This window comes from Mytilus galloprovincialis, chromosome 11 (assembly GCF_965363235.1).
Source record: "Mytilus galloprovincialis chromosome 11, xbMytGall1.hap1.1, whole genome shotgun sequence".
In the NCBI taxonomy this organism is placed as follows: domain Eukaryota; kingdom Metazoa; phylum Mollusca; class Bivalvia; order Mytilida; family Mytilidae; genus Mytilus; species Mytilus galloprovincialis.
The window spans coordinates 80,713,753-80,785,841 of NC_134848.1; the positions used below are offsets into that span (position 1 = coordinate 80,713,753).

Sequence of the window (72,089 nt, forward strand, 5' to 3'; positions counted from 1 at the left end):
TTGGAATTCCGTTATTTCTTGTAAGAAGTCCGAAAACGTCGTATATGCATGATCCAGGAACAGGCGAAGCCATAATCATATGTATAATTGACAAACTCGAACTCCGATAAAGAGCCATCGTTCTTGAGTCGAAGCAAATTTACATATCTAACATTGTTGGGCTGATGTTTAGACGAATTATATACAGAATGTTTTGTCAGACTGGTATACAAGAGAGAGAGAGAGAGAAAATTAAAAGCAATTTGAGTTTAAAACAAGACATTACCCTACAAAACATATCTATTCAATTTAACATGTTTATATATGAATATAAAAACAGGAAAACAGTATCTTACAATAACATTTATCAGTAGGATATGAACATTTTCTTTTGTTTTAGATGCTGCAGTGGTTAAATCATGTTATCAATTAGGCCAGTCATGGGTCCATCAGAGCTTTTCTATCCAGAATAATAACAGTTGGTGTGAAAACGAGTGTAAAAAAGCCGATGCAAAATATCAATATAGTGGAACACATGTAAGAATCTTTTGCGTTGAATTGTTCATGCATATGACACATGAGTCCTTAATCCAATGTATTCTGCTTTAAAATATAATAACCGCACAAAAGAAAACATAGCAATCAAAACACACCAGCATAACCATCAGAACTGATCCACTGATTTAATAACCTCGGATATATTAAAGTTGCAATGAATATGTACATACAGTTTAATACTATTTAAACTATGCGTTTGAAATCATGCTTGTACATATTGCTCGAGATTTTGTCAGTTATGTATATCGCAAATGTTTAATTCAATGCTGACATACAACATGTACAGCATTATACTATTTGGTTTATAATAGTGTTCTGATTTTTTTCTTTCAAAACCTTTTAACATATTTGATGCCGGTTAATCTGGAAGCATTCATTTTACGCTTGTTATATCCTTACTAACCTTAAAACATCGTTGCACATGCCAGGAGAAAATATTCAGCTATTGAAGCCCTGAAGCCTAATTCTTTTTATAAGATTATATATTCCAGTTTCAAAATATTAGTCAAGTTTAAAATTGGTGGTTTAAATGAGTAAGTGCTGATACGGGATTGAAAACAAAGTATGGCTTGATAAATACAAAGCTCTTACTTGCATAGCATAATAAAGTTATCGATAAAATGTTTTAGTCACTGAAATTGCAAAGTGACGTTCCAATTTTATCATTAAATGTGTAGATTGTTCATTGCAAAAACTCTCTGTTTATTGCCAGGCCTTTCTTAATTCTTTTGGAAATACATTACAAATTTATCTTGTCTGTGAAAGCTTTACGTTTTCTCCAGAAGACCTATGTTAAGATTTTTTTCATAGTCATACTAAATTTCTGTTGAAATATATGTTTATTTTGTTTTCTTATGACATCTGAAATTTCGTTTATAGTTCAAGACATGCTAAAAGGATAGATTTTCGATGGAGCAAAAGTAATTGGAATATCATATCAACTAGAATTTGTCTTTTGTTTTCGTCAGCTACTTAGAAAAACTAATTGTAATTTCAATACAAGTTTTGAGCTAAAAATATAGAACTAAGTCAGTGAAACACCTGGAAATTGAATCATGTTTAAAAGGGAAAATTTATAGCCTTGATATTCCAGTCGATAGTATTGGCATAAGCGAGTGGAAACGTCGAGCATATCGTTTGGAACATGGATATACTTTATTTTATCTTGTTACAACATGCATATAGTATGTGCATCATTATTTGTGTTGTAATATGTTTTTTTTTTATTATTTTGCAGTCCAATTATTGCTTTTGTCGAGAAACGAAACCGTTAGTGTCTAACAAAGAGGATGATCATCAATGTACTAAAAAATGTCAAGGTAACAACGACGACATGTGTGGAGGATATGTTAACTATCCCTTGATTACTGTCTCGGAAATAGGTAAATATAACAGAAAGTGTACATTTTAACAAGTGTGCTTATACATTGTTATAGATTATAGAGTCGCTGTCTTAAATTCATTACAAAATATCATATTACCCCTCGTTTGTTAAAATCAAGGCACAAGTTTTAACTGAATTACAAGGAAAATTCCATATAAAATATTTATCAATTTTGAAGAACTTCGGCAAATGTTTGGTCAGTTCTATTTCACCACACCTTTTGACTAAACAAAAAATAACCCATTAATCGATCTAACCTTTAACACATGAATGCAGAACACACTAAATTATTAGTTGGCATTTACTTTTTACGACAGTTGAGCTCTATAAACACAAAGACAGATAGTCAAGGTTTTTTGTTTAATTTCATCCCTGATTGTATTCTAGTAATTATCAATTCATATAAATATGCCCATAAAAACTTTAACATATATAATCAAATGCAGCAATGTTTAATTTATAAACTGTGAATCAATATCTTATTGCGAAAATCATATCAATTTTGGAATATATCTTAAAGCTAACTAGAAACAAAGTGTGAAACAATTTAGTTCAAGTAAATAAACTCATCATAGATACCAGTACTAAATTTTGTATATACGCCAGACGTGCGTTTCGTCTACAAAAGACTCATTATTCAGTGACGCTCGAATACAAAAAGTTAAAAAGGCCAAATAAACTACGAAGTTGAACAGCATTGAAGACCAAAATACCTCAAAGTTTTGCCTAATACAGCTAAGGCAATCTATGCCTGAGATAGAATTATACTAGTCAACATAACATTGTCATAAAACGTTTATACATCGAACTACCTGAGAACATTCACCATTTTAAGTAGTATTGGCATTCAATTGCATAACTTTAAGCAGTGTGTCCAATATTTGTTATAGTTTTTCTAGGCTATCGCACAATACTACTGTAACGGAATATTCTTAATTGTTACCATGATTTATTAAGAGTTATTTAATAAAGAATACCCCAATCTCAATTTTATGATAATATCAAAAATGTGCTGGTACAATTAATAGGTAATTTCTGGAATCAAAGTCTTTCACCGGAAAAAGGTCGTTAATCTCGCACGCCTTTATGACGCCATTTACCAGATAGAAGGCGAACCTGTATCCCTACTTTATTAGAAATTTCCAGCACTTTCATAATCGTCATTCGGTAGGGTAGTATAGAAATAATTCATGTTCCGTATGTACACAATCTTGATTACCGTATGACTGAGAAAGTGTGATATCCTTTAGATTTCAATTTCCCAAATGTTTTGTGCAGTATAATATAAAACGTTTTCACCCGTTTGCTCAACATGTGTTGGAATTTTCTATGCATACATTTTTGTCACGGGGTGATGGAAGTCACATGACAGATTCGTCTGAAAACCTTATTTATAAGTTGTTTTCCAAAAAATGACTTTTGGCTTTTCACAGCTTTCATTTTGATCTTACTAAACTACGTTAGACAATTATTACGAAATTTCTCCACCAGATTAATTTATATTTAAACATTTTATAGAATGGTGTAGATGGTCCATCCAATATATGATATTTGTACATAAATAAAATAGAGCTTCGTTGCGCACGTTATGCCATGTTATGTTTTTTTTTTAATTTATTTATTTCATATCGTTTGAGATGTGCATTTATTTTAAACCGTTAACATTTAAAATGCGTTTATTAACTTTAAAAGAATATATATATAACAACAAATCGACAAAGAATCATAAAATTATATAACATATACATGTATTAACTTTTACCGTTTTATTAAAAACTCTAAGCGTGTTCATATAAAAAAGAAGATGTGGTATGATTGCCAATGAGACAACTTTCCACAAAAGACCAAAATGACACAGACATTAACAACTATAGGTCACCGTACGGCCTTCAACAATGAGCAAAGCCCATACCGCATAGTGAGCTATAAAAGGCCCCGATAAGACAATGTAAAACAATTCAAACGAGAAAACTAACGGCCTTATTTATGTAAAAAAAAGAACGAAAAACAAATATGTAACACATAAACAAACGACAACCACTGAATTGCAGGCTCCTGACTTGGGAGAGGCACATACATAAATACTGTGGCGGGTTGAACATCTTAGCGAGATTCCAACCCTCCCCCTAACCTGGGACAGTGGTATAAAAGTACAACATAAGAACGAACTATAAAAATCAGTTGAAAAAGGCTTAACTCATCAGATGGACAAAAATACAAGTGGACGTGGTCAGTTCAGAATTCAGTTTAACCTGGATACGAACATGTAAGCAAAATAATAATCATGAAAATTAATAGTAAATAGAAATAAGCCATGCTACACATAATTTTAAATATATAAAAACCGTTTCCGCAACATTCTATCAGATTTACATACAGCTGCGTGCTCTGTTTGGCCTGTGAGACATTTTATTGTTCGGGCGTCGTTTGTGGATCTTTTGTGGACGGGGCGCGCGTCTGGTGCAAATATCAAGATTTCAAACCTGATCTATATGATGAGTTTAAATACATCATTTACATTGGTATTTTCACAAATAGCCAACTAAGACAACAAGAAATATTTTTTAAAAGTTATATTTGAATTTTTTTGGTTGACTAGCGAAAACCAATGATTTGCATATGCTGTCCTAGTAAACTTATGTAGGAACACGGAACACTAGGAGCCCGGATGACTTAACCACCCGGATTACCGGAGCACGGAATACACGGTGCCCGGTTGACCTCTGATCCTTGCTTCTAGTGCCTTATTAACCTAGTATTCTATATGTGTATCCGGGTTTTAAGGAATAATATGAAAAGAGAGAACGAATTTGAGATGGGGGGATAGAGAATTTATAGTAAGGAGAGAACAGTTACGTTGATAGTACAAAGGAGAACCGTATAGTTAAGCCTGAAGTTAGATGTACATTTTGTTATCTTTGAAACGTTGTTATAGTCATGTGATTTTGATAATACAGCATTGAACTTTTATACGAGTTTGTGTGTACGTTAACTTACAAGACTGCGTTCAAACTACACCAGGAACTGTATTTTTTTATTTACGTGACCAGGATTCTCTGAATCACGCTACCAGTAGATTGCTAGGTCAACGCCGTTAAAGAGTATATTTGGCATGCATCGTCCGTGTACGAGTGAAAGGCACGACCTGAAACTTATACACCAAACAACAATTCACATACACATGATATTACGCTTCAACGAACGCTTAAGGTGGCTCGACCCTTTACCATTGCGCATATTTTATTCATGTTTCGTACGACGAGTGCCTTGGAAACGGTCGCTTTAAGGGGCCTTCTCAAAAATAGCTTTGACGACCTTGGAACGCGGGCGTGTATGAAAGCACCCTTGACGATGTAAACAAGTGATGCAAAACGTTCTTCAAAACAGGAAATACGAACGGTCAGAAATTCAGTGTGCCTTCTTCATTTTTTGCATAAAAGTCTAAAAGGAGAAAAATATACATAATTTAAGCATAACATTAAAAATAAAAATATTTAAATACTGACAAAGTCACATATATGACGTCGACGGTATTTGGTGCCGCTTCGCTGCCAAAACGCATTCTCATCTTACACGGTCGCCTCTTGGGTCCATTTGTACCATATTTTGAATTCACTTAAATACCGGTTGAATTAAATGATGTCTTGAAGATTTATTTTTGAAAATGTCTTGCCAATGACGCAATGATTGTAAACAAATGATAACGATGTAAACAACATCATGTCATCGTACAGCTTTCAAAAACAGGTAAACTTGTGACCCGTATCAGAGACATATATGTGTATAAATGTCTCTGCCCGTATAGTGTGCTTTAAAAGCATCGGGGCGGGTTGATTTTCCAGCTATAATCCGTTTGGCGTTTTAAAACAGTTTGTTTCTGTCATAAATCTACTTAAAACTTATTTTTAGGAGTTTATTCCCGATTATGCGATCTATTTTTCCACTGCAAAATTTTGATTATTATAGTTAAATAATTTCTATTTTCCTCAAAACAAATTTGAACATGCCAATTTTCTAACAGACTTGATGCCTGACAGACACACCTTACATTTTCATTTAAAGATTTGTTTACCTGCACGAAAATAATCTGATAAGTTTTCTCGTATCTCAATTCCATGATTTCCGGACCACTAGACTAAGTCCTATAATCTAAGACCTCGGGGCTTATGTTTTCTATTTTTATGATACTTTTCTATTAATTATTTTGCTGAATTGTTATTTTGTTGATTTGCAATTTTCTGTTATATTTATCAATATGTCAACCGAGTTCATATTAAAAAAAAAGAAATATCAGCATTAAAACTAAAATAATTGAATCAGAGCACTGAGTGTTATTAAAATAGACTAATGGATCCAGCAACTTATTTCACTAAAATGTTTATTTGTTGTCCTGTAGAAATAAAACGACACTTCAATAGTTTGCTGTTTTCCGCCTTTTCATGAAGATGAAAATTGATCAATCGGGGCGGATCCAGCCATTTTTAAAAGGGGGTGTTCCAACTATATTTCCCTATTCAAACGCATTGATCGTCCAAAAAGGGGGTCCCAATCCCAGGAATCCTCCCCTGGATCCACCACTGTCAAAAGTAACCGGGACTGGCCTAGTATTCCGACCTTATATATCGGTCTATGATATAATTCCACAATACTGCATGCTTTGCTGAGAACCGCAAAATTTTTGGTTTCACCATGTCGGGATTTTGCTAGGACATACACCCGCAGCGTGCCGGGCAGTCTCTAGACTGGTTCCCGATCGTAATATTCAGTACGTATACCAATATGTACAGTGAGAGAGTATGGCTAATAGCTAATACCTGGAACGTAGTAACGGGAACCAGGATAGGCAGTCTCAAACACTACTAAAAACTTTATATATACAAAAATCTATACTACTACTAGGTTCAGGAAACGTTTGGATTGTAATTAAGAAAACTACGCCCAGTACACAGGAACACTATATAAGCCGGGGGTCTTGGCAAAGTTTAACTTCTATCTTAATTTTTGACATGCTTTTTTAAAAAAGTAAGCTAATAAGGAAAGTTCTTGATTATAACAAATAATCACAAATATAGTTGAGTGATGTCATTAGGGCAAAAAATGTGAATGACAATTTTGTTTGTAAACACTGATTTGAAATTACCTCCTCTACTTTGCATAACTTTCATCAATTGATACTTATTTGCATGTTCTCATCCGTAGTATGCTTGAAATATTTCCAGTGATCATTCAATATGCAGAAATTAAATTTTCATTATGTGCAATCATATAAAAAACGTAATTTCTGGGACTTTTATTTGTTTGACTATGTGGTATATCAGTTTATATCTATTTAAATTGGTCTCTGGTAAAGAGTTGACTCATAAACAATGAAACCCCATCTTCCCTTTTTATACCTTACGGAACGAAGCGCAGGGTATAACGTTTTTGACCCGTCCGTCCGTCAATCAGCCAGTCTATCAGTCCTGTTTCTTGTCAATCACAACTCCTCTCAAACCGCCCAACACAATTTCATGAAACCTTTTTATATAATAAGGACATGCTATGGAGATGTGCATATTGACAGGAAATAACGATTCAAATTTTTTCTAGGAGTTATGCCCCTTTGAACTTATTTGCTTCGATATACTTCTGCAAGTTTGTCATCGCATCTCCTCTTAAACCGCACAATAGATTTTTATGAAACCTTTTTAGATAAAGACATACTATTTAGATGTATATATTTTTTCTAGGAGAAAGGCCCCTTTGAACTTGTTTGCTTCAATATACTACTGCAACAGTTTGTCATTGCAACTCCTCTCAAACCGCACAACACAATTTCATGAAACCTTTTAAGATAATAAGGACTTACTTTGTAGATGTGCATATCGACAGGAAATTACGAATTATTTTTTTAGGAGTTACGCCCCTTTGAACTTATTTGCTGCAGTATTCTACTAACAGCTTGTCATCGAGACTCTTCTGAAACCACACAACAGAATTTCATGAAAATTAGTAGATAATAAGGACATACTATGTAGATGTGCATAATCGACACAAACAATCGTGATGCAATTCTTTTTCTTATACCACTTTTTTTCTTAGTTATTTTATTCTTACAGTGGCAATGTGGGGACTAACTGCCAAAGCGTGACCGGCTTCAGTTATTCGCAATATAATCAACAAATAAGCCCGCATCCTATGTCAGACTCTGTAACAATCATCCCATCAACCAAATATTTTGAAACAAATTTAGAATTCACGAAACAGACAAGTCCATATAAATGAGGTTTAAGTTCAGATAAACCCTGCAAGACAGACGTATTTGTTTTTCATTCATTATTTTGTACATAAATCATCCATGAGTTTTCTCATTTGAAATGTTTTAAATTGTTCATTTGTCATTTCGAGGCCTTTGAAACCAACTATGCAGAATAGGTTTTACTCATTGCTGAAGTCCATATGGTGACCTTCATGTATAGTTATTTCTGTGTTATTTGGTCTCTTGTGTCTCGTTTACAATCATGTCACATCCTCTTATTTGATATTTTAATTTGTTATAATACATTTAATAATCATTTGATACACCAAGTATACATGAAGATGACCTATTGATTACACAATGTAGCATATTAAAAGAGGACTTACTGTTGACCAATGAACCATACAAATGATTATGTGGTCAATGACAATTGCCAGACAGAATTGTAAATTATTGCAACCAAATAGTTTATCTACTACATGTGCTTTTTGGTATTTATTATTTTTGAGTATAAGTTCGACATGTTGACGACGCACAGTCAATGGTTTACCATATTATGACCTGAAAACGGGCGTAAAAAAAAGCCTCAACTAAATCACATTTTTGAAACGTGATTGATTTTATTCCTCTAATATCTATGAGATCAAATTTATAAAACATTTATTAATATAATTAATTTCAATGTACTAGTATGCATGTACGAATTGTTGCCATTTATACATCATGTACATGTGCAATCATTGGCTGATCAGCTCTATATTTTCATTATTTTTATTCTCCTTCATGTTTTTTTTTTATAAGACTCATATATATGATCTGTATTCATCATTGGGAAAGGTAGCTATATAGGTGAAGTAGGTCCTTTTGATTGGATTTCTTTAAGAATTTTGACAGCAGTTAAGCATATTCATATAGTTCCAATTTATAGTTGATCTTAGCTCCTTAAGTGGATTGTGGTAACACATATTGCATATACATGTAGAATGTTGTTCTTAAGTTTCAGCACTTTACGCATAGTTTCCGGTTGCAAGACTAGAATATGATACTGGCTTCTCATGAAATTCTGTCAGTACTTTGCCAATAGTGTCCAAGTAAAATTGAACATTCCAAGATCACTCCTTCCATTTGCAATATACATGTACAAATGTACATGCAGCCTGAAATTAAATATCAGAGTAATTCTGTCAGAAAATCAACAATTATTGACATTCAAAAGCATATAGATGTAGACTAGTTCATAATGGTAATGCGTCCATGGGACAGAGATGAGCAGCCGCTTGCATATAAAGAATGAAAAGAGTGACACCACCCACATTTATACTTGATTTCAGTGTTGTTGTAGTAAGCATTGCCTATAAGTTTCAAAACATTTGGATGAAGTAAACTTGTGTTAAAGGAAGGAACAAAAAATCAGCATTTTTTTAATTTGTAAAGGGGCATAACTCTAGAAAAGAAAAAGCGACCCCACAAAAAATTCAAACTTCATGTGTGTTTGTTGGTAGTAAGAATATATATGCATTAATTGTGTATTAGTTTCATAACATTGGTAGAGGCAAAGTGAAGCTGGAGAACAACAACCAAATTTGGGAGGTACATGCAAGTTTGATAAGATGCGTGTTGCAATCTATTTTGGTATATTGATAATGAAAATTTGAAGATATTTTTAATATCAAGATATAACTATTGACAGTTAAACTCTATCTACTCGAACGTATTGTTTATTTCAATTCGAGTTCAACTGGTGTACGTTAGCGCGTTAAACGGATAGTTGTCACAATGAAACGAAATGCGTGTCAGGGCAAACCCTATAATACAATACTGATATCCACAATTGTATAAAAGCATTCCAGTCATTATAACGCTGCGCATGTCAAGTCACGGCTACATGTGTCTTAACTAACATATTTCATTTTTTTTTCTTTGTAGCTCACACCACATCGTTCTATTCCTATCTTGTATTAATTAAAAATATATGTGTATGACCTGAAGGGACTTTTTCAGTAGTTCCTATGTTGTTAACCAATTGTCTCCAATCAAGTATGCATTTAAGATCTTAAAGAGACAGCTCTCGGAGAGAGATTTTAACGATAATAAAACTGTACTCTTTTACACTTTAAAGCTATGCGCACTGTATGAATTCTCTACTTTAAAAAGGGTAGAACATAAATACATCAGTGCTTATGATGACACACGTGATTGTAATGTTATTTCAAGCATTTTTTGAAAAAAAAATATGTATTTGTGGCAATGCAACTGTTAAAAAAGAATCTGTATCGGATTTTGTCTAATTCTTAGACCGTTGCTGTGTGTGTTACATTTTAATGTTGTGTCGTTGTTCTCCTCTAATATTTAATGCGTTTCCCTCAGTTTTAGTTTGTTACCCCGATTTTGTTTTTTGTCCATAGATTTATGAGTTTTGTACAGCGGTATACTAGTGTTGCCTTTATTTAGGGAATTCAACTGTTAAAAAAACAATTCATTTTGGGGCAATGTAACTGTTACAGTTTCTTTCCTACTGCTACAGCGTGCATGATTAACATGCTTATGATATCAATCCTAACCGAAGGGTTTGGCTCCTTTGTTCTATTTTTCTATTTTTCATTTTTGACAAGATACTGATTTTCTTCGATCTATGTTGTCTTTTGTTCTGTTGGGATATCGTCTAGTTTTAAAAGTTACATTATTTACAGATCGAACAACTAAAACTGTGAACGAGAAAAATACCCAAGGGACTAGTGCAACATATGTGTCTACAAGAGTATCAGTGATTACAGAGTTCATAAACATGATAACAAGTGACAAATCCTCGATAATTGCTACGAAAAATACGCATTATACTACACAGGCGTTATCCAGTACAACATCTAAAAATGCAAATAATGATATTTCATCTGTTATGACTGAGACATCAACACAAGCAACAACAGGTATTGCAAATATTGACAGAAAGTAATTTTTTGGTCATTTTTATATACTGTATATATACATCAACTGAAGTGTTTTTTTTTATTATTTCTATGACAAATCTCTATTGAAATGTAGAGATTTTAAAGACGTGTTTGTATCTTAAATCACATGTATATTACTCTGATGAAACGGTTGCTGCCTTCGCCACACAACAATTCCAACCGTACAAGGGCTGTGTAGCCTGTGAAGGTCGGTAAAAACTTACATCATTACACAACCATGACATTACATACTGAAATTTAATAATATAGTTACTACAATAACAATGATAATCAAAAGAAAAAAAAAATAATGTTATTATACATGTTTAAATAATTTTCATGAATTGATCTTATTAATAATGGGTTAACGTTATCTTGATGATAGTAGTGGTTCATCAAATCATCTTAAAGGATTTTTCGTTCTGTTGGTATATCTTTTATTTTGTAAGTTAATTGTTTTACAGATCGAAAAACTGAAACTGCGACCGAGTCTAAAGCGACTAGTGCAACATTTGTGTCTACAAGAGACTCAGCGATAACAGATTTCATGAACATGATAACTAACGACACATCCTCGGCATTAGCTACAGAAATCGCTCCTTATGTTACACAGGATTTATCCAGTACAACATCTGAAAATGCAAAAATTGATATCACAATTGATACGACTGAGGCATCAACACAAGCAACAACAGGTATTGCACATGTTGACACAGAAATAACTTTTTTTGTCTGGATATACATATATATATATAGTGTACAAATACTTTACCTGAAATGTCTACATTAATATCAATAATGTGGTCATTTTTATAAATTTCCTGCTTACAAAACTTTGAATTTTTCGAAAAAAACTAAGGATTTTCTTATCCCAGGCAAAGATTACCTTAGCCGTATTTGGCACAACTTTTTGGAATAACTTTTTGGAATTTTGGATCCTCAATGCTCTTCAACTTTGTACTTGTTTGGCTTTATAAATATTTTGATATGAGCGTCACTGATGAGTCTTATGTAGAGGAAACGCGCGTCTAGCGTACTAAATTATAGTCCTGGTACCTTTGATAACTATTTACACCACTGGGTCGATGCCACTGCTGGTGGACGCTTCGTCCCCGAGGGTATCACCAGCCAAGTAGTCAACACTTCGGTGTTGACATGAATATCAATAATGTGTTCATTTTTATAAATTTCCTGCTTACAAAACTTTGAATTTTTCGAAAAAAAAACTAAGGACTTTCTTATCCCAGGCATATATTACGTTAGCCGTATTTGGCACAACTTTTTGGAATAACTTTTTGGAATTTTGGATCTTCAATGCTCTTCAACTTTGTACTTGTTTGGCTTTATAAATATTTTGATATGAGCGTCACTGATGAGTCTTATGTAGACGAAACGCGTGTCTGGTGTACTAAATTATAGTTCTGGTACCTTTGATAACTATTTAATGACAAATGTCATAGAACTAACTGTACATCGTTTTACATCAATTTGTATCTTCAAGGTCTATTACTCTAATAAAAAGGTTTCTGTCTTTGATACATAACCATTGCATAACCTACAAAATATAATGATACAACTACTGCAATAACAATAAACAAGATAATACAAATAATTAAAAAAAATAATTGACGGTGTAATGCATGACTGATTGCATTTCATAAATTTATCTTTTAATAACATGGTAGGTTCGTTGCTAAATCTCCACTGAGTTGAAAATAGCGCTAAAAATATCATTTCTTACAAAACATTGAATTTTTCGAAAAACTAAGATTTTTTTTAATTCTAGAAAAAGATTACTTTAGCCGTATTTGGCACAATTTATTTTTTGAATTTTGGGTCCTCAATGCTCTTCAACTTTGTCCTTAAAAATGTTTTGAGATGAGCGTCACTGATGTGTCTTATGTACACGAAACGAGCGTCTGGTGTACTAAATTATAATCCTGTTACCTTTGATTACTATTTTTATTTGTGTACTCCCGATCACTGTTTGTTTGGTGTTTAGAATTTTCATCTCCAGACCTATTCTTGCCTTAAAGTTAGTTAAATAAGTAGAATATCAAAATGAGTCGACCCTAATGGAATAAACTTTAGGTATTTGGTGCATCTTATAACAACCTTGAATGTGAGGTTAAACTCCTCCGTTTTAAAGACAATTTGTTTTGTTTTTGCCATGGCCTTTGTTTTTCAACTATATAGTTATTGTCTATTGTTTTTGTTATATTTGGCTGATTTTTAGAACATCAATGATTTCATTGTTAACAGGACTATCAACTGAAACTGAGTCTGTAAAAAATACAGAAGCAACTACAGTGTCCATGTCTATAAGAGAGTCAACAACGACAGATGTTATGAGAATGAAAACCAGAGACACATCTCCACTTACTGTTACGCAGAGTACGCATGGTATTATACAGGAGGTATTCAGTACAACTACTGAAAATATCGATACTGCCATATCAACTGTAATGACTGAGACATCATCACAAACAGCAACAGGTATGGTCTGTGTTGACAGTTATTACATATTTAAGAAAATACATACGATGTATACACTCATTTTTATGACAAAACTGCACATAACGCATCAGTTTTTTTTTATAGCTTTTCTTTTAACTGAGTTACATGCCAACACCACTGATATCAATCTAGGATCTAAGCATGCTGCAAGATCTTGAGACAACATAGTTAAAAATAAAACTATAGTAACACCACTGATATCAATCTAGGATCTCAGCATGCTGGAAGATCTTGAGACAACATAGTTAAAAATAAAACTATAGTAACACCACTGATATCAATCTAGGATCTCAGCATGCTGGAAGATCTTGAGACAACATAGTTAAAAAGAAAACTATAGTAACACCACTGATATCAATCTAAGATCTCAGCATGCTGGAAGATCTTGAGACAACATAGTTAAAAATAAAACTATAGTAACACTATACAACATTGACAAATGCTACTACTACTACTACTACTACTACTACTACTACTACTACAACTACCACTACCACTAGTAATAATAATGATATAAATAATAATAATAATAATAATAATAATAATAATAATAATAATAATAATAATAATAATAATAATAATAATAATAATAATAATAATAATAATTGGTGAGAACAGTTTTAATAATAATAAAAAGAAATAGTCTTGGAATGCAATTTGATTTGTATAAATTTGTCCACCAGTGTGTATACTCTTTATAAGGAGGACGTATTTGACTGAACATTTTTGTTATTATACAAATGCAAAAAAATAATGTGTATCTTATCTCATTAATTTATAACGTAAACGTATTTGTGCAACAGACGAACTATGCATGTATGCTATTATTGTTACTTAAATAATACAGATAATAATACTAATACGGAAGAAAAAATAGTTATTAATCATATCAAAATTATAAAGAAAAACATACATTTACTGAGAAAAATTAATGGATACTTGTATCAACGAACCAAAAGTTTCAATTCAATTTGTAGATACTTGACATATAAGTAATCATCTACTATAATAAATTCCTATTAAATTATCAACTTGCTCTAAGACTATAGGCTTATGTTTTTAGCTGAACAACTGAAAATTATTGATGTCGACGTTATCATGCCAGCATGTACATGTACGAAATGGAACAACTTAGATGAAGGAAATATATTTCACTGTAACTATCAGGCCACAGCAAGCGCGAACATCACTATAGCGTGCCAACCTAACACCAGATGGAGATTTGTCAGGATTAAACGTAAAGATGTGGAATCCTTTACAATTCGTGAAGTAGATATTAACGGCAACCCATTCAACAACACCAATGAATCAGGTAATCAGAAAAGTCAATATTTTGGTACACTGGTGTTTATTTAATCCTGCATTTTCATAGAGTAATAGTCAAGAAAAAAAAAAACAGAGGATCGAAGTTCGAATATTAGTTCTGGTAAATATGACATGCACTTGAGGGGAGAGTGATATCATGCGTTTGATATCCTAAAATCTGCAGTATTCTTTGTTTTGAAGCTGAAATAAATTCACCAATTAGTCAAAGGACAACTTAAAAATATTGAAACCCCGTATTTTATTGTTCTGAAGTTGCATGAATTATTCACAATAGACGATTAAGCCCAGTTATCCACCTATAACACTAAGATATTAACAATGACACATAAGTAAAATAAACTCGTCAAAATCCCTCTCTTTTCTCTCTTTTCCGTCGAAATATGTAACTCGACCAAACTGAAAGGTAAATGATACCAAATAACCCTACATGATACAACAGTCGTAATGGAAAGTCTCCGTATATATAACCGGTAGATATGCCATCTACGGCATGTGCCTAATATTCAGAGTATTGTTTCCATATTGTCTGAAAGTACTTCTAATTATTGATAAATATTTCTATTGAAGGTCTATCAAGCACTGCCCATGCATGTGGCCATTCCGGGTATGGATATGCCGGTCCGATCATAGGGACATATGTAGCGAGCAGTAACATTGATTGTACAATAATATGCTTCACTATTACATCCTGTGCTGCTGCAGAATTTGACACGAAAAGAAATGTATGTACACTGAATGGTAAATGTACGGATGAAAGCCAGTAATATTTGTCAGACGATAACGACAAACGTGTATTTTTCTTTAAGAAGGAACATTGAATGGTCACAAACTCTTTTTGTCAATTTTAAGCACTTTACACTGATGAGCAGTTTTATACTGTATTTTTTATATCAGTAATTGTTTTGTAAAATGATGAATTAGAATACCAGTAGGTATAGTATGCGGCTGATGTCCAGGTTTTGTTTAGTGAATCGGTTAATTTTTTGTAATGTAGACCAGTTCTTTTTTAATAATATAACACTAAATATTTTTTTTCAATATGAATTATCGTGTTTGTAAAGACAAAATATTATTCTTAATTTGCCTCCATGAATTTTTACATGTTTCACTGGTTCACAGATATTCATGTCTATGTTTGATTGAGACGTGGTCAGTTGTAACGTCTTATAGCGACATCTTTATTGAATCCGGAACGTCATTATAGAGTTCAACGTAGTTACTTAAACAATTAATTATGTCATAAAGACATATCAATCCGCAATTTATTCGGAAAGTCCGAAATCAAATAGCAAAATTAAAAGACCAAACACATCAAACGAATGAGAAACAACTAACTGTTCAACAACCGTCATATTCCTAACTTGGTACATGCATTCTATTATGTAGAACATTGTGGATTAAAGCTGGTTTTATAGCTAGCTAAACCTCTAACTTGTACTTTTATACTTCACGTACGTTGTAAGTACCTACGTGGTACTATATCAGAAAGAAAAGGCACACACTAATTATCTTATTTTGTTATATGCGTAGGGTCTATTTTGTATGAAATATGTTCTTCTTTCTTTTGTGTTATTTCTGACTAGGTCTGAATTAATGGTTCTAGACTTGCACAGCATGAAAAGTCTTTACTCTGGCGCAAACATGTGTGATAAAGCTAAATAAATATATGTTGTGTTTATATCATTTTTAAGATTAAAGATATTGCAAAAAAAAAACAATAAATGTAAACTCCTAACCATCCTACTGCCAGTCGATATATATTTACGTTCTGCATTGCAAAAGCCATGTCTTGTTTGACTGTCCATGACGTTAAAACATCCCTGGGATGTGATTTAATTGATTTAAGTCACTGATATAAATATATAAAGATGTGGTATGAGTGCCAATGAGACAACTCTGATGCATGATTTTTATTAGTAATTGTTTTTTTTTTTTTTTTTTTTTTTTTTGCTTTAAACACGCTGTCAGTAACTGTGGTTACTCTCAAACCATACTGTTGTGCTAACTTGACCAGTTGCTCTTGCAATACTTTTTTGATATTTAATGTTTAGTTTTTTATGGTTATATCTGGTCTATATAAAGTTTTTGGAATTACTATAAGTTTTAACTTATTCATACTATGAACATCATTTTTTTTTTTATTTTGTACAAATATTTCCTCCTCCATTTAAACTGTATACCTAACAATAATTAATTCATCTACATGTGTATTTTACTATGGTAAATGGCGCTTTTTTTCCAAAGTAACTGTTGTTTTTTTTTTCTGAAAAAATATTAATATTTCATAGCGGAATAATACTGTTATTTCAATTATTCGTCCCTTTTTGTATTAATTATTTATTTACATTGTATCATAGATCAAATTTATATGTATGTGTATGTTCAATTTTTGTTAATATGTCTTTTGAATCAGTTAATCTATTTCAATTGATATTTTATATAGAGAAGGGTGAAGGTTTGGTACCATTTGAACGTTTAAACCCGCTGTAATTGTTTGCACCTGTCCAATGTCAGGCGTCTGATGTTCAGAAGTTGTTGTGTGATGATGTGGTTCCTTAATATTTCTAGTAACAAGAAAAAACAGTAACCTAATTTATCATTCTATTTGTATAATCGAAGTTATATCAATGTCTTTCAAATGACACATGTTAATACACATCTAACGAATTGAAAACATCGGTTATGTTCCTGCAATGGTACAGACATTTCGTAATAAACAGGGTGTTAACGTCTATATTCTGTGACAAGGGATGTTATATTAATTATCAAAAGATTCTGTTAGAGAAGGATAAATATTTTAAAACTATGTTTCAACAAACTATGTTCAGCAAAGACCAATGGAATCAACATCTGAGAAAATATTAAACAATACTTTATGATATTTGGGTGATATATTGGTTCTCAATAATGACGACTTCAGTATGTATACTAAGGAAATTTATGTTGTTGAACTAACTTTTAAAGATGCAAATACTATCAAATTGAATGAACACGGCCCTATCCTCGATCTTGTTATCTATATCGTTTATGGAAAGCTCATTACCCCAATTCATGATGAAAAAGATGATTTCTCCTGTCCTATCGGAATAGATGGTGACGTTCCCTCGTCACCATTTTATGGTGTTTTTATATCTCAACTTGTACGTTTCACTCGTGTATGTAACAACGTACTAGATTTTAAAAAGAGAAATTCATGTATGACTGAAAAATCATTACACCAGGGTTGTCGATGTCACAAACTAATCAAAGCATTTGCTAAACGTTATCATCGATATAAGGACATCATATTTCATTATTTTTCATAAAGCTAAAAGATATCGGCATTCACCTTGGCAGCTAACACAACCTTTAAATAAACTTATTAAGAAGAGATATAGTTACGATACTGTTGTCAGGTCATTGAAGATTGACTATTTTGGCTTAAATATTTATTCCCTTATAGGGCCTTTGCATCGGAAATCAACACATTCATTATAAAACTTGTAGTTGTCATATTATGAGTTATGATCTTCCCATATATTTTATGATGGTACAATACCAAAACTCTAATAGGGGGATTGTGCTTGATATTCATATAATGAAGACATAATCTTTCAATCAGTTAAATTAAGGTCAGGGGCCGTATGCATAAAACATCTTAACTTAAGTATTCCTTAAACTTAGATTTCACTAAGAACTTCCTTAGTTAAGTAAAATTCTTAAGTGGTATGCATAAACTTACTTAAGTCTTCACTTAACTAAGGAATACTTAAATCGGAACCTTTCTCTAATTACCGTATGATATATACTAGCTCGTCACATGTACTCATCCTTGTAAAAGTTTGTTATGATTATTTAAATTTATTGATCAATGCATGCTTTTATTTTAAAGAGCTGGGGTTGAATTGATATTGGTATAGATGTAAAACAATTCAATAGAACGTAACATGTAGTACAATGATGAACAATTGCCGCATATAAGACAACGCTTTTTAAGGTTGATGTTTTGACGGATTGGAAGAAAAAGATTTCGGTAATCCAAGATTTTCCTCTACCTAATCTTCAATCATCTTTTAATGGGTGTAATATTTTCTGGATACAACAATATGTTTTAAACTCTAACAAAACATGATCAAGGTTTCAGTGTCGTAGCAGACTAAGAGTAGCACTGTAAGCAAATCATTTTACAAAACACATTTTTCAATAAAAAGTTTAATAATAGTGTAGCTTATGCGCTGAGGTCTACCTTTCCCGACCTCTTGCTCACATTTGCTTATGGTTTGCAAAAATCTATTTTGATGTGAAATTAACATTTTTATCACTTCCCTTTTACAACAACAAAAAAGGGGGAGGGTAGAATTTTTTCCAGGAATCCATATACAAACTAGGGCATTTTCCAAAAGTCCTACAACCTTTACTAAAACAAAAATATTACAGTAAGTATATTCTCAACATCTTAACGCACTTAGCAATATTTTCGAAACCGCAATATATCTTATTGAATATATAAGGAAACTTTAAAAAAAAAAATAAGGTGATACGAGTAAGGTATCATAAATACCTTATATGATCTTTTATAAATTTCGAATTTCATGGGGTGTAGCGATTGGGACTTTTGACTGCCGTAACAGTGATTCCATAAACAATCAACTTATTGTTTCAACAAAATGGAGGTCCATGTCCACACCCATCCCCTTTTATGAAAGATATCCACCTCTAGGTAGGTCTTAAAACTTTTTGATTTTGTTCCTGTAAGTAAAAAAAATGTAGGGTATGCCCTACATCTTTAAAATAAAAAAAAAACTAAATTAAAAGTTCAAATGCCCCAAACCACCCCAAAAAATAACAAAACAAAAAAACAACCCACACACATGATATAAAAAATGTGTCTTTGCATGCCCTCTCTTCATTCCTTAATTCTGTTTTAACTAACGGTTACAAATGATACCCGCTCGGTGTATTTTAAAACTTTATTAAACGTGCACGTCCAGAGTAAACAAAAGAAAAATAGAACCATGAATTACACGAGTATAAAAGCTGAGTACTTTTCGCTATCACATGAGATATGGGAAATAGAATATAACTACCCACTGTTATATATATCTCTTGATTTGTTGATTATACGTGATTTGAAGGAAATAACGATGATCGTTAACATTTAGCAATAAATAAACGAATAATTAGTATTTTATTACTGATATAGTTATTAATCAATTTAATTGTAGATAACCTATTAATGTTCTACAAAAAACGCATACTTTCGATTGATTTTTAACTATTTTTGAAAATATAAGGAAGCTCTATAGTTACCTTAGACTTAAGTGTTATCTTAGGCGTTTCCTTAGTATAAGGAGTTTTATGCATACCACTTAAGTTTTGTGGGCGTGACGTAAAACAACTAAGATTTCACTTAGGAAACACTTAGTTTAAGATTTTTTATGTACTTAGATAAATGGGGCGGAGTTTCCTTAACTTAAGTGTTTACTAAGGAAAACCTTAACTTACGTAGCTTTATGCATACGGGCCCTGAAGCTGCCATGTCAGTAACTGCTAGTAACTGCTAGTAGTTCTTTATAGATTTATGTATCATTGTCGTTTTGTTTTGTTTAATATATTGTTTTGTTTAATGCACTGCATTATAAAATACAGCTTGTGAAGAAAACTTACACTCATATTTATAGGTATATCAATTTATGTATCTTATACCTCAATGTTTTATGGAATAAATACTGCTTTCAGCTTATTGCAATAATTGTTATACATTTCCTTGCCACAGAAATTGTATAGTTTTTAAAATGTGGTTATCATTACCCATGCGAAACAATTCATCAAAGATCAAATATCGAACAACACCACAACTGTCAACTGGAAACAACAGCAAGCAAAGCAGACGGGAAAAGAAGGTTTCCAATCAAAGTAAAATGATTTGCATTCCCGATGAAGGGAAACCAATAAAAGCTTATCGTAATTGATAGACCATTGACAAACCATTCAAAGTTTATTGCATTACTCAGAGGAATATAGAATTATGACATCATCGTTTAATCTTTAACTTTATAACTATAGTATTTGCTCCAATCCATTTTCAAACCCTTTGGCAACATTTCTGACGACAAAATGTACTCGTTGGACCCATTATACTTTTGTAATACTCATTTGTTTGAAAATTTATATAAATTCAGTGGACTATCCTAACGTCCCAAAACAGATGCTAATTATTACAAGATATTTATTAAACGTGTTGTTTTCAACATTAAACACTGTAAGTACAAATTTGATAGAAATGTTTTCAATACCTATTTGTTTAACTCTTTTTCATAATTAAACTACTACATTATCAACCCATTAGACTATGATGGCAACCGTATGATGAAAAATGTAGTACAAACCTTGCGATTAGCCGAATTGAATTGAAATAACGTCGAGTGTTAAACTCTAGTGTAGGGACCTGTCGAGGAAAATACCAAATCAGTAGTTCAACGTGATGAACTTGCAATAATTACTTCCGAATTTTATGGACGCAATCATGAGTTAATTAGTCGTTAGCGAATATATCTGTATGACACGTAACAACAGAAACTGTATAATACATTATATAAAATGTTCTAATATTCTTTGAATAGACCAAGTTGGGATTCACTCTTGTTAACTCTTGTTAAACGATTGATTCATTATTTTCTTATTTATTCAATGACCGAAAGCCCTTTCCACTATCTAGAATGGCTCCAAACGCATATAAAATAAATGAAAGGTCGGAGTTAAATATCCAGTGGAAAATATTACAAATGATTTATGACTTCCCAACTATCAATACCGGGAAGAACTTTAATTATAATGCAATTTGGATGTAACAATTTTTTTCATTTGCTAAAAGTTGCCGTCAAATCCACAGTTGACCAGGCGTAACTAAGGAGGGACCCGCCATTTTGAATTGATGAATCAACAAATGTTCGATTACTTCTATATAATCGAAAATAAAGCAACACCTACCTCGAATTCGCCGTTTTAATGTTATTTTATTCGAATTTGAAGCGTACAGGTAACGTAATAACCTCAAGTTTGTAAGTTTTCATATGTATGACGTCACGTTTAGCCATGACGTCTTTGTGCCAAAATCATTCATGAAATTTCGCGGATTTTTTTTCATTTGACAAATTTAGACATTTTTCAAGTTTTATCGTATTTTTTTCTTTTTGTAATGCATTATAATCGGAATAACAGTACTGTAGTTGAAGAGTTGCCACCGTCAATTTTGATTTGACGGTCGCAAATCTCCGTTTTACTTTCTCCGCTACGCGTCGCCAGTAAAACTGCATTTGCGACCGTCAAATCTACAATTGACGGTGGCAACTCTTCAACTACAGTTCTGTTATTCCTTAAATCTAATGAATCAATTTTAAACTCATTGATGGTAATAATTTGAGAAAAATTCAATGTTGGTAAACGAATCAATCGTTCGAATGAAATATTACCATTAATGATAATCACGTTCTGATTTTCTTTTTTCCTTATATCTTAAAGTTATTTATTCATTGCTTTTTTGATTGTGTGTTTTCCATCTCTTTGAAAATATTTCATTCCTATCATTGAAGAACATAAAACATATAGAAAATAAAAGCTGATCAGATTTGACAGGATCGCCCAATAGATATCCCATATTTGACCTTTTACATTACAAAGGAATCGATAGACATAAGTCATAAGTGTGACGTTTACAAACCGTTGTAATTCTCACTTGGAATATAATATGTGACTTTTACAAACCGTTGTAGTCCTCGATCGAAGTATAATGGCAGACAGTCACAAGCCGTAGATTTTCTCACTTATAGTATAATGTCTGACGTTTACAAGCTATAGGGATTCTGACTAGGATTAACATGTCGAATATGCACAAGGCGTACAGACACTTTTTTATAATGATCAAAAGTTGTGAATGGAGTTAATCACAGAAAAAATGGGTATACGGCAAGATATATGCCAGATGATAAAAAAAATGGTGATCAAACTCATACTATAATGTATAACGATCAAAAGAAGAGAGGTGATCAAACTCATTCTACAATGTATGATAATCAAAAGAAGAAAGTTGATCAAACTCATAGTATTATGTTTGATGGGCAAAAGCAGAAAGTTGATCAAACTCATAGTATAATGTTTGATGGTCAAAAGAAGAAAGTTGATAAAACTCATAGTATACTTGGTGGTGGTCAAAAGAACAAAGTTGACCAAACTCATAGGAGAATGTATGGTGGTCATCAGAAGAAAGGTTATCAAACTCATAGGAGAATGTTTGATTGTCAAAAAAAGTAAGTTGATCAATTATAGAATAATATCTGATGGTTATAAAAACGATAGTTGATCAGACTCATAGTATAATGTCTGGTGGTCAAAAGAAAAAAAGTGGATCAAACTCATAGTATAATGTCTGATGGTCAAAAGAAGAAAATTGATCAAACTAATGGAATAATGCATAATGGTCAAAAGAAAAATGTTGATCAAACTCATAGTGTAATCTTTGATGGTCAAAAGAAGAAAGTTGATCAAACTCATAGTATAATGTCTTGCGGTCAAAAGAAGAAAATTGATCAAACTCATAGGAGAATGTCTGATGGTCAAAAGAAAAAAGTTGATCAAACTCATACTACAATGCATGATGATCAAAAGAAGAAAGTTGATCAAACTCATAGAAAAATGTATGATGCTCTAAAGAATAAAGGTTATCAAATTCATAGTATAATGTCTGGTGGTCAAAAGAAGAAAGTTGATCAAACTGATAGTAAAATATTTGATGGTCAAAAGAAGAAAGGTGATCAAAATCATAGTATAATGTCTCATAGTTAAAAGAAGAAAGTTGATCAAACTCATAGTTAAATGGTTGATGGTCAAAGGAAGAAAGTTGATCAAACTGATAGTAAAATGTTTGATGGTCAAAAGAAGAAAGGTGATCAAACTCATAGTAAAAGGTTTGATGGTCAAAAGCAGAAAGTTGATCAAACTCATAGGAGAATGTCTGATGATCAAAAGAAGAAAGTTGATCAAACTCATAGGAAAATGTTTAATAGTCAAAAGATGAAAGTTGATCAAACTTATATTATTATGTCTGGTGATCAAAAGTCGAAAGGTGATCAAACTCATAGTATAATATATGATGATCGAAAGAAGAAAGATGATCAAATTGATAGGAGAATGTCTGATGGTCAAAAGAAGAAATTTGATCGATTTCATACTACAATGCATGATGATTAAAAGAAGAAAGTTGATCAAACTCATAGAATAATGTCTGATGATCAAAAGAAGAAATGTTATCAAACTCATAGTATAATGCATTGTGGTCAAAAGAAAAAATTTGATCAAACTGATAGTAAAATGTTTGATGGTCAAAAAAAAAAGGTGATCAAACTCATAGTATAATGTCTGATGGTTAAAAGAAGTAAGTTGATCAAACTGATAGTAAAATGTTTGATGGTCAAAAGAAAAAAGGTGATCAAACTCATAGTATAATGTCTAATCGTTAAAAGAAGAAAGTTGATCAAACTCATAGTTTTATGTTTGATCGTCAAAAGAAGAAAGTTTATAAAACTCATACTACAATGTATGATAATCAAAATACGAAAGGTTATCAAACTCATGGTATAATGTCTTATGGTCAACAGAAGAAATTCGATTAAACTTATACTATTATGTCTGATGGTCAAAAAAAGAAAATTGATTAAACTCATTGTATAATGTCTGATGGTCAATAGAAGAAAGTTTATAAAATTCATACTACAGTATATGATAATCAAAATAAGAAAGGTTATCAAACTCATGGTATAATGTCTTATGGTCAAAAGAAGAAATTCGATAAAACTTATACTATTATGTCTGATGGTCAAAAAAAGAAAGTTGATTAAACTTAAACTATTATTTCTGATGATCAAAAGAAGAAAGTTGATCAAACTCATAGTATAATTTCTGATGGTCAAAAGAAGAAAGTTGATCAAACTCATAGGATAATGGCTAATGGTCAAAAGATGTAAGTTGCTCAAACTCATATTATTATGTCTAGTGATCAAAAGTCGAAAGGTGATCAAACTCATGGTATAGTGTATGATGGTCAAAAGAAGAAAGTTGATCAAACTCATAGTATAATGTTTGATGGTCAAAAGAAGAAAGTTGACCAAACTCATAGTATGATATCTGATGATCTAAAGAAGAAAGTTGATCAAACTCATAGGAGAATGTCTGATGTTCAAAAGAAGAAAACTAATGAAACTCATAGTATAATGTATAATAATCAAAAGAAGAAAGCTGACCAAACTCATAATATAATGTCTGGTTGTCAAAGAAAAAAGATTATAAAACTTATAATATAATGTCTGGTTGTCAAAAGAAGAAAGTTGATCAAACGCATAGTCTAGTGTCTGGTGGTCAATATGAGAAAGTTGATAAAACTCATAATATAATGTCAGGTGGTCAAAGAAGAAAGTTGATCAAACTCATAGTATAGTGTATGATGGTCAAAAGAAGAAAGTTGATCAAACTTATAGTATAATATCTGATAATCAAAAAAAGAAAGCTGACCAAACTCATAGTATAATGTCTGATGATCAAAAGAAGAAAGTTGATCAAACTCATAGGAGAATGAATGATGGTCAAAAGAAGAAAACTAATGAAACTCATAGTATAATGTAAAAAAAATCAAAAGAAGAAAGGTGACCGAACTCATAGTATAATGCTTTATTGTCAAAAGAAGAAAATTGATCAAACTAATAGAATAATGTCTGATGGTCAAAAGAAGAAAGTTGATCAAACTCATAGTCTAGTGTTTGGTGGTCAATAGGAGAAAGTTGATAAAACTCATAATATAATGTCCGGTGGTCAAAGAAGAAAGTTGATCAAACTCATAGTATAGTGTATGATGGTCAAAAGAAGAAAGTTGATGAAACTCATAGTATAATGTTTGATGGTCAAAAGAAGAAAGTTGACCAAACTCATAATAAAATGTATGCTTGTCAAAAGAAGAAAGTTGATCAAACGCATAGTCTATTGTCTAGTGGTCAAAAGGAGAAAGTTGATAAAACTCATAATATAATGTCTGGTAGTCAAAAGAAGGAAGTTGATCAAACGCATAGTCTAGTGTCTGGTGGTCAATAGGAGCAAGTTGATAAAACTCATAATATAATGTCTGGTGGTCAAAGAAGAAAGTTGATCAAACTCATAGTATAGTGTATGATGGTCAAAAGAAGAAAGTTGATCAAACTTATAGTATAATATCTGATAATCAAAAAAAGAAAGCTGACCAAACTCATAGTATAATGTCTGATGATCAAAAGAAGAAAGTTGATCAAACTCATAGGAGAATGAATGATGGTCAAAAGAAGAAAACTAATGAAACTCATAGTATAATGTAAAAAAAATCAAAAGAAGAAAGGTGACCGAACTCATAGTATAATGCTTTATTGTCAAAAGAAGAAAATTGATCAAACTAATAGAATAATGTCTGATGGTCAAAAGAAGAAAGTTGATCAAACTCATAGTCTAGTGTTTGGTGGTCAATAGGAGAAAGTTGATAAAACTCATAATATAATGTCTGGTGGTCAAAGAAGAAAGTTGATCAAACTCATAGTATAGTGTATGATGGTCAAAAGAAGAAAGTTGATCAAACTTATAGTATAATGTCTGATGATCAAAAGAAGAAAGTTGATCAAACTTATAGGAGAATGTTTGATGATCAAAAGAAGAAAACTAATGAAACTCATGGTATAATGTATAATAATCAAAAGAAGAAAAATTACCAAACTCATGTTATAATGTTTGATTGTCAAAAGAAGAATGTAGATAAAGCTCATAGTATAATGTCTGATGGTCAAAATATCAAAGATGATCCAACTCATAGTATAATGTCTGATAGTCAAAAGAAGAAAGTTTATAAAACTCATACTACAATGTATGATAATCAAAATAAGAAAGGTGGTCAAACTCACAGTATAGTGTTTGATGGTCAAAAGATCAAAGTTGATCAAGCCCATAGCATAATGTCTAATTGTAAAAAGAAGAAAAGTATAATGATTGATGGGCAAAATAAAAAAATTGATCAAACTCATAGTATAGTGTATGATGGTCAAAAGAAGAAAGTTGATCAAACTCATAGGAGAATGTCTGATGTTCAAAAGTAGAAAACTAATGAAATTCATAGTATAATGTATAATAATCAAAAGAAGAAAGCTGACCAAACTCATAATTAAATGTATGGTTGTCAAAAGAAGAAAGTTGATCAAACGCATAGTCTATTGTCTAGTGGTCAAAAAGAGAAAGTTGATAAAACTCATATATAATGTCTGGTGGTCAAAAGAAGAAAGGTGATCAAACGCATAGTCTAGTGTTTGGTGGTCAATAGGAGAAAGTTGATAAAACTCATAATATAATGTCTGGTGGTCAAAGAAGAAAGTTGATCAAACTCATAGTATAGTGTATGATGGTCAAAAGAAGAAAGTTGATCAAACTTATAGTATAATGTCTGATGATCAAAAGAAGAAAGTTGATCAAACTTATAGGAGAATGTTTGATGGTCAAAAGAAGAAAACTAATGAAACTCATGGTATAATGTATAATAATCAAAAGAAGAAAAATGACCAAACTCATATATAATGTCTGGTGGTCAAAAGAAGAAAGGTGATCAAACGCATAGTCTAGTGTTTGGTGGTCAATAGGAGAAAGTTGATAAAACTCATAATATAATGTCTGGTGGTCAAAGAAGAAAGTTGATCAAACTCATAGTATAGTGTATGATGGTCAAAAGAAGAAAGTTGATCAAACTTATAGTATAATGTCTGATGATCAAAAGAAGAAAGTTGATCAAACTTATAGGAGAATGTTTGATGGTCAAAAGAAGAAAACTAATGAAACTCATGGTATAATGTATAATAATCAAAAGAAGAAAAATGACCAAACTCATGGTATAATGTCTGATTGTCAAAAGAAGAATGTAGATAAAGCTCATAGTATAATGTCTAATAATCAAAAGAAGAAAAATGACCAAACTCATGGTATAATGTTTGATTGTCAAAAGAGGAATTTAGATAAAGCTCATAGTATAATGTCTGATGGTCAAAATATCAAAGATGATCCAACTCATAGTATAATGTCTGATGATCAAAAGAAGAAAGTTGATCAAACTCATAGGATAATGTTTGATGATCAAAAGAAGAAAATTAATGAAACTCATGGTATTATGTATAATAATCAAAAGAAGAAAAATGACAAAATTCATGGTATAATGTTTGATTATCAAAAGAAGAATGGAGATAAAGCTCATAGTATAATGTCTGATGGTCAAAATATCAAAGATGATCCAACTCATAGTATAATGTCTGATAGTCAAAAGAAGAAAGTTTATAAAACTCATACTACAATGTATGATAATCAAAATAAGAAAGGTGGTCAAACTCACAGTATAGTGTTTGATGGTGAAAAGATCAAAGTTGATCAAACCCATAGCGTAATGCCTGATGTTCAAAAGAAGAATGGTTATTAAAATCCTAAGATAATGTCTGGTGGTCAAAAGAAGAAAAGTAGCAAACTCAAAGTATAATGATTGATGGGCAAAAGATAAAAAGTTAATCAAACTCATAGTATATGTTTGATGGTCAAAGCAGAAAGTTGATCAAACTCATAGTATAATGTTTGATGGTCATAAGAAGAAAGGTTATCAAACTCATAGGAGAATGTCTGATTGTCAAAAAATGAAAGTTGATCAAACTAATAGAATAATATCTGATGGTTAAAAGAATATAGTTGATCAAACTCATAGTATAATGTCTGGTGGTGAAAAGAAGAAAGTTGATCAAACTCATAGGAGAATGTATGATGGTCAAATAAAAGTTTATCAAACTAATAGAATAATATCTAATGGTTAAAAGAATATAGTCTACCAAACTCATAGTATATTGTCTGGTGGTCAAAAGAAAAAAGTTGATCAAACTCATAGAATAATGCATGATTGTCAAAAGAAGAAAGTTGATCAAACTCATAGTATAATGTTTGATGATCAAAAGAAGAAAGTTGATCATACTCATAGGAGAATGTTTGATGATCAAAAGAAGCGTGTTGATCAAACTCATAGTGCAATCTTTGATGGTCAAAAGAAGAAAATGAAACTCTTAGTATAATGTATAATAATCAAAAAAAAAAAAAAATACCAAACTCATAGCATAAACTTTGATTGTCAAAAAAAGAATGTAGATAAAACTCATAGTATAATGTCTGATGGTCAAAATATCAAAGATGCTCCAACCCATAGTATAATGTCTGATGGTCAAAAGAAGTAAGGTGATCAAAGTCCTAGAATAATGTCTGGTGGTCAAAAGAAGAAAAGTAGCAAACTCATAGTATAATGATTGATGGTCAAAAGAAGAAAAATGATCAAACTCATAGTATAATGTATAATGATCAAAAGAAGAAAGCTGACCAAACTCATAATATAATGTTTGATGATCAAAAGAAGAAAGTTGATCAAACTCATAATATAATGTTTGATGGTCAAAAGGAGAAAGTTGATAAAACTCATAGGATAATGTCTGATGGTCAAAAGAAGAAAGTTAATCAAACTTATATCATTATGTCAGGTGATCAAAAGACGAAAGCTTATCAAACTCATATTATAATGTCTGGTGATCAAAAGACGAAAGGTGATCAAATGCATAGTATAATGTCTGATGGTCAAAAGAAGAAAGATGATCAAACTCATAGTATAATGTCTGATGGTCAAAAGACGAAAGTTGACCAAACTAATAGTATAATGTCTGATGATCAAAACAAGAAAGTTGATCGAACTCATAGTATACTGTCTTGTGGTCAAAGAAGAAAGTTGATCAAGCTCATAGAATAATATTTGATGGTCAAAAGAAGGAAGTTGACAAAATTCATAGTATAATGTCTGATGATCAAAAGAAGAAAACTAATGAAACTCATAGTATAACATGTATAAATTTTGAAGAGATTGTGTGCGATTTGATGACAAGGTCACGACAGAATTAACTTATAAAGATCAAACATTAGGTTTTTTTTTTAATCATGTGGGCAAAATTCTACTGTGTATTTCAACCATTCGGAATGTGAATTATTACTTTTACTGTTCAGTCATGTTTTTATATCTATTTAACATGTTTAACGTGGCTCGGTACTGATACCTCCTACCATTGTACAATTGTTCTATACAAAAAAAATGAATTCTTGTCTTTCGTTTCTACTATGTACTTTATATCTATATTTTGTATCATCATTACTGACATATGCTAAACGGAAGATTTTTTACACGAAGAAGAAGAAGTATACTTAACATTTTTTTTCAATTTATCTGTGTATTATATGACGCAGGCTTTTTTTTTCTTAAAAAAATGATAATTTTCTTAAATTTCTTTAACAGTTCGCAGTGGTATCATACTTTAAGTTTATTAAAACCTGTTTATTTACTTTTGATCTTACTTATTTATCCCTTATAATTTTGATAAACTATATTTTTGCATTCATGTTTCACAAATCAAACTAAGTCGTTCCTTGAGTTATTTCTTTCAAATGGTATATAATAGTGTGTCGTTCTATAATGAGATGTAATATTATTGTTTCAGAAAATGGAAAATGTGTGATACCATTAAAACGTTTAATCCTACTAGAAATGTGTGCACCTGTCCTAAGTCAGGATTCTGATGGACTGTAGTTGCCGTCTGTTATGTGGTTTAAACTTGATTCTAGTTTCTTGTTTTAGATAGTTTACACCGTTGGTGTTCCTGTTTGAATGGTTGAACAGTAGTATTTGTGGGTCCTTAATAGCTTGAGTTTCAGCTTGAGCCAAAGACTCCGCATTAAACGCCGTACGCTGATCTACAGTGGTTTACGTTTATACGTTTGATCAATATCTGTCTCAATGGAATTCATACCACATCTTCCTGTTTATATCTAATCATTAAGATTTAAACACTACGTTGATTGGCATACACTTATTTCACGTATAATGTATGTTTGTTCAGTTCACACGTCGCTGTTAGTATAATGAAAGTTTATGAGACTGTTCGAGACTACATCAGTTATCAAATCAGATTTAATGGCCTAGGATCGAGCATGTAACTATCATGAACGAAGGAAAAGATTCAGTTAGATAAAACAAATTGTAAGTGTTTGCCGTTGTAAACCAATTGTGAAAAAATCAGTGTAAATCTGGCAATGTCACTTATTGCATTACATTGAATTGGTTTTCTGATAAAGGTACTTCGTTATTTTATGAGTTTATTGTTACGAAAGAGCAGATTGAGAATCATTTAATCGTAGTTTGAACAAAGTCAGAGGAAATTAAAATGCAAAAAGTACTTAATATGTAAATTACTTAGAAACATAATTTTCTCAAATGCAGCAGCTCTTTATCTCATATATTGGTTCGTTTAATATATAGTTGAAACTGATATGCCCCCTCGTGTCATGAATGCAACGCGTATATAAAATTGAAAGCGATTGGACATATGAACCAGATAAACGATAGATACTTCGAGGTGTTTCTACTTGATTAATTAACCTGTACAAAGATCGGGTCTGGGCAACATTTATAATGATGTGATATCAGTTTGGAATGGTTTAACGGGGACGTGGCTAATTAGTTTGACCCAGCTTAACCGAATTGGAAACTAACTTAGACAACCGCAAGGCAATTTATTTGATTAGCATTTCATTAACTTGATGTGGATTTAAACGGATTCTTTTTTTAATTTTTGCCAATCATTGTTTAATAAAATTGAGAAAGGAAATGGGAAATGTGTCAAAGCGAAAACAACCCGACCATAGAGCAGACAACAGCAGAGGACCACCACCGTTAATTTTCATTTATCTTGTTTTACACATTTTTTATAGTGTGAATATCACTCAACCGTTTAAGCTAAATTATGATTACTAGTGTAACTCATGGAGGAAATACTCTATGTAATTTCAATACGGATACTTCCCAGACATCCTTTTGTAACCAAGAAGAAGCAGAGACACAAATGTTTGTCCATTATCAGCATGCTAAAAACGTTTGTTAAAAAGAAATAAGTAAGCAGTACTGACATAGATGTAGCAGTATACAGATTTGCAGCACTCACAAGATTTGATGTGGACAAATTGTTGATAGGTTTTTGAAGGAATTCAGACTTTCAATGGCTTGGTTTACGTGACATATTAAACGCAGTTGGTCCTCGTGAAGCTGCTCTTCCTTTGTTTAATGCACTCAGTGGATGTGACACTGTGTCGGCATTTCGTGGAAAAGTGAAGAGGATAGCTTTGCAGCCAAGAAAAGAATTCCAGGATGCAATGCACGTTTTGACCCACAAGTATGAAGAAGCAAACATGGACATCATTGGAGCATTTGTTTGCATCATGCACGACTGACAGAACAACGTAAACATATGTTATTAGCGAGGCACCATTTGAATTATTTGCCCGAAAACAGTGGCTTTATGATTTTATTCCGCCTTTTAAAAAAGTGATAACAAAGAGCACTTTAAAAAAAAACAACAGAACAACAATGCAACAGTATACTAAAAAACAGCGTAAAAAGGATTTTACCTTTTACAAATCTATATTAACTACATAAGATGTAATTGTTGAGTCATCCCTTAGTCAATGGTTATGGTATTTTGTTTAAAGAGTTTAACCAAGATCTGCATTACATAGTTGTTCTGTAGAAGATGAGAATTAACAGACGAGCAAGTGATCAGTCTGCGGGAGTTTCCTTTTTGACAGCATGTTTGTTTTTAGAAATTTGGAGGAGTATTTTGTTAACAAGTTGTTGGCATTCCAACAAAACAGACAGAGTTTTTGCCCTTATCAAGCTCTTATACCATCATTTGCAAAGGAGTTCTGGTATACATTTTTTAAAAGCAAGATGATTTGAGAAACCAGATAACTTAATTGTACATTCTCACATACTGATGATATTCTTTTCATTAAAAGTCCAAATTGTTCTGATCCCAAACTATATCCTCCAGAACCGAGCATTAATGACAAAACAAATGACGCTTCCTCTGCTCCATTTCAGACTTATATCTCGAATATGATATATGTGGTCATCTTACTACTATAATCGTTGACAAACGAGACTATTTGATTTTTAAATTTTTCTGTTCTCTAAAAACAAAACATCGGTCTTATCTATATTAAAAACAAGAAACAATTTTTTGCCTTAATAAAAATATTCTATTATTTGCTACGCTCAAAGAATTTTAAATGTCAGACATTGGACAGTCACCTTTAGAAATATAATACCAGTTGAAAATATAGTATTGTATTTGCCATTTGATAAGGGGCTTTTCATTTTTTTCTTTTATTCATATTTTCTTTTAAGTGATTTTACTTTCTATGTCAGAGATATGACATATGATCATACCTTAATATGATGGAGTTAAACTTTACACACACACAATGATTATTGCAAAGTAGAATACATCTTTGTTTATCCCGGCAGGGTAAACCTGTTTCTCTGAAGGTTTAAATTGTATATCAAGGTTTGTGTTGTGTTTTAATTGTTAGAGCAATTATTACTGTAAGGCGTAAGCTATAGATTAGTAGTGATTTTGTCGTCGTTTTGCCTTATTTTAACCTTCGACTTGTAAAATCTTTGAAATATTTAGGTAGAAATTTACTTAAAAATAATCATTAGACAACCAAAATCTCAATGTGTCTGTAAATCAAATTTAAAAAAATGAAGTCTAGCTAGAATATATTTATTTAAAAAATATACAATTCGCAAGCATTTCATATCAGGTCTTCTTCGTGTTACCTAAAACGAGAGAAGACAATAATTAACATTTTCTGTATAATCTGTATGAGTAATAAAAACCTAAGATAAGCTTAAAAAGAAAGTACTGTATGACATGTGATCAATTCAAGCTACTTAATTATTACTTTTTGATGCATGACCCTAACAAAAATTTGTCCAAATTATTTCTTATTTAAGTGGTGAATGTGCTTACACGGTTAATACACAATTGTATGATATTTATATCATACACTAAAAAAATGCAAACTTACCGTTATAATATCTAATAGTATCCTTTACCAGTTGATCCACCGACAACCCTGCTGCCTCCACTAACTACGCTGACTGGTCCAGTTACAATACCACCAATTGGACCTCCAATACCACCGATTGGACCAAGAAGTCCACTTCCACCTCCAACAAGACCACTCACACCACCGATGATACCTCCGCCACCAATAATACCAGCTCCCCCAAGTGAAACACCGTAATTTTGGTTGGTTACCCACCATGGCAATAAGGAACAACAAGTATTCAAACTACCAGGAAGGAGTGGTGCCAAGTTACAGTTCTTGTTGAGTTTAATCTGTCCTGGTGCACATTTCAAACTACATGTGCACCATGGTTGGCCTCCACCGACAAGTCCTGCAATTTAAACAAAACGTATTAACATCAAGATTTGATATCAGATGAAGAACATAAACATAAATAAATGAGCTGGAATATTAACCAATGCAGACATATGAATATAAAAAAGAATATGTGGTGTAATTGGCAATGAGTTAACTCGCTAAGGATCAAATGACACAACATTTAGCAACTAAATAATATCGAACGGTTTCAATAATTGAAATTTGGTAAATTATTTTGAAGAAAATTGCATGAAATTAGAACTAAAATATAAACGAAATTGTCATATTTGTTGATGCTATTGTTCAGAACTATTTTGTTGCGGCTTTTTCCTTATTGATAATATAAATGGTCATTTAGAATGTACCTGTATTTAATCCACCGATCAATCCTCCTAAACCACCACCATTTAACAGAAGTCCACCACCACCGACAATTCCTCCAGATCCACCAATAATTCCACCACCGCCAAGGATTGGGCCACTTGTGATAACTCCACCATTTACAAGTCCTCCTAATAATGGACCTCCTTTGTTTAATGCCGAAACAGAGGCGACAAGCGAAACTAGTAGTAGAGTCAACATCATGATTGGTTACTTTGATCTGTAGAAGATGTGAAGTATACTCAGATATGCATGTCCTTTTATACTCTGTTTATTGTAAGACACATGATGCATATTAAAAAAAACAGTGGTTTGATATATTATGAAAAATGGGATTTATAAAATTGTGGTGTAAAAATGTGCAATTCATGCATATGTTGATAAAGCAGGTTTTATTTGTGGACAAAGTCAAATACATAACATGCAACTACCACGAACGTGAAAGATGACCTTATTAGAAGAAGAAAAAGCATAGTTCTCTGATGTCAGACAGGTGTAATTGACTTAAAAAAATAAAATATGTCAACGTTAAATATTGCATCATATTAAAGTACATTTTACACGAAAGTAATTCGTTTTCAATTCATAACTATATTTATTTGACTGAACAAATTGAAGTTTATTTAATACGTGCACTTAAAAGTGAACAGGCATTTACAACAGATTTTTTTACGTACACTTGAAAGTAAACGCGCGTTTACTTTCCGCGTAAAGTAATTGTGTTAACTAAAAAATAATCTTCGTGTATCTGTGTAAATTTTCTCCTTTTTTTGTTAAAACGAATTTAACGTATATAAGTCTAAAATATAACAATTCATAAACACTTTTAATTCGGATTATTAATTTGTATTAGTTGCAAATTAATTAAGTGAATTGGCGAACAAAACAGCTAATTTGTGTATGGATAGATGACATATCTCTGATATTCATTACTGTGTTTAACATGTTTAATGTATTTTGCAATAAAATTCGTTTCAAAACCTATGGATAACTTTCTGGGAATGTTTACTCTTTTGAAAGTTGTGTTTACCAAAAGATATTGACAATTTTCATAGAGAACATGCAGTTATTAGCAGTTTTTTTAAGATCTTTTGTTTTAATTGTTGTTTTAACTTGTGTTATATTTTGTATGGTGCTAATTTGTTTTAAGACATGTGCAAAAAATAGCGTTACTAATACATTGTAATTATTGAACTTTGTGTTGAAACCATCTCTTGTAATCTTCTCAATTAGTTTGTTTGATTTGCAATATTTAACGTGACATAATGTCTCTGATGAATTGAAGTTTGAAATCATTTATTTTTGTGAATGCAGATTTTAAGCGTAGAAGTCTCTATTTGGTGCGACTTATATCATTTAAGAGGCAGTTGAGAGAAGTTAAGCGCTATATTCGACATTTAATATAAAAATAATATATCGCGGAAAGTTTTATTATGAATTAGGCTGTTTAAATTATCAATTGAATTGTGTCAACCTTTCCATGAGGGCGTTTTATAGCTAACTATACAGTGTGATGTTTTGTCATTATCAAAGGCTTTCGATTGCCCTAAAAAGCTTACATTCAAATTGATTGAACATTATTGCATAGTTGACTCACTGCCAATAATAGCACATCTCCTTGTTTTAATGTGTTGTAATTATGTTAGAACAAAAGCATTGACTGCAGATCTGATTAAAAACAGGGAGTTATTTGTACAGAGTATTTGAGCAAACATATATTTTTAATAAACGCGCTCGTCTTGATTGGCTATTATTAGTGTTGAACCACAAAAGTCAAAATAATTTAATCGCGTAGTGGAATTAACTTTATGTGGATTCTTATAAATTCTATATAACTTTTGGACTATTTCAAATCTTGGTTTTTTTCTCAAATTAATTCTTACATACTTTCGATGTTTTAACACTATAGGCTAACATTGCTTATGTGAAATTTAAAAATTGTTGGTATAAACATTGAACGACAAAAATATGTGACGTATAAATATTCTGACGTCAGACATATGAAGCAACGAATGTGGTTTTAATTTAATAGATGCTATAGTGTTCTGTTAAATTATTTCTTTTAAAATTGTAACACAATGATAACTGCTGTACCCATATTTTTATTTATTATGTCTGTTTAGTTCACGCATCGTTGTAAATATAACAGAATTTAAAGAGACTGTTGTACAAAGTGAGAGGTTTAGCGCTATAAAACCAGGTTAAATCCACCCTGTTCTACATTTTAAAATGCCTGTGCCAATTCAGAAATATGACAGTTCTGGTCCATTCGTTTTTTATGTGTTCTGTCGTTTGTGTTTGCCATGTGATAAAGGTCTTTCCTATTGGATTTTTCTTTGAGTTCAGGATTTTTGTGATTTAACTTTTTGATATATAATGATAAAAGAGATTTATTAAATTGCGGTTTAACAAATGCAGATCATGCATATGTTGATTGAAGAGGTTTTGTAAGTGAAAAAAAGTCTAATACATAGCATGCAACTATCACGAATTAATTCACAAAATGACCTTATCCGATAAAAAAACACAGTTCGCTAAAGTCACCCAGTTGTAAGTGAGTAAAAAATCTGTCAAAAATATTGCATCATATTATAGTTCATTAAAGACGAGAGTAATTCGTTTTCTTTTCATTTCATTAGATTATACAAACAAATGACGTTTGTTTTATACGTGCACCTAAAATTGAACGGGCATTTACTTTTACCGTTAACTGACTTTGTAAATTATACAATAAACCCCGTGTACATATGTACCTTCGAAATATTAACTTGTGTCAGTTGCAAATCAATTTAAAGAATCAATTAACAATTAACAATTGATGAACGAAACAGCATATTGAGGTATGAATATTTGACATATCTCTGACATACTTTACTCTGTTTATTGTATTTTGCAAAGATTTGCATATGAAAACCTTTAAATATTTCTTTGGTGGTAGTAACCAAAAGATAAAGACAATTTCCATTGAGAACATGCCATCACTAGCAGTTTTGCTTACGTTTTTTTTTTTTTTTTTTTCATTTTTTTTTAACTTGTAATATTTAAGACATGTGTAACAATGAGCGTTACTAATACATTGTAGTAATTGAATGTTGTGTTTAATCCATCTTTTGTAATGCATATAAATTGGTCTGTTTGATTTTCAATATTTAACGTTACATTATTTTTCTGACGATGGTAGTTTGAAGTCGTTTATTTTCGCGAATGCAGATTTTAAGCGTAGCAGTCCCTATTTGGTGCGACTATTATCATCTAAGAGGCTGTTGAGAGAAGTTAAGCACTTTTCGTTGTTTATTAAAAAATAAATAAATAAAAAGATCGCGGAATGTTTTATTATGAATTAGGCAGTTTAATTTATCAATTGAGTTGTGTCAATTTTTCCATGCGGGCGTTTTATAGGTGACTATACAGTGTGATGTTTTTTTTCATTGTAAAAGTCTTTCGGTTTTCTGTGATAGCTTACATTCAAATTGTTTGAACATTTGTGGATAGTTGACTCACTGTCAAAAATAGCACATCTCCTTGTTTTAATATGTTGTAATCATGTCAGAACTAAAGCATTGACTGCAGATCTAATTAAAAACAAGGGAGTTATTTCTACCGAGTATTTTAAGCAAACACATTTGGTTTAAATAAACGCGCTTGTTTTGATTGACTATAATTTGGCACTTTTGTATCTAACATGTGGAAAACTCAAGATTTCGAGAATCAAAAGTCAAAAATCCTTCGAATTTAATTGAAACAAATGTACAAGTTATCCCGTTAAATTAAGTGATGAAAAATGTCTTAAACTGCACAGGTGGTTAATTATGTTAATTTTTTTAACTTTTTACATGTCATAATCGTATAATGTCATCCTGATCATCGAAAAGTAAACATAAACTTAGAGATTGATGTATGAGGACAATGTTTAATAATTATGGTTGACTCTGTCTAACCGCACACATTACATGATACATCTTTTTTTAACACTATAGTACAGTTATTGCGGTTATCATGGATACCTATCATGATTAAGTACACTTTGCTGATGTAATCCCAAACAGAATACATAAACAGATATACCTTGTATTTTATATTTGCTGGCTATTTTTGACAGCATAAATATACCTCAGTAGCAATTTGCGTTAGTTTCTCTATGCACGCTAGCTGAAAATGATATGTGCAAATGCAGTGTTTCTAAATGTATCATACAGTGTAACGCATTAAAGTACAAGACTTAATTTATCATCACAAAATAATATTGATACGTGCGAAACGATAGAAAAATGTTGAAAAAAATCATTGCATTTATTTTTAGTAAAACCAGTAGGTTTTCAATTTACTATGTCTAAACTATTTTCCTTTGAGATTAAGATAGATGCTCTCCTTCTGGTTAAATTAATTACATCTATCATTATAGTTTATGACACGTCAAAGTAATGTATTAATTAAGGAAAATTGACGTAAAAGTCGAATACTAACTGATGTCCTTATATATCAATTTATGTAAAATAAAAAAAAAATCTATTTTGCTAAAATAGAATGTTGTATACAAGGTATGCATTACTATAGAAATAAGAGCTTAGTAATAAAATCCAGTCATAAAATATTATGGTCCTGATATCGTATGTGAACATATTAAAAAAGTTTTGACTGTAAATTCTTTAATAAAGTTTTGACTGTAAATTCTTTCATAGAGAGGTAAAATATGACAGCTGGATATAAAAACTCATAACTCATGGCAAGCATTTATTACGACCAATAGACAAACAATAGTACATAAAATACAACATATAAAACTAAAAACCTTTCAACACGAACAAAAAACAATCAGGGGTGATTTGGGAACTCCGGAAGGGTGAGTCGAACATATATCATTGGTGAGTAAAGTATTAGCTGCATACCCCATTATACTTTTACTAATAATGATATTGGTGTTTTCGGTGATTTGCATTACTTTCTTACTCTTTGAATCAATTAATAAAATCTAACACTTGTTCTTTGTATAATATTCCATATTCAATGAAGAAAATTTCTGCTTTTCAATTTCATATCGGATCAATATTTAAGGAAAGTGTACGTGGTTAAACCTATTCTGTCAAATATAAAAAAACCCTGATGAAATAAAAAAACAAAATGCTTTATCTATACTATAATATGATGCAATATCCAACGTTGTTAGTTTCATCTGTTCTCATTTACAACTAGCTGATATCAGCAAGGTATTTTTTTTATCTAATACGGTCATCTCTCAAGTTCGTGATAGTTGCATGCTATATATTTTAAAGAAAACCCTGTTTAATCAAAATCTGAACTATTTGCATATTTTCAAACCACAATTTTATAAATCTCCTTCTTCATAATATATTAAAACAATTTTTTTAGAGCCCGGTATCACGTGTTTTACAATAATTCTAGTATATAAGGACATGAATATCTGAGTATATTTCACCATCTTCTAAAGATCAAAGTCACCTATCGACATGTTGACTCTTCTTTTAGTTTCGGTTGTCTCCTCTGTTTCGGCATTAAACAAAGGAGGTCCATTATTAGGAGGACTTGTCAATGGTGGAGTTATCACAAGTGGTCCACTCCTTGGAGGTGTTGGAACTATTGTTGGATCTGGAGGAATTGTCGGTGGTGGTGGTCTTCTGTTAAATGGTGGTGGTTTAGGAGGATTGATCGGAGGTTTAAATACAGGTATGTTCTAAATAACCAGTTATATTATCAATAAGGAAAAGCCCGCATCAAAATAGTTCCGAACAATAGCATCAACAAAATATTTCAATATTGTATTTAGGCCACACCAATTTTATTCCTTGTTCGATGGACCCGACCACACCTATTTTTTTCAAAACAGAATTTTTTGAATTTTTGTTATATTCCCGCTTCCCGCATCCGGAAATGTTATCCCGATTCCCGTAGCCGGAAATGTAATCATGTCCATTTCCCGCACCGTTTTTATAAATATTATAAAAAGAGATCAACATTTGTTTTTAAAATCACAGTCTAACCTGTAGCGATTTTAAACATAAAAGCACCCCACCAAATTGTGTAAATATCTGTTAGAATATTTATTTCAGCATGAAACCTATTTATCCAAAGTGGGAGTGCTCCGATATAAATTTATAACAGCGGAAATACCTGCAAAGAACAAAAAATTGGTTTCTTTCCCCCTTACTTATATTCCCTATCAAAAATTGATCGTTGTTAAAATAAAGTACAAAGAACTTCTGAAGGTTTCGCCTTCAACTGCAATTATATTGTATGCTGACGAAACAAAACTTTCTACAGCCGCTGCATGTTTTATATGCACATGTCCTGATTGATTCAGGGCCTGTCGTTCAGCAGTTATCGTTTGTTGATGTTGTTCATTGGTATTTGCCCGTTTGGATATATAAATTAGATCGTTGGTTTTCCTGTTCGAATTGTGTTCGCTAATAATTTTGGGGTCCTTTATAGCTTGCTGTTTGGTCTGTATCAAAGCTCTGTGTTGAAGGCCGTACTTTGAACTGTGTTATTATCAGGTTGAGAACAACCCTCCCTCAGACAAGGGGTCATTTTACTGATGTTAAAACGAAAATAGAAATACCAAGGATTTGTATAGTTCTTCTATACTAAACCTTTGAAAACTTAGAATTGTGCAGAGTTACATCATATTTTATAAATTTTTTTTCTAAAAGAGGGGTCCACTTATTTTGAATAATATTACACTGGTAAAGCAAATGTGTTAATTTAACATGGCTAAAGTCCAGGAATATTACAAAATTCTTGGACATGTTTTGACCATTTAATACCAGATAGATACATAGTTCTGAAACCGGAGAGCACGAATTTCATTACAAAATTGCTTGTCTCCACCGAGACTCGAACCCGGGACCTCTGTGTTACGAGACAAAATATGAGCCCTTTTGTACAAGCAAACTTATATTGATTCCTCATAAAACATGTAAAAGGCATATTTATAACATTAAGGGGTTGCCCCCAAACTGATTATGACTTGGATGTAGAATTGTCTAATTTTCAGTCACACATACATAGACCAGATTTAATTATTTCTTGGTGAACAAGGAAAAATACTTCAGAAATTAAAGAAATGTCTAAGTACAAGTGATAAATCAAGTTTTTTTTTTTTAACGATAACAAATATTTTATTCAATCATTTCCTGATATATAAATACCTAAGAAGCCCAGGTCGCATTCTTAGGGACCCCTGTATTTTAACAGCCTCACTTGACCAGGGAAAGTATCAAATGAGTTTATACACTAGTTTTACATACATAATGATATTTAAATAACCAATACAATTGATTTTCACACCTGATAAGCATCACTGTATAAAATCACTATCGTATATCCGGTTCACCGAACAACCAAGTGTTGATTAATTAAACTGGAAAAACTTTAAAATTTGATTGCGAAAATAAGTTATAGTTTGAATTGAAGAATTTTGATGTGATTGAATAGAAATTGAAAGTATTCTTAAATATATATATATATATATGGATTAAAAAAAGGATAAATCACATCATTATGTGTTGAGTACAAATGTATTACGAAGCATAATATATGTGGTAATTAACAAATGTAACTAATATGCACAGACATAGATTCAAATAATAATTACAAAAAAAAATATGGTTTTTCTTTCTGTTGTAATATAATATTGTTCACTACTTTATACACAAGATACAATAAGATTAGTATATATTGAATCGAACACACCTTTCGTTTAGAGCAGTAGAACTAAGTACATCTTCCTATATTTTTTCGATAAAGAGTTTAATTTTCGTTTTGCATATATACTTTATGTCCGAGCGAAGCAGAAGAAGTTTAATTCGTTTTTCATGTGCAGTTTTGTTAAAGCCTGTATAGACTGCATATTCAGTTTAATTTTATCGAATTTGCATTTATTATGTATTTTCCAAATAGCCCATTTGAAATAAAGTATTATTGCATTAGCAATGGTATTATTTGAATTCTCTGTACAAATTCCTAATAAAATATCTTTTTCAGCGAGAACCTCGTCGCTTATAAGGTTACAAAGTTGTAAATTTCTAACAACCATTTCTATCAATGGTTTAACATAGTTACATTGATAAAATAAATGCTCAAGAGTTTCATTATTATTAATTTCATCACATAAGTGACATTTTCCATTTGACATATGCATTATTTGCAGTCTGTTTTCTGTATATATAATCTGGTGTATACATTTCCATTGAAATTCTTTAACTTTTCTATTAATTTTCATTTTACTTAGATTTAGCCAAATTTTTTCCCAATTTATATGCTCGCTATACAAAATTTCCCATTTTGTTTGACACTTAGGGGTCTCAGTTATGTTAATGTTTAATTGAAGATATTTTAATGTCAAATCCTTGATTTTAATGATTTTATTGATTAGATTTAAAAATTCAAGGTTTTCAGAAATTTTGTTTGTGTTGCTTTTTAAAGCAGGTTGATCATCGTTATTTTTTAAAATCTGCGTGACTGTTTGTGGTATGGAACTTTTAATTCGTGAATATTCCAAAATACAATTACGTTTATCTATTAATTGTCTATACATTTCATTGCACGATTTAAAATCTTTGGTATTATCGTCCCATATATCACCAATAGTTTTGATCTGACTTTTTGAAAAGGAAGAATAAAATAAAGATTTGCACTGAAATAAAATATTTGAGTTTCCAAATAATCGATGTTTCTTTACTTCAATTTCGTTAAATATACCGTGTGTGATCTTTGTCAATTTTGACCACGATTGTAAAGCGCTTTTGTTATAATGTGGTAGGTTTTTTTATCTCAAGACCTGAAAGGTCAGAACATTTACACAGAAAAAGTTCATCCTCAATTTTCTTATCACATATTTTTAACCAAAATTTACCTATGGCATTCCAACTAGATAATGGCTTATGTATTATCGAATATAAAGATTTGATATATTTACTTTCTATCCAACTATCTAAATTTACCATCCCCATGCCCCCCTTTTTAACATCTAAACAAAAAACCTTCCGGTCTACTTGATTTACTTTCCCATCCCAAATAAAATACCACATTATCTTATTCAATTCTTTTTTGTATTTTTCGGGTATACCTCTTATTTCTAACTCATAACCACACACTGATATAATTAAATTTTTAACAATAAGGGCTTTTCCAGAGTAAGTCAATTTTCGACTTTTCCAGACGTGAACACAATTTTGTACTTTTTCTAATATTGATTTCCAAATTTTGTCATTGTCAATATTATAACCATGGTGAATACCTAGTGTTTTTATGTTATCTGTTGTCCAGCTTATCTTTTCAAAAGTAGGTCGTCTGCGTTTATTTACGCCGATATTTATTCCCTTAGTCTTTTCGTAATTAATTTTAGAACCCGATGCCTTTTCATATTTGTCTAATATTTCAAAAGATTTTTTTACAGAATTTTCATTTTTATTAAATAATTGCGTGTCGTCTGCAAACATATTCAATTTAGTTTCTATTAGCTCCCCATTTTTCTTCTGCTTGTAATATATATAAAAAGGGGGCTATAGGACACCCCTGCCTGGCTGATCTAGAAATTGAAAAATATTTTGAGACGTAGCCATTTGTTTTAATACACGTCTTTGCACGTTTTAATAGCATTTGAACCCAACCACGAAAATTGTCCCCAAAATTAAATTCCTTCATAACGAAGTCTAGCCATCCCCATTCCATCCTATCAAAAGCCTTTTGTTGGTCTAAAAAGACAATTATACCCTCTTCATCTTCATCATCAATATATTTTATGATATCCTGTATCATTTTATTCGCTTCCGTTATATGTCTGCCTTTTACAAAACCTTTTTGGTCGGGATGTATAAGCTTAGGAAGGACTATTTCTAATCTTTCTGCTAGTATTTTTGCTATAATTTATAATCGCAATTCAGTAGTGTAAGAGAGCGCCAGTTTCGTATAGTTTCCCGTTCCCCGCCCTTAAATAGTAATGTTAAAACTCCTTTATATTGCGAGTCCGACAATTTTTTTTCATTAAATATTTCTTGCAATAACGTACAAAATTCTTCTTGTATGATATTCCAAAATATAACATAAAATTCAGATATGATCCTGGGGATTTATTAATTTTTATAATTTTCAGGACTTTCATTATTTCCTCTGCGGTAATATCACGGTCGAGTAATTTTTTGTCGTCATCGTTCAGTTTATTTTCGATGTGACTGGTTAAATTTTTAGCACTTTCCAAATTCCATCCCTCGGAGCTAAATAAATTTGAGTAGAATTTAACTTGTTCATTTAGTATTTCGTCTATATTGTATTTATAATGCCCATTATCTGTTTTTATCCGACTCCATAATTTATTTTTTCCGTTTTGCTTTTCGAGATTGAAAAAGTAGCTCGACGATTTTTCCCCTTCTTCCGCCCATTTTACACGCGCCCTTATTTTAGACGCCTCTGATTTGGTCTCATAGTAATTTTTATTTAGTGATTCTATTTCTGATATCTTACTTTCAACCTCTCTAGACGAAGTACTATTTAATTTGAGCTTTTCTAATTTCTTTTCAAGGTTGATAATATAACTTTTTTGAGAATTTTTGTTTAATATTTTACTTACTTTCATTGTTAACTATTTTATTTAAGATTTTGTTACATCCCACCAATCTTGAATTTTTTCGAACGTACTTTTTTCATTTTTCCAGGTTTCCCACCAAATTTTAAATGCATTCTTAAATTCTTCACTTTTGATAGTATTTATATTCATTATCCATATACCCGGACCTCTCTGTATTTCATCAAGTTTTAATTTGAATGACACAAGATCATGATCGCTAAAAGGACAATGCGCGATACCAACATTGTAAACTTTATTTGACAAATTTTTATCACAAAAGATATAGTCAATTCTAGACTTTGAATTTCCTCTCTGAAACGTATACCGTTTATCTTTTGGATATCTGTCTCTCCAAATATCTGTTAGATCATATTGTGACAATAAAAACAGTAATTCCTTTGTACCTATGTCATCACGATTATGAGAGGGATTTCTATCAATTGTTTTATCAAGAGTACAGTTAAAATCACCTACCAAAATATTGTAATGGTCTACACTATCGTCTGTAAAATTACCAAAAAAATTATGAAATGATTCAAAAAGCCGTTTCCTCTCGATGCCACTATTGTTAGCATATATATTTGAAATATGATAAATCGCATTTTCCGTTTTGATGCTACATTTTATTATTCGACCGTTGTGCAGGTTACTATTATCAAACACGACTTCGCCGGGACAATTTTTTGTTTGTAAAATAGAGACACCACGAGAATCACTGGTTCCGCAATTCCAAACACTTTTGTTGCCCCCATTTAAATTCCATTCATTGCGTTATATCATTTACTGTGCAATGTGTTTCTTATAGACAAATTAAATCATATTTTTTGTTGGCTAACCAATTGAAAACTAAATTACGTTTCTTTTGATCACGTAAGCCGTTTACATTCAAAGTTTGATTTGATTTACATTTTAACACAGCTATGCCTCGTTGATTTAATTGAAAGTTCACGGTCAAAGCCACCGTTTTAAGTTTACTTTCAGTTTTACGAGTCATTGACCAATTATAACAATACACATTTGGTGAACACATTTCAAATTGTCCACCTAAGATAATAACAATACAGATACATCGATACGGTTTGAAGTACAATGGATAGAAAAATAATCTAAAATAATAATTCAAAAGCTGCAAATCAGTAGTCAGAATAAAAACATATGTACATATAACATTTTTGTTTTGATTTGTTTTTATTGTTGTTCATAAAAAGTAGCAAATACGAAGTAATTTCAGTTTGTGTATTATTACTCATAATCATCTGGGGAACCTGGTTTACTTTGTTTACTGTCTTTCTCTGCAGACATTGGCGTCAGCGATAGGTCACTAAGTTTGTGCTTAGTGTCACAAAGACGAGGAGTGTTCTGAATTGGTGACAGCTTAGGTTGAAGAAATCCATGTAGTTTGACACGAATTGTTTGGGCTCCTTCAATTGTGATGTGAACTCCACTAGCATCTGTTTTTTCGTAAAGCGCCTTAACCACGTTACCATTTTTTGTGAAGATATTGTCTACATCAATATATGTCAGCACTTCATCTTTAAGACACTATTTTTCCAAGAACTTGTTAACATTTGTGGCTGTTTCATTGACTGTGTATATCCCCCAAGGGTGACTGGGGAATAGAAATATGGTCAATTGGTCTTCTCCCGACCGGCAGTAAAACGCTTGCCGAGGTGGGGCGTCCGTTTGGCTGTGAGGGATGTATCAAGTTCGCAGTCACGTCCAGTCAGAAGGGGGACGTTAAATCCGACGCCTCGTGTAAGGAGAGTGCCACGCTCTTTGTACGTTAAGAACCCTTGCAACAACTTTTTGATGGGTCCGAAGGTGGCCTGTTGCAAGGCCAAATTTCTGTCCCTATCCAATATACCCTCATTTTCCAGTGGCAGTCCAAATTTCCCCGACCATCATCCCAGCTGGCCTCTATTGTATCAACCTACCTATTGTATTTATGGTGAACTTGTTCTCGTCCTGAATATGCACGAAATATTTGCCACTAGACGTTAAGCAACCAACAATCAATCAATCATTGACTGTGTGAATATGGTTACTGTTCCCTTTTCTCGGAATAATACCACACACACCAATATCCGCATTCGGAAATGCTTGTTTAACTTTGACAATAGCCTGTGTTGCATAAACATTCACCTGATCACTGTCGTGCTTGTTTTTACTCAAGTCATTAGTACCTAAGCTTATGATGACCTTGCATACATTTGAGCCATTGCTTTTCACACGATGATTTTCAAAGGCCGCACCCACACACTGATCTATTTTTTCTAGAGTGGCACCATTTATAGAGGCATTGATTAAATTGTCCTCAAATTTACCAACTCTCAAAGAATTTGAAGTTCGTAACATTACATTTGTTCCCTTTGATTTGGTGTGGTATGTTTTAGGTGTTTGTAGATGGTTTGTTGCCATTTGTAATTGGTCGATAGACTGACTTTCATTTTTGTCGTTTTCTTGAGCTTCTCTACCTTCGAGAATTTCGCTAGCATAATTACCATAAGACTTAATCATAGTATGGTGTTTAAAGTCAGCGCAATCATTACGGACATGACCGCTTTTTTTGCAGAAGGAACACTTGGATTCGTTAAGACAGTCTCGTGCAAAATGCCCAATTTCTGAACAGTTATAGCAGCGCTTACTATGATCTGGTTTATCTTTACAAGCATAGGAAGGGTGTTTTCTTTGTTTACAATGAATACATTCCGTTCTACCATTGTCGGCAAACATTCGGACATCATATCTACCAAATGTTGTTTTGTTTGGTATTGTCGGAGCACAATTAATGATTTGAATGTATCTTGAACCATTTTCTATACTTGTTCCTCGAATATATTCCCGCTTAACTGAACTCGGGACGACTTTGCCATACTGAAGCATTTGTGTAGCTAGATAGCAGTCATTTAGTTCATAAGCAAGGTCTTTGATTGTTATGTTTGTTATTGTGTTGTCTACCTCAATAAATTTGACGCTTCTGTTTTTATTGTTAGATCACACTGTACTAACCTTTCTTTGGCATCTATGTCACTTAGAGTTACAACACAGCTGTTTTCGGTCAATTGGATGGATTTAACACTCTCTAATTCTATTTGTTTTTCAAGTTCTTTTATTATTTCATCGTGTGTTATCCCCTTAAAGCCACGAGTATAGAAATGAACCGATAGTGTTCTTTGTATATTGGCCATTTTGAAAAACTGGTGAGTTGAGATCAGATGTCGCACAGATAAAATGTCAATAGAATTTCACTATCTCCTGACTAAAAAAGTCTGTAAACACAGGAAACATCAATCAAGTTGTAATATTGTCAAAACCTACTATTTTATGTTTACAAAAAAAAAGTATAATCGCTCGACTTTACTTTTCAAGCTTCGCCTCAAAAATTTACAAATTAAATATTTTTTATCATAATTTTCAACTCACTCGCTCGCCCTAAATTTTGGAGTCCAAAAATCCGTAGAACAAGAAATTAAATTGGTGTGGCCTTATATAAGTTCTAATTTCATGCAATTTTCTTCAAAATAATTTACAAAATATTTCAATTATTGAAACCGTTCGATAATATCTAGTTGCTAAATGTTGTGTCATTGGATCCTTAGAGAGTTAACTCATTGTCAATTACACCACATATTCTTTGTTATATTCATATGTCTGCATTAGTGAATATTCCAGCTCATTTATTCAATATGTTCTTCATCCAATATCAAATCTTGAAGTTAATACATTTTGTTTAAATTGCAGGACTTGTCGGTGGAGGTCAACCATGGTGTACATGTAGTTTGAAATGTGCACCAGGACAGATTAAACTCAACAAGAACTGTAACTTGGCACCACTCCTTCCTGGTAGTTTGAATACTTGTTGTTCCTTATTGCCATGGTGGGTAACCAACCAAAATTACGGTGCCTTCCTTGGAGGAGGTGGTATTATTGGTGGCGGAGGTATTATTGGTAGTGTTGGTGGTCTTGTTGGAGGTGGTAGTGGACTTCTTGGTCCAATCGGTGGTATTGGTGGTGTTGTCACAGGACCAGTCAGTGTCATTGGAGGTGGCAGCAATGTTGTCAGCGGACGAATTGGTAAAGGAGGATATTATTAAGTATATAAAATGTAAGTTGGTTTTTTTATATCTATTTTCGATGACATTTCCTCTTTAACTGTGAATTACTGACGTAAATCATCAACAATCAGATTCACGTATTTGTCTAGTCAGGTTTCAGTTTTGAATGTTCGAAAAATAGAGGAATTAGATTGTTATTTAAAATTCCGTACAATCTTTCCCCTTTAAACCAAAATAGTAGTATTTGTGAACTTCCAAATTAATTATATGTCTTTATATGAAACCAGATTTAAAATGGGAACAGTTAAACATTTCTTTTATACTGTATAATGTTTTCCAGTACACAGTTTGTGGGAGAAATCCTGAGCAATCCATATTATGTTTTATCAATAAAGAGATAATCAGGTGGTGTTTTTCCCTTAAATCGATCAGGAAATTGATATATTGAAATTATTTGACTTATGTTTTGTTAAATACAGGTGACAAATTAGCAAATGGCCAGTACTGCATTATTGTTACGTTTACTTTTTTGATGGATATATATTAACACGTTTAAGATATATGACCTACTTAAATTATTATTGGTAGAAGCATGGTAACATTTTTTTCATATTTTAATTGATGTTTTTTACTCTTTGTAGTTGACAGTGATACGACACAGACATGGAATGCTTGCAATCTGTTAAGGTCTTTTATAAATAAAATCATCAGAAACAAATGCATGTGTTTTGTCCATATGTGGTTCTGTTAACAATCACAGTTTGCATGTTTGCTCGTGTAATTTGGTTTCCTCAAATATGACCTCTTCATGCCGAAGGAGTTACATGTAATGGCAAGCTTAAATGACAAATGACAAAATAAAAGAAATAGTTGACATGTTTCATGCAGTTTTGATTCGGTGTTCGTTTAGCTTTACCGATTTATTTCTAATGAATAACGGTATTCTATCGTTGCCTTTTGTTATTCTACATTTAATAAACCACTTCCGGCGATATGTTGAGTTTCAAAAAGAAAAACACATCATGTTCAGCTGGAATGCATTTTCTAAGAAAGAAAAAGCGTGAACACAGTATAACACTAGTTGAGTTTGATATCTGTGAATGTTTCCACTAAGAGGATTTAAGAACCTTAACTGGCTTTGCATATTACAGACATTCATATACATATTCTTTACATATTCGTGATTGTTAAACAACTATATCTTCCTACGTAACTGTTGTCACATTTGTGACACTCAGAGGAACTTATACAGTTTCTAGACTTACTAACTGCTTTAGAAAAAAAGCAAAACAAAGATGTGAAACCGGTTATAGAAAAATGTAGAAAATTTAAGGACTTTAGGAGCATTTTGTAATTCAATTTTATTTCTATTTTCACTAGTGTGGAGACAGAATTCAATTTAAGGTATATATATATATATATATATATATATATATATATATACAACTCGTCTAAACATCAACCCAACAATGTTAGATCTGTAAATTTGCTTTCGCAAATTTTTGGTTCTTCCCTCGCCGGGATTCGAACCCATGCTACTGTGATATCGTGACACCAAATCGCCTGCACTGCAGACGTCCCGCTAGACCACACGACCACCTGGGCTCTCTAAAAAAGAGCTTTCGGTGGGCATGTGTTACCTTTCCACGTCAGTTTTTTAATCTAGCGGCGTACAACAGTACATGATATATAAGGCATGAAGATGTTATTGTTACAGATCAGCTAAATTATCTATAGTAAAGGATCCTACAAATTAATGTAAGATACAGTCACAGAAAATAATTATATTCATAAGTACGTCTGAGTCAGTGACAACCCTACAACAGATGTATCCATCGGATCGCCATCAATGATGGTGATACATGGCTGTGTACATAATGTATATACAACTCGTCTAAACATCAACCCAACAATGTTAGATCTGTAAATTTGCTTTCGCAAATTTTTGGTTCTTCCCTCGCCGGGATTCGAACCCATGCTACTGTGATATCGTGACACCAAATCGCCTGCACTGCAGCCGTCCCACTAGACCACACGACCACCTGGGCTCTCTAAAAAAGAGCTTTCGGTGGGCATGTGTTACCTTTCCACGTCAGTTTTTTTAATCTAGCGGCGTACTACAGTACATGAACAAAAAAAGTATATACAAAAATATTGACGCAGTTTTCAATTTAGACTTGTTTATATTTTTTCGTTTGGGATTATATCATATTTTCCCTACAGTTTATATGATCCGTTCGTCCTATATATAGATTCTTAAAATTCAAGAGTCTGTCTAAAATTGAGGGTAAATTATATGGCCTTCCAAATATCGTTTCGATCCCTAACATCACTGAAGAGACATTTATTGTCGAAATCCGGATCTGGTGTACCAAAAACGTTGACACCAAATGTTTGTGGCATAACATCTTGACCACAAGTTTCTTGTTTTTTGTTTAGTATTAAATTTATATTAAGATCCATTTTGTTACATCTTATGATCAATTTTATTTTAATGTGCCAATGGCAGTCACCAGGGTTAAAGAACATCAAAGTCAAATCAGTTTTGTTTAAATATACTTTTTCACTTTTTTGGTCTTTTGGAAAATGTTGTTTGTGCTGTATTTAAACCCCTCACAAAGAAATTTGTTTTACATGCACACGTATACAAATTGCGGTTTTTATCCACGCAATCATAGGTTTGAAAGTAGTTTTTAATTTAGACTTGTTTATATTTTTTTTCTTTTGGGCATGCATCATATTTTCCCTCCGGTTTATATGATCCGTTCATCCTATATATAGACTCTTAAAATTCAAGAGTCTGTCTAAATTGAAGTTAAATTATATGGCTTTTCAAATACCGTTTCGATCACTAACATCACTGAAGAGACATTTATTGTTGAAATCCGGATGTGGTGTACCAAAAAATATTGACACCTCATGTTTGTGGCATATTATCTTGACCACAAGTTTATTGTTTTCAGTTTAGTATTAAATTTATATTAAGATCCATTTTGTTACATCTTGTGATAATTTTATTTGGCAATCGCCAATTGCAGTACTCAGGGTTAAAGAACATCAGAGTCAAATGCGTTTTGTTTCAATATACTTTTTCAATTGTATGGTATTTTGGAAAATGTTGTTTGTGCTGTATTTAAACCCTTCTACAACGAAATTTGTTTTACATGCACACGTATAAAAATTGTGGTTTTCATCCAACTTAATCATAGGTTTGAATGTAGTTTTCAATTTAGACTTGTTGATATTTTTTCGTTTGGGCTTGCATCATATTTTCCCTCCGGTTTATACGATCCGTTCATCTTATATATAGAATCTTCAAATTCAAGAGTCTGTCTGAAATTGAGGGTAAATTATATGGCCTTCCAAATACCGTTTCGATCCATAACATCACTGAAGAGACATTTATTATCGAAATACGATCCTAGTGTACAAAAAAGTATTGACATCTCATGTTTGTTGCATAACATCTTGACCACAAGTTTATTGTTTTCTGTTTAGTATTTAATTTATATTAAGATCCATTTTGTTACATCTTGTGGTCACATTACAACTTGGCAATCGACAATGGCAGTCAACAGGGTTAAAGAACATCAGTTGTTCGACCTGTTAGTCAAATGCGTTTTGTTTAAATATACTTTTTCACTTATTTTTGTCGTTTGGAAAATGGTGTTTGTTCTGTATTCCGTGTTTAGTATAAATTTTAAATTATACTAATTTTAATTACAGTTGACAGGGATGTATAAATACGCAGCAATGTTCTGTTACTTACCCTTAGTAAAAATGTATTACTCATTTTTCTTATCATCAACCTGCTATATATTTGGGATGTTTACATATACAGTCTCTATTGCAATTGCTCTACCGTTGTCATATTTTTAATATTATACCAGCTTAGATCGGTAAAGACTGTTTATTGGGACTGTACTTCCACGCAGTTTTTTCAACATCTCAACTGTCCCCACCTTTGGAAATTTAGAGTTGTGCCAGTTCACATCGCACATAACTATTTTTATTTTGGCGTATCTTTGTAGTCTTTGCGCCGTGTTTGGAAATTTTAAAATTGTATCAGCGTCTGTGATTTCGCTTAAAATGTATAAATCTCAAGATTTTGATAATGCCCAAAATATAAATGCGAGTAAATACAAGACATTCATTCAATTAAATAAAAAAAATATGCATTTGTTACATAATAGCTTTCATTACGAGAACTGAAGTTTAAAATGTCATCTACTGGAAATAAAATCACAGATAAAATATCTTTTTTATATTAAAACTTATCAAATATTACTTATAAAATATAAAAGCTTGATAGAAATTTGTGTTAAAATCATTTTTTATCCCAAGTTGTTGAACTGTGGCACCGACCTTTGCACTGTTTCCCGTTTTTCCTACATTTGCACCGGTTAATTAAACATTTAGATTTACATAAACATTTGAAAACTCCTTGACCTCCAGAAAATGACTGATGGGTTGCTGCCTCGCGAACACTTAAAGTTGTTCCATAATGTATTGCCTCTTCCAGAATTGAATTTTGTTAACAGATTTCCATCTCATTTTATCCAAATGTTACTAGGAGTTGTCCAAATCTTGTAGCTACAACAACATTGCCCTAATCATTGACCCGAAAAGATAAACAGATGGAATTCTTATGGAGGCAGTTTGATTATTTTCATTAAAATATAGATAAAATAATGTTTTTGAGAGTAGAATTAATTAGTTATTTGCAATTAATTTCAATGAACTACAAAATGAAATCGTGTTGCATATGGTGATTTTCAACTGTCTTTGTGGCATTAATCCGCATCTTACTTTCCTCAACAGGTGCATATCCTGGATTTTTCAAAGGAGGTGGGCCATTACACCCTTCTTTAATTAACATAAACATATTTACTTTTACTGGTTTTTTTTTTTTTTTTTTTGTTCTGTATTAAATGATGCAAACTTTTGATTAAATATCTGACCTCAATGACTCAGCCGAGTAAATTTTTACTGTAACCCTTCCCTCGATCAAACATACGTATTGGTACGACATCTGTTTTATCTAGGCATAGATTACCTTAGCCGTATTTGGCACAACTTTTTGGAATTTGGGATCTTCAATGCTCTTCAACTTAGTACTTGTTTGGCTTTTCCGAATAATTCAACATATTTTTATATACGGCATTTTATGATGTTGTCGGTTTATTTTCGATCTAGTTTGACTGTCCCTCTGGTATCTTTCGCCCCTCTTTTATAGACACTAACGTTTAAAGTCAGACAAAAATGACATTAAATACACTTAATAGTTATCAAAGGTACTTTGTAAGAACGCCAGACGCGTGTTTTGCCTACATAAGACTCACCAGTGACGCTCATATCAAAACATTTATAAAGCCAAATAAGTACTAAGTTGAAGAGCATTGAGAATCCAAAATTCCACAAAGTTGTGCCAATTACGGCTCATGTAATCAATCTATGCCTGGGATACAAGAAATATCGCTTAAACATGACATTTGGTGATATAATTCATTAATAAGCTCTTTTTTCTGTATTGATGCATCCCTGCTCTATACACCTTTATTTCTTTTTGAAACTACCAATATCCACAACCTAAGTACCAGTATAGCAACATCACCGGTAGATGGGATATATAGTTCCTACCTCATTCAGTATTCTGGAGCTTGAAGCTACTACACAGACTTTGATACATTAACCAGGTTCTAAATAGAAAATTGATAATCAAAGAGTATCTCAAAGAATGTCTAGTCCTTTTTCTTGAAAAAAAAAGGTTCATCAGAAGAAACCATGACCTTATTGATGAATATACTGTATCAACTTCACATTAATATACGATTGTCTTGAATCCTACAATATTGGTACTGACCTTGTTCACCATCTTGATAACGTGTTATAGTATTATTTTTTCAATTATACGTCTATGCAAAATTGTTACTTTTACTTTTTAGTCCATTATTGATATTATCCAATTGACGTGGCTCGGTTCTTATACATTCTAAAATTGCCTCATTGTGCTTTGATAAATGTTTGTGTTATTGTCTATAGTTTACATTGACATGCTGTTGGCTATATGCCTTGGTTTGATTTTATTTCTTGTTTTATAGTGTTTAAGAGTACAACGCAATGTTGACTGCTTCTCCCCTAGTTTTATACATGAATTACATATTACATGTATTGTGTCTGTGTTTTTTGTTCACACCCCGTTGTCAGTATAATGGAATATTATGCATCTGTCAGATAAGGGATTATTGTCGTCAGCTTAACAATCATGTTCATTCCGCCATATTAGATATATGTAAATGCCTATACACAGTCAAACATATGACAGTGATAAAAGTATAGATTACTACAAAGTGTTAGTTCTATAGAATGATGTTCGTCTTGTCGTCGTGTTGCGTTCTTTGTACGAATGACAGGCAAAATCTTTACAAAATTTTGGTAAAAAATAGTTAAAAATAATCCGTACACAACTAAACACCTAACATGAATAAACATGAAAGTTGGTCAGGGATATATTTATTTTACAAATGTACAATTTTAAAGCATTTCAGACCAGGTGTTCTTCGTGTTATCTACAACGAGACAATATATTAATTAAAATGTTTCAAATGTTTTCTGGATAATATATATTATAAATCATGTATATCAAATGCTAATATTGACCCGAAAAGAAAGGTTCACCTAAATTAGTTTTCAGAACTCAAGTTGATGTAAATTGGATTCTTAGTTGTCTGTTGTTTATCTATGTATTATATGTTTAGAAAAACACAGCAGGAAGCATGCAACTACAAATAACCTCATTTTTGACAACTCGATCAGCTTCATACTGTTTGACATCTGAAAACTTCAAGCCATCTGAAAAATACTTTTTTTGCACGACCCGAACAATACCTTGTCGAGATTAATTGTTATTAAAGAGGTCGATGTGCATACATCGTTAATACACAAAGAATAATAAACTAGTAACTTACCTTTATCATATCTAATAGTATCCTTTACCAGTTGATCCGTATCCACCGACAACATTGCTGCCTCCGCTAACTACACTGACTGGACCTGCAACAACACCACCAATTGGGCCTCCAATACCACCGATTGGACCAAGAAGTCCACTGCCACCTCCAACAAGACCACTAACACCACCGATGATACCTCCACCACCAATCACACCAGCTCCTCCAAGTGAAGCACCGTAATTTTGGTTGGTTACCCACCATGGCAACAAGGAACAACAAGTATTCAAACTACCACGAAGGAGTGGTGCCAAGTTACAGTTCTTGTTGAGTTTAATCTGTCCTGGTGCACATTTCAAACTGCATGCACACCATGGTTGGCCTCCACCGACAAGTCCTGAAAATTGAAAAAAAAATCTCGAAATTTGATATAGTTTTGTATATTGCATCGTCCAATTGGTTGATGACGTACATTCTTCATAAATGATATTTGTCCAAAGCAAATTTTCAGAATTTATCTTGCGAATTTATTGATTCACCATAACACTGAGCTCTCATTATAATGTCATACCAAAAACATCAGAAATATGAGAGGTTTTGTTCATGCTAATGATAATGTAAGTCATTTAGAACATACCTGTATTTAATCCTCCGATCAATCCTCCTAAACCACCACCATTTAACAGAAGTCCACCACCGACAATTCCTCCAGATCCACCAATAATTCCACCACCGCCAAGGATTGGGCCACTTGTGATAACTCCACCATTTACAAGTCCTCCTAATAATGGACCTCCTTTGTTTAATGCCGAAACAGAGGCGACAAGCGAAACTAGTAGTAGAGTCAACATCATGATTGGTTACTTTGATTTGTAGAAGATGTGAAGTATACTCAGATATGCATGTCCTTTTATACTCTGTTTATTGTAAGACACATGATACATATTAAAAAAAACCAGTGGTTTGATATATTATGAAAAATGGGATTTATAAAATTGTGGTGTAAAAATGTGCAATTCATGCATATGTTGATAAAGCAGGTTTTATTTGTGGACAAAGTCAAATACATAACATGCAACTACCACGAACGTGAAAGATGACCTTATTAGAAGAAGAAAAAGCATAGTTCTCTGATGTCAGACAGGTGTAATTGACTAAAAAATAAAATCTGTCAACTTTAAATATTGCATCATATTAAAGTGCGTTTTACACGAAAGTAGTTCGTTTTCAATTCATAATTATATTTTTTTGACTGAACAAATTGAAGTTTATTTATACGTGCACTTAAAAGTGAACAGGCATTTACAACAGATTTTTTTAAGTACACTTGAAAGTAAACGCGCGTTTACTTTCCGCGTAAAGTAATTGTGTTAACTAAAAAATAATCTTCGTGTATATGTGTACATTTTCTCCTTTTTTTGTTAAAACGAATTTAACGTATATGAGTTTAAAATATAACAATTCATAAACACTTTTAATTCGGATTATTAATTTGTATTAGTTGCAAATTAATTTAGTGAATTGGCGAACAAAACAGCTAATTTTTGTATGGATAGATGACATATCTCTGACATTCATTACTGTGTTTAACATGTTTAATGTATTTTGCAATAAAATTCGTTTCAAAACCTATGGATAACTTTCTGGGAATGTTTACTCTTTTGAAAGTTGTGTTAACCAAAAAATATTGACAATTTTTATAGAGAACATGCAGTTATTAGCAGTTTTTTTAAGTTCTGTTGTTTTAATTGTTGTTTTAACCTATGTTATATTTTGTATGGTGCTAATTTGTTTTAAGACATGTGCAAAAAATAGCGTTACTAATACATTGTAATACTTGAATTTTGTGTTGAAACCATCTCTTGTAATGCATATCAATTAGTTTGTTTGATTTGCAATATTTAGCGTGACATTATGTCTCTGATGAATTGAAGTTTGAAATCGTTTATTTTTGTGAATGCAGATTTTAAGCGTTGAAGTCTCTATTTGGTGCGACTTATATCATCTAAGAGGCAGTTGAGAGAAGTTAAGCGCTATATTCGAAGTTTAATATAAAGATAATATATCGCGGAAAGTTTTATTATGAATTAGGCTGTTTAAATTATCAATTGAATTGTGTCAACCTTTCCATGAGGGCGTTTTATAGCTAACTATACAGCTTTCGATTGCCTTTAATAGCTTACATTCAAATTGATTGAACATTAGTGCATAGTTGACTCACTGCCAATAATAGCACATCTCCTTGTTTTAATATGTTGTTATCATGTTAGAACAAAAGCATTGACTGCAGATCTGATTAAAAAACGGGGGTTATTTGTACCGAGTATTTAAACAAACATATTTTTTTAATAAACGCGCTTGTCTTAATTTGCTATTATTAGTGTTGAACCACAAAAGTCAAAATAATTTAATCGCGTAGTGGAATTGACTTTATGTGGATTCTTATAAATTCTATATAACTTTTGGACTATTTCAAATCTTGATCTTTTTCTCAAATTAATTCTTACATACTTTCGATGTTTTAACACTATAGGCTAACATTGCTCATGTGAAATTTTAAAATTGTTTGTATAAACATTGAACGACAAAAATATGTGACGTCAGACACATGAAGCAATGAATGTGTTTTTAATTTAATAGATACTATCGTGTTCTGTTAAATTATTTCCTTTAAAATTGTAACACGGTTATGACTGCTGTACCCATATTTTTATCTATTATGTCTGTTTAGTTCACGCATCGTTGTAAATATAACAGAATTTAAAGAGACTGTTGTACAAAGTGAGAGGTTTGGCGCTATAAAACCAGGTTCAATCCACCATGTTCTACATTTTAAAATGCCTGTACCAAGTCAGGATTATGACAGTTCTTGTCTATTCGTTTTTTATGTGTTTTGTCGTTTGGGGTTTGCCATGTGATTAAGGTCTTTCCGATTGGATTTTCCTCTGAGTTCATTATTTTATATTTTATTTGTTTGATATATAATGATAAAAGAGATTTATTAAATTGCGGTTTAACAATGTGCAGATCATGCATATGTTGATTGAAGAGGTTTTGTAAGTGAAAAAAGTCCAATACATATCATGCAACTATCACGAATTAATTCACAAAATGACCTTATCCGATAAAAAAAACATAGTTCGATAAAGTCACCGAGTTGTAAATGAGTAAAAAATCTGTCAAAAATATTGCATCATAGTATAATGCATTTAAGACGAAAGTAATTCGTTTTCATTTCTTTTCATTTCATTAGATTATAAATTTGTCAAAAAAAATGACGTTTATTTTATACGTGCACTTAAAATTGAACGGGCATTTACTTTTAGCTGACTGTGTAAATTATACAATAAACCCCGTGTACATATGTACCTTCGAAATATTAACTTGTATCAGTTGCAAATCAATTTAAAGAATCAATTAACAATTAACAATTGATGAACGAAACAGCATATTGAGGTATGAATATTTGATATCTCTCTGACATACTTAACTCTGTTTATTGTATTTTGCAAACATTTGCATATGAAAACCTTGAAATAATTCGTTGGTGGTAGTAACTAAAAGATAAAGACAATTTCCATAGAGAACATACCATCACTAGCAGTTTTGCTTAAGTTTTTTTGTTTTCATTTTTGTTTCAACTTGTAATATATTTTGGATTGAAGACATGTGTAACAATGAGCGTTACTAATACATTGTAATAATTGAATGTTGTGTTTAATCCACCTTTTGTAATGCATATCAATTGGTTTGTTTGATTTTCAATATTTTACGTTACATTATTTCTCTGATGATGGTAGTTTGAAATCGTTTATTTTCGCGAATGCAGATTTTAAGCTTAGCAGTCTCTATTTGGTGTGACTATTATCATCTAAGAGGCTGTTGAGAGAAGTTAAGGACTTTTCGTAGTTTATTATAAAATAAATAAATAAAAAGATCGCGGAATGTTTTATTATGAACTAGGCTGTTTAATCTATTAACTGAATTGTGTCAATTTTTCCATTCCATGCGGGCGTTTTATAGGTGACTATACAGTGATGTTTTTTTTTTCATTGTAAAAGTCTCGGTTTCCTGTAATAGCTTACATTCAAATCGGTTAAACATTGGTGGACAGTTGACTCACTGCCAATAACAGCTCATCTCCGTGTTTTAATATGTTGTGATCATGTCAGAACAAAAGCATTAACTGCAAATCTGATTAAAACCAGGGAAGTTATTTCTACCGAGTATTTAAGCAAAAACATTGCTTTAAATAAACGCGCTTGTTTTGATTGGCTATAATTTGGCACTTTTGTATCTAACATGTGGAAAACTCAAGATTTCGAGAATCAAAAGTCAAAAATCCTTTTAAGGAAAATTTTGATCGAATTTAATTGAAACAAATGTACAAGGTATCCCGTTAAATTAAGTGATGAAAAATGTCTTAAACTGAACAGATGGTTAATTATGTTAAATATTTTAACTTTTTATCTGTCATAATCGTATGATGTCATCCTGATCATCGAAAAGTAAACATAAACTTAGAGATTGATGTATGAGGACAATGTTTAATAACTATGGTTGACTCTGTCTAACCGCACACATTACATGATACTTCTTGTTTTACACTATAGTACAGTTATTGCCGTTATCATGGATACCTATCATGATTACGTACACTTTGCTGATGAAATCCTGACTTAATCTATTATCACAAAATAATATTGATACGTGCGAGAATTGATACGTGCGAGACGATAGAAAAATGTTGAAAAAAATCATTGCCTTTTTTTTAGTAAAACCAGTAGGTTTTCAATTTACTATGTCTAAACTATCTTTCCTTTGTTATGATATTGTAATTATTATGTTTATTTATGTTGGCCTAATTTGTGTTGTATGGCCTGATAGTTGTTTACCAAATAATCTTATAATTGTGCAGTTTAGGAATCACTGGAACAATCACAGAATGATTGGAACTTTCTAGAATGATCCTTATAAAAGATGCGTAATTTAAACTTCTACGTTATTCCAGAAACTTCCGTTGTAACTTTCCAGGATTTTCCACAATGTTCCATTATAGAGTGTTCTAGAATTTTCCATTGACAACACTATATATACAGACACTAAAGTTAAACTCTCATAATTAAAACTTGGACTTAGACATTGATAGACATTAGTATTCACGGCATTTGGATTGACACTTTTATTCTACAAACAACATCATACTGGATTGTGACATTAGTAGTGAACGTAATATTCAAATTGGATTCCGAAAGATTTCCGGATACAGATAAAGATAACAGATTGGACTCATATTTTGACAGTTAAGTTAACAGTAATATTTGTGTAATACCTTTTGTAAACTTTTGTATATTAAATATTGTTAAATTTTTACTATTGATTTGTGTCTTTTGTTGGCTACAATTTAAAGGCGATTTCTGGCCGTAACAGAAATTGGGGGCTCGTCCGGGATCTTAAAAATATTTTATTCAAAATTTGTTTAGTAATTTTTATTATAACTAGCCAACAAAATTCTACAAAATGGCATTTGATGCCGGTAAATTTTTGAAAACGCCAGACCTGGAGGGGTTTGATAATTTGAAGAAAGAAGAATTAGTGTTGCTTGCTAAACATCTCAATTTAGTTTTTAAAGTATCTATGAGAAAACAAATTATAAAAAATTTGGTTATAGACAAATTAGTTGACGCAGAAATTTTAGGTGAAGAGGCTCTTGAACTGAAGGTCGAAAATGTTGATGCCTTTAAATTAAAACAGCTTGAATTAGAACATGAATTTAAATTAAAACAAGCAGAACTGGAAATGAAGGAAAGGTTGGAAAAAGAGAGAAAAGAAAAAGAAGATGAATTTAAATTAAAAGAACTGGAAATGAAGGAGAGGGAGAAAATAAAAGAAGATGAATTAAAATTAAAAGAACTTGAAATGAGAGAAAGGCTAGAGATGGAAAAACTGAAAATTGAAATGGTCAAAGAAGAAAGCAACACTAAAGTCCAGTCGAAATCAGATTATTTTGATGCAGCAAAAAATATACGTTTGGTTCCGAAATTTTGTGAAAAAACAGTTGATAAATATTTTCCACAGTTTGAGAAAATTGCTAATAATTTGAAATGGCCAATGCCGTATTGGACTACGATGCTGCAAAGTGTTTTTGAGGGTAAGGCAGCTGAAATATACTCCGCACTTCCATCAGAAAAAAAGTTCTGATTATGACACTGTGAAACAGGAAATTTTGAAAGCCTATGAGCTAGTACCAGAAGCATATAGACAGAAATTTAGATCTTATAAAAAGTTTGATTCGCAAACCTATGTGGAATTTGCTCGGGAAAAAGAAGATCTATTTGATAAATGGCTTACTTCAAAGAAAACAAAAAACAATTTTGACCAACTAAGACAATTGATGTTATTAGAAGAGTTTAAACAATGTGTTCATTCAGAATTAAAAACACATTTAGACGACAAAACTGTTGAGTCAATACATGATGCGGCTGTAATTTCAGATAATTATACTCTTTCACATAAAAGAAGTTTCAAGAGTCAAAATGTTAATACTTCCAGTGGAAATTACAAAAATCAAAGCACTGAGCGTACTGATAGTAAGCCTGTTCCACAGAATAAGAGTCAGTCCAGTTATAATATGTCTAGTCCAAAATTTGATACTTTTGAGAAGAAGTCACTGACTTGTGCTTATTGTAAGAAGATTGGTCACCTGATGGCTGATTGTTTTAGACTCCAGAAGAAGAATGAACGAGATAATAAGCCGAAGACCAGTGCTTGTACGACACCTTATATTACCAGTACATTGGAATGTCCTGCGCGTCAGGCTTTTAAGTCCAGTTTTTGTGATTACATGGAGGAATACAAACCCTTTATGTCTGATGGGTTTATTTCTATTGTTGATGATACCACTCTTCAGCCTATTAAGATTTTACGGGACACTGGAGCTTCTCAGACTTTATTGTTAGAAGGTGTGTTGCCTTTGTCCGAGAATACTTCTGTTGGTGCCTCCGTTTTGTTACAAGGTGTAGAGTTAGGTTGTATAGATGTTCCTCTCCATCGTATTTATCTGAAGTCAGATTTGATAACTGGACCAGTTGTTGTAGGTGTTCGTCCTAATCTCCCTGTTGAGGGTGTTACCTTATTGCTAGGAAATGATCTAGCTAGGAACAAAGTGGTTGCTGAACCAATTGTTACCAGTGAACCGGTGGTGGATGTTAAATCACCTGAAGATGATGCTGAATTGTATCCAGCTTGTGTTGTTACTAGGGCGATGGCTAGAAAACAACAAAATCAGAATTTCAGGAAGACAAGTTTGATTACATGGACCTTTCTGACACTTTTATAGCTGACATTGAAGGTCCTGGTAGCTCAGAAAAGGCCATTACAAGACCACCTAGTGTTAACAAGAATGTTATTATGCCATGGCCAGACGTTAACAGCCATTCATTAGACCGAAAGAATTTATCTGAAGAACAACATAAAGACCCTGAGGTTCTTCAGCTCAGCCAGAGAGCTCAACCACAGGAGGAAGCAGACAAAGTGGCCGAATGCTATTACCATCAGGACGGCATTTTAATGAGGAAGTGGAGGCCTCCTGAAGCCACCCCAGAGGAGGAATGGAGAGTGCTATACCAAGTGGTGGTGCCTAAAGTTTATAGGCAAGAAATTATTGGTCTTGCCCATGACACCCCCTTGGCTGGACACTTAGGTATAAGGAAGACTTGCCGAAAAATATTGCAACATTTCTACTGGCCCAGACTTAGAAACGATGTTGCAGAATACTGCAAATCATGCCATATATGCCAGGTTGTTGGTAAGCCTAACCAGAAAATACCACCAGCACCTCTTCTGCCTATTCCAGCCTTTGACGAACCTTTCAGCAGAGTTCTAATTGACTGCGTTGGACCTTTACCAAAGACCAAGACTGGAAATGCGTATTTATTGACGATCATGTGTACATCTACCCGCTTTCCTGAAGCTATTCCGCTCAGAAATATCAAGACACCTACTATCGTCAAAGCTTTGATCAAATTTTTCACATTAGTAGGACTTCCTAAGTCTATACAGTCCGACCAGGGATCAAATTTCATGTCGGGTTTATTTCAGCAAGTCGTATACCAGTTAGGGATTGCTCAGTACAGATCAAGTGCTTATCATCCAGAATCTCAAGGTGCCTTAGAACGTTTTCATCAAACATTGAAGAACATGATTAGAACTTTTTGTCTTCAATTTGACAGAGACTGGGATGATGGAGTTCACTTTCTACTCTTTGCGGTTCGAGAGGCTGTTCAAGAATCCCTTGGATTTAGTCCCTTTGAGTTGGTATTTGGTCATACTGTAAGGGGACCGTTAAAATTGATTAAGGAAAAGTGGCTTACTGAACATACTGACTTGAATCTTTTAGACTATGTATCTAGATTTAAAGAAAAATTGTATACTGCTTGTCAAATTGCTCAGAAAAACTTAAAAAATGTACAGAACAAGATGAAAATATGGTATGATAAAGCTGCCAGGGACAGAGTTTTTGAGCCTGGTGATAAGGTACTTGTATTTCTGCCTGTCCCTGGACATCCTTTACAGGCTAAATATTGTGGTCCTTATACAATAGAGAATAAAATTAATGATTTGAATTATATTGTAAAAACTCCAGGTCGGCGCAAACAAAATAGAGTGTGTCATATTAATATGTTAAAACCATATTTTGAGCGTACTAATGTATGTGATAGTAAACCAGTTGCCACTTTAGGCATGGTTCAATTTGAGAACAATCATGACAAACCAGATGTAATTGAACAACCTTTTAGTTCTAAATCTATGGAAGAGACAGTTAGATTGAAAAATTCAGAAATTTTGTCAAATTTAGACTCAAAAGTTGCACATCTGTCTTTTGATCGTAGAGAAGAAATAAAAACTTTGGTATTTTCTTTTAAAAATCTTTTTCCAGATGTGCCAAACAAAACCACTGCTGTTTGTCATGATGTTGATGTAGGAGATGCTTCTCCAATTAAGCAACATCCTTATCGGCTCAATCCACTCAAACTTGAAGTTATGAGAAAAGAAATTAAATATATGCTTGACAATGATATTATTGAACCGAGTCACAGTGAATGGAGCTCTCCTTGTCTCCTTGTGCCAAAACCAGATAAAACTTTTCGTTTCGTGACTGATTTCAGAAAAGTAAATTCAGTCTCAAAATCTGATTCCTATCCGATTCCAAGGATAGACGATTGTATTGACAATATTGGTCAAGCAAAATTTGTGAGCAAATTTGATTTATTGAAAGGTTATTGGCAAGTTCCATTGACACAGAGAGCTCGTGAAATATCAGCTTTTGTTACACCAGATGGCTTATTTCAATATACTGTAATGCCATTTGGCATGAAAAGTGCACCAGCTACATTTCAAAGAATGATCAATAATGTTATAAAAGATTTAGACTGTTGTTATGCTTATATTGATGATCTTATTGTATGTAGTGATAGCTGGGAACAGCATTTAACACATTTGTATGATACTTTTGATAGATTGTCATATTCAAATTTGACTGTTAATCTTGGTAAAAGTGAATTTTGTCAGGCCACTGTTGATTATTTAGGGCATACAGTTGGCCAAGGTCAAGTAAAACCTATTATGGCTAAAGTGGAAGCTATTTCCAAATTTCCACCTCCTACAAATAGAAAACAACTTATGAGATATTTAGGCATGATAGGATTTTACAGGAAATTCTGTTCAAATTTTGCTACTGTTGTTCAACCATTGACTCATCTTTTACGAAAAGATTCTAAATTTATCTGGAGTGAAAATTGTCAAAAAGCTTTTGAAAATAGCAAATCACTTTTAATTAATAGTCCAGTTCTGATTACTCCAGACTTTGAAAAACAATTTAAGCTTGCTGTTGATGCAAGCGATGTAGGAATAGGAGCTGTTTTATATCAAGAGACAGATGATAATGTTGAAAAACCTATATCATATTTTTCTAAGAAATTAGATAAACATCAGAAAAATTATTCAACTATTGAAAAAGAGTGTTTTGCAATGTTGTCAGCACTTCAACATTTTGATGTATATTTGAATCCCACTGTATATCCTATTCTTGTTTATACTGATCATAATCCTCTCACCTTCATGCATAAAATGAGAAACAAGAATCAGAGGTTGACTAGGTGGAGTTTATTGTTACAGGAATATGATGTAATTGTAAAACATATTAAGGGTAAAGATAATGTAATAGCTGATGCTTTATCTAGAGCTTATTAAATCACTTTGTATATATTATGTATTTTTGTTCATATTATTCATGATAAGTTTTTGTTACACTAAAACTTCTTTTAAGGGGGGAGGTGTTATGATATTGTAATTATTATGTTTATTTATGTTGGCCTAATTTGTGTTGTATGGCCTGATAGTTGTTTACCAAATAATCTTATAATTGTGCAGTTTAGGAATCACTGGAACAATCACAGAATGATTGGAACTTTCTAGAATGATCCTTATAAAAGATGCGTAATTTAAACTTCTACGTTATTCCAGAAACTTCCGTTGTAACTTTCCAGGATTTTCCACAATGTTCCATTATAGAGTGTTCTAGAATTTTCCATTGACAACACTATATATACAGACACTAAAGTTAAACTCTCATAATTAAAACTTGGACTTAGACATTGATAGACATTAGTATTCACGGCATTTGGATTGACACTTTTATTCTACAAACAACATCATACTGGATTGTGACATTAGTAGTGAACGTAATATTCAAATTGGATTCCGAAAGATTTCCGGATACAGATAAAGATAACAGATTGGACTCATATTTTGACAGTTAAGTTAACAGTAATATTTGTGTAATACCTTTTGTAAACTTTTGTATATTAAATATTGTTAAATTTTTACTATTGATTTGTGTCTTTTGTTGGCTACAATTTAAAGGCGATTTCTGGCCGTAACACCTTTGAGATCAAGATAGATGCTCTACTTCTGGTTAAATTAATTACATCTATCATTATAGTTTATGACACGTCAAAGTAATGTATTAATTAAGGAAAATTGACGTAAAAGTCGAATACTAACTGATGTCCTTATATATCAATTTATGTAAAATAAAAAAAAATCTATTTAGCTAAAATAGAATGTTGTATACAAGGTATGCATTACTATAGAAATAAGAGCTTAGTAAAAAAATCCAGTCATAAAATATTATGGTCCTGATATCGTATGTCAATATATTAAAAAAGTTTTGACTGTAAATTCTTAAATAGAGAGGTAAAATATGACAGCTGGATATAAAAACTCATAGCTCATGGCAAGCATTTATTACGACCAATAGACAAAGAATAGTACATAAAATACAACATATAAAACTAAAAACCTTGCAACACGAACAAAAAACAATCAGGGGTGATTTGGGAACTCCGGAAGGGTGAGTCTGCTCCATATGTGGCACTTGGTAACTTTTCCAATATGAAATTTAAAAAAACTGTGAGTCGTACATATATCATTGGTGAGTAAAGTATTAGCTGGATACCCCATTATATTTTTACTAATAATGATATTGGTGTTTTCAGACTCGGTGATTTGCATTACTTTCTTACTCTTTGAATCAATTAATAAAATGTAACACTTGTTCTTTGTGTAATATTCATGAAGAAAATTTCTGCTTTTCAATTTCATATCGGATCAATATGTAAGGAAAGTGTACGTGATTAAACCTATTCTGTCAAATATAAAAAACCCTGATGAAATAAAAAAACAAAAGACTTTGTCTATACTATAATATGATGCAATATCTAACGTTGTTTGTTTCATCTGTTCTCATTTACAACTAGCTGATATCAGCAAGGTATTTTTTTTTATCTAATACGGTCATTTCTCAAGTTCGTGATAGTTGCATGCTATATATTGTAAAGAAAACCCTGTTTAATCAAAATATGCACTATTTGCATATTTTCAAACCACAATTTTATAAATCTCCTTCTTCATAATATATCAAACCATTTTTTTAGAGCCAGGTATCACGTGTTTTACAATAAATCTAGTATATAAGGACATGAATATCTGAGTATATTTCACCATCTTCTACAGATCAAAGTCACCCATCGACATGTTGACTCTTCTTCTAGTTTCGCTTGTCGCCTCTGTTTCGGCATTAAACAAAGGAGGTCCATTATTAGGAGGACTTGTCAATGGTGGAGTTATCACAAGTGGTCCACTCCTTGGAGGTGTTGGAACTATTGGTGGATCTGGAGGAATTGTCGGTGGTGGTGGACTTCTGTTAAATGGTGGTGGTTTAGGAGGATTGATCGGAGGATTAAATACAGGTATGTTCTAAATGACCAGTTATATTATCAATAAGGAAAAGCCCGCATCAAAATAGTTCCGAACAATAGCATCAACAAAATATTTCAATTTTGTATTTAGGCCACACCAATTTTATTCCTTGTTCGATGGACCCGACCACACCTATTTTTTTCAAAACAGAATTTTTTTATTTTGTTTTATATTCCCGCTTCCCGCATCCGGAAATGTAATCCCGATTCCCGTAGCCGGAAATGAAATCATGTCCATTTCCCGCACCGTTTTTTTTTGTAAATATTATCAAAAGATATCAACATTTGTTTTTAAAATCACAGTCTAACCTGTAACGATTTTAAACATAAAAGCACCCCACCAAATTGTGTAAATATCTGTTAGAATATTTATTTCAGCATGAAACCTATTTATCCAAAGTGGGAGTGCTCCGATATAAATTTATAACAGCGGAAATAACTGTAAAGAACAAAAAAATGGTTTCTTTCCCCCTTACTTTTATTCCCTATCAAAAATTGATCGTTGTTAAAATAGAGTACAAAGAACTTCTGAAGGATTCGCCTTCAACTGCAATTATATTGTATGCTGACGAAACAAAACTTTCTACAGCCGCTGCATGTTTTATATGCACTTGTCCTGATTGATTCAAGTGCCTGTCGTTCAGCAGTTATCGTTTGTTGATGTTGTTCATTGGTATTTTCCCGTTTGGATATATAAATTAGATCGTTGGTTTTCCTGTTCGAATTGTGTATGCTAATAATTTTGGGGTCCTTTATAGCTTGCTGTTTGGTCTGTATCAAAGCTCTGTGTTGAAGGCCGTACTTTGAACTGTGTTATTATCAGGTTGAGAACAACCCTCCCTCAGACAAGGGGTCATTTTACTGATGTAAAAACGAAAATAGAAATACAAAGGATTTGTATAGTTCTTCTATACTAAACCTTTGAAAACTTAGAATTTTGCAGAGTTACATCATATTTTATAAATTGTTTTCTAAAAGAGGGTCCACTTATTTTGAATAATATTACACTGGTAAAGTAAATGTGTTTATTTAACATGGCTAAACATGCTAAAGTCCAGGAATATTACAAAATTCTTGGACATAGTTCTTTGAGAAAATATGAGCTTTTTTGTACAAACAAATATATTATAACTTATATTGATTCCTCATAAAACATGTAAAAGGGATATTTATAACATTAAGGGGTTGCTCCCAAACTGATTATGACTCGGATGTAGAATTGTCTAATTGTCAGTCACACATACATAGACCAGATTTAATTATTTCTTGGTGAACAAGGAAAAATACTTCAGAAATTAAAGAAATGTCAAAGTACATGTGATAAATCAAGTTTTAATATTGTCAAAACCTACTATTTTATGTTTACAAAACAAAAGTATAATCGCTCGCCTTTACTTTTCAAGCTTCGCCTCAAAAATTTATAAATTAAATATTTTTTATTAAAATTTTCAAATCGCTCGCTCGTCCCAAATTTTGGAGTCCAAAAATCCGTAGAACAAGAAATTAAATTGGTGTGGCCTTATATAAGTTCTAATTTCATGCAATTTTCTTCAAAATAATTTACAAAATATTTCAATTATTGAAACCGTTCGATAATATTAAGTTGCTAAATGTTGTGTCATTTGATCCTTAGCGAGTTAACTCATTGCCAATTACACCACATATTCTTTTTTTATATTCATATGTCTGCATTGGTGATTATTCCAGCTCATTTATTAAATATGTTCTTCATCCAATATCACATCTTGATGTTAATACATTTTGTTTAAATTACAGGACTTGTCGGAGGAGGTCAACCATGGTGCACATGTAGTTTGAAATGTGCACCAGGACAGATTAAACTCAGCAAGAACTGCAACTTGGCACCTCTCCTGCCAGGTAGTTTGAATACTTGTTGTTCTGTATTGCCATGGTGGGTAACCAACCAAAATTACGGTGCTTCCATTGGAGGAGCTGGTATTATTGGCGGCGGAGGTATTATTGGTAGTGTCGGTGGTCTTGTTGGAGGTGGTAGTGGACTTCTTGGTCCAATCGGTGGTATTGGTGGTGTTGTCACAGGACCAGTCAGTGTCATTGGAGGTGGCAGCAATGTTGTCAGCGGACGAATTCGTAAAGGAGGATATTATTAAGTATATAAAATGTAAGTTGGTTTTTTTATATCTGTTTTCGATGACATTTCCTCTTTAACTGTTAATAGAGTAAATCATCAACAATCAGATTCTCTACGATCAACGTATTTGTCTAGTCATGTTTCAGTTTTGGAAGTACGAAAAATAGAGGAATTAGATTGTTGTTTAAAATTCCGTACACTCTTTGTTTTCCCCTTTAAAACAAAAAAGTAGTATTTGTGAACTTCCAAGTTTAGTATATGTCTTTGTATGAAACCAGATGTAAAATGGGAACAGTTAAACATTTCTTTTATACTGTATACTGTTTTCCAGTACACATTTTGTGGGAGAAATCCTGAGCAATCCATATTATGTTTTATCAATATAGAGATAATCAGGTGGTGTTTTTCCCTTAAAGTGGTACCTAGCACTACATGGAGATAACTCCGTAAAATCAGCTTAACGTTTAAATAACGTTGTGTTGTTAAGGGACTATTAAGCTTCTCAATGATCAGAATATGGGTTTGTCAAACTGCGATATAACCAGTGTGATTTTTCTGATAAAATGGTTGGTTCAAATTTTTTTAATTTTTTATATTTTGGTCAAAGGGTCAAAGTAAATGCTTTGTCAAAATGTTATGAAAATTAAACGAGCCAAATTAATTTTAGTTAAAGTGTTGGGTACCACCTTAAATCGATCAGGAAATTAATATATTGAAATTATGTGATTTGTGTTGTGTTACAGGTGACAAATTAGCAAATGACCAGTACTGCATTATTGTTACGTTTACTTTTGTGATGGATATATACTAACACATTTAAGATATATGACCTACTTAAATTATCATTGGTAGAAGCATGGTAACATTTTTTTTCTATCATATCCGCATGATCTGGACTAACATATTTACATACGTTAATTCTTATTCAGCAGAATAAAATCGTTTACAAATAATAAGAGTTTAAACTTAACAAATCAGATAAAATGCTAAAGAAAATAAAAACAAACACATGTGTTGTGTCTCAAATAAGAGTTGATATTACCTGTGTATCTGAAGCATTAAAAAAATGGTACCTTGATTGTTTTACTCATATTTTAATTGATGTCTTTTTCTCTTTGTAGTTGACAGTGATACGACACAGACATGGAATGCTTGCAATCTGTTAAGGTCTTTTATAAATAAAATCATCAGAAACAAATGCATGTGTTAAGTTTTGTCCATGTGTGGTTTTGTTAACAATCACAGTTTGCATGTTTGCTCGTGTAATTGGGTTTCCTCAAATATGACCTCTTCATGCCGAAAGAGTTACTTGAAATGGCAAGCTTAAATGACAAATGACAAAATAAAAGAAATAGTTGACCAGTTTTGAA

The 72,089-nt window shown here is 32.1% G+C and overlaps 4 protein-coding genes across 4 annotated transcripts; 2 read left to right on the forward strand and 2 right to left on the reverse strand.

Annotated features, from left to right (window-relative positions):
• Positions 1-33,641: 33,641 nt before the first annotated feature.
• LOC143051416 (uncharacterized) lies at positions 33,642-34,928 on the reverse strand. The gene is made up of 3 exons (XM_076224322.1): positions 34,690-34,928; positions 33,965-34,337; positions 33,642-33,713 (listed from the first exon to the last, which is right to left on the reverse strand). Exons 1-2 carry the CDS (start codon positions 34,907-34,909, stop codon positions 33,976-33,978), a joined length of 582 nt encoding a protein of 193 aa, XP_076080437.1. The 5' UTR covers positions 34,910-34,928; the 3' UTR covers positions 33,642-33,713; positions 33,965-33,975.
• Positions 34,929-40,170: 5,242 nt separating this feature from the next.
• LOC143050931 (uncharacterized) lies at positions 40,171-50,057 on the forward strand. The gene is made up of 3 exons (XM_076224032.1): positions 40,171-40,387; positions 49,026-49,389; positions 49,981-50,057. Exons 1-2 carry the CDS (start codon positions 40,171-40,173, stop codon positions 49,376-49,378), a joined length of 570 nt encoding a protein of 189 aa, XP_076080147.1. The 3' UTR covers positions 49,379-49,389; positions 49,981-50,057.
• A 5,742-nt stretch (positions 50,058-55,799) lies between these two features.
• Positions 55,800-57,154, reverse strand: LOC143051415 (uncharacterized). The gene is made up of 3 exons (XM_076224321.1): positions 56,927-57,154; positions 56,308-56,686; positions 55,800-55,908 (listed from the first exon to the last, which is right to left on the reverse strand). The coding sequence occupies exons 1-2, from the start codon at positions 57,141-57,143 to the stop codon at positions 56,319-56,321; spliced, it is 585 nt and encodes a 194-aa protein (XP_076080436.1). The 5' UTR covers positions 57,144-57,154; the 3' UTR covers positions 55,800-55,908; positions 56,308-56,318.
• Positions 57,155-68,370: 11,216 nt separating this feature from the next.
• LOC143051417 (uncharacterized) lies at positions 68,371-71,917 on the forward strand. The gene is made up of 3 exons (XM_076224323.1): positions 68,371-68,600; positions 70,386-70,749; positions 71,841-71,917. The coding sequence occupies exons 1-2, from the start codon at positions 68,384-68,386 to the stop codon at positions 70,736-70,738; spliced, it is 570 nt and encodes a 189-aa protein (XP_076080438.1). The 5' UTR covers positions 68,371-68,383; the 3' UTR covers positions 70,739-70,749; positions 71,841-71,917.
• The last annotated feature ends 172 nt before the right edge of the window (positions 71,918-72,089 follow it).

What these genes read in the sequence shown, in the direction of transcription:
- LOC143051416 (XM_076224322.1), bottom strand. Translation starts at nt 34,909, where the DNA reads ATGATGTTGACTCTACTACTAGTTTCGCTTGTCGCCTCTGTTTCGGCA. An exon ending in GATCGGTGGATTAAATACAG is followed by an intron (nt 34,338 to 34,689) that starts GTACATTCTAAA and finishes TTTAAATTGCAG; the next exon opens with GACTTGTCGGTGGAGGCCAA.
- LOC143050931 (XM_076224032.1), top strand. Translation starts at nt 40,171, where the DNA reads ATGTTGACTCTTCTTTTAGTTTCGGTTGTCTCCTCTGTTTCGGCATTA. An exon ending in GATCGGAGGTTTAAATACAG is followed by an intron (nt 40,388 to 49,025) that starts GTATGTTCTAAA and finishes TTTAAATTGCAG; the next exon opens with GACTTGTCGGTGGAGGTCAA.
- LOC143051415 (XM_076224321.1), bottom strand. Translation starts at nt 57,143, where the DNA reads ATGATGTTGACTCTACTACTAGTTTCGCTTGTCGCCTCTGTTTCGGCA. An exon ending in GATCGGAGGATTAAATACAG is followed by an intron (nt 56,687 to 56,926) that starts GTATGTTCTAAA and finishes TTCAATTTTCAG; the next exon opens with GACTTGTCGGTGGAGGCCAA.
- LOC143051417 (XM_076224323.1), top strand. Translation starts at nt 68,384, where the DNA reads ATGTTGACTCTTCTTCTAGTTTCGCTTGTCGCCTCTGTTTCGGCATTA. An exon ending in GATCGGAGGATTAAATACAG is followed by an intron (nt 68,601 to 70,385) that starts GTATGTTCTAAA and finishes TTTAAATTACAG; the next exon opens with GACTTGTCGGAGGAGGTCAA.